We start from the raw sequence: 72,089 nt of genomic DNA, 5'->3' as shown, positions 1-72,089 counted from the left end.
GGCTATGTATAGAAAAGATGAGGTTTTGCATGCGCAATAATATTTAAAGTGGAGGACTAAAAACGCGTCGCGTCGTACACGAGTACCTTAGCTTTGTAGAATGTTAGAAAAAGTAAAGACGAGAGACAATTAAGTTTATTTTATATTTTTTTAAGCGTTACGGTGAGTTCAACGGTTGGAACGCACTTCAAAATGTAAACGAACAATTCCGTTAGCGAATCGTCGAACGAAAGAGAGTGGAAGTGTAAACAAAAAAAGGAAGATAAAGTGTGAAAGTTGGAATCACGTGACAATGGGCTCCCAAGTCACACGAATGACCAATCTCGGAGTCATCACAATATAAATAACTTGCGTCGCGAGTTGATTCCGCGAACAGACTTCAGCTCGCACAGAGGCGAGAAATTGAGCACGAGGCAGAGCAGAAATAGAAAAAATTACGGTGATGCAAGCTCGAAAGCATTCTTGAAGTGACGTGAGTTTAAATTCCAAACAACAAGAGAAGTAATAAGATTGAAAGGGGAAGTTAGCGCAAAAGAGAAAAGGTATATTCGATTGAATGATAGTGGAAGGTATGAGATTTTCTGCGAAGAAAATATCCCGAGCGCATAAATAAGTCAGGCTGTGGATTAAATGTTTAAACGTAGCTCAACGACAAATGTTAAAAATAATATATAATAATTTATTAAATTATAACGTTTATGGGCTTTCATTCTCTCATTGATTCAAGCCGAAGTGAAGGTTGGTTTGATAGGTGAGGCAGATATCGATTAATTTCCTTTTTTTAGCTTAATTCTCAAAAAAAAACTCAGGACATATTTCAAGAAGTAGTAGTTTTAGTTTCTCAAAGGTGTCTTTTCGTTTATGAATCGTTGTCAGTACAAATGTTTTGGATGTAGGTGCATAAATATTGAAATTGCATCGAATAAGAGGTTTCTTATTCTGCTCTTACAATCAGTTCAGCTTAAGTTAGAGGGCTGGCATATTCTGATGAATTAATGACAGCAGTTTTTCTACGGGCACGACCCAGGTTCCGAAACGTAGTTACATCTCCAGGTGTAACGTAATTATAATAATAATAAACTCATCTATTGCTCTAGGAGTTTTAACTCCTTTGGAACATAGAAATTGTTGAAGTGGTGAGCAGTACAATTATCATAGTAAGCTGAAATTAACATAGTAAGTAACTAGATAGTAACATTGTAAATTAACGTAGTTCCATCTTCAACCTGAAGATGTAACTACGTTAAGAAACCCGGGTCATGCCCATATTTTTGTGCAAATAATAGTGAACCTTACAAAGTTTTAATTCCTTTATTTCCAATATGGAGAGGTTTAACAAAATAAAGCCTGAAGTTATCAGTAATAAAATACATATTTCAGTTCTGCGATGACTCGTGCATGGTGAGATATCCTGCGAGTCCGAGGACGGAGTATGAGTGAAAGGGCAGAAGACGAGCGGAGGGCGTGCGAGAGTGAAATTGATGTTGCGGAAAGCGAGACTGCGACGTGGAGGGTGCGAGTCAACAGAGCAATGGGGTCTGACCGCACAAGGATACGACCGCACATACCTCATCCCACGGACGCGAGGACGGGAGATGGAAGAAAAAAAACAAGTGGACGGATGGACGGACGAAAGAGACCGCTATGGGGCATGATGCATCTCTCAAATTAAGCGGACGAGGGGGAGGGGGAAGGAGTACAAAAGGAAGACGAGAGAATTAGAGAATGGGTTGAGTGGGAGGGAACGAGGAATGGCTTCGATGAGACGACGGCAAGATTACAGAGAGGAGGCAGGAAAAGAAAACGGAGATTAGTCTGAGCGGGATCGTATGGGCGGATTAGCACAAGCGTCTATTACTATAATTAAAGTATTCTACCGTTTACGGTAGGTCTTCATGAAGTACTTAAGAAGCATTCTGAGAGCCTCCCCTTCCTTCAAGCACTTCAATCTTCAGTTCACAATAAGGCCTACTCGCTTTCATTATATCTAAAAATCCTATCCTCTTCCTCTCTCAACCTCATTTATTTCAAATTCTACTAAATAGCACTGTTTTCAATACCCCCTTCCTGCTCAGTATTTGCTCCATCCATACCTTCTGTCTCCTCCGTATCTCATCTAAAAGCTGTCTCTCCTCACCCACCATGTCCAGCACTTCATCGTTCCTCCTCCTCCCTGTCCACTTCACTTTCTCCATACTTCTCCACACTCACATCTAAAATGCCTCCAGCCTTGCCTCATCGTCCTTCCTAAGTGCCCAAGTTTCCGCACCTTAAAGCGCAAAACTCCAGATCAGGCTCTGAACTAATCTTTTCTTTTAACCCTTACATGGCGATCCTCTCATCAGCTCTTTCCTGTTCATGAAAGCCTCTTTTGCTAACGCAATTTTCTTCCTGACGTCCTCACTACTGTTTCTAATACGCTCCCCAAATAGTTAACACGTTGCGTACGGATGGCGAGAATTCTCGTCATTTTTTTCCCGAACGTTCCGGACGGATGACGAAGATTCTCGTCATTTAAGCGCGTCAACCTAAACAATTTTAAAGCGTACAATACGTATTCGTTAGAATGTTTTCATTTGTTGTTCGTTATTCGTAATGAATTGATGCATCATAATGTTTGATTGGGTAGAGTTATATTCTAAACATTAGCTTTTTAACCATGTTTAAACCAAAGACATTACGCCCAGGCACATATTTCCAATCTCGGCGTTCCTAGGAATTTAAATACCCCGGCACGCAACGTGTTAAATTGCTCTACCTGATCAAGTTTTTCACAACTTTGAGTCTAAGATACCTAGCTCGCGATGCTGTACAAAATCCCATCACCTTGATCTTTCTCAATCGTCCATTTCTTTATTCTATTACGCAGCTGTCTTCCGCGATGACTAGTATCAAAGAGTAAGTATATATGAGAGTGGTACTAGTAGCATAGAGTAAGAATATACTTACTCTATGCTACTTAGTATCAGGTGTCCCCTGCCTTGGAGACGTCCCAGGCTAATGCCGACGTCCCCTGCGTTTCGCTGCTGCTCAACCTCCGAAAACCTACCCCTCACATGCGACGAAAGTGCTGAGCGCATGTCTGGGAGGAAGAAAAGGTACGTTCCCAGCACCCTGCCGTGCGAACGTACCAGTTAAGTTCGCAGCAGTGAAAGGGTTAACGGAAGGCGCCAAGGGGACCACGGCTTATCGAACCATTCGACGGACGGAGTGTTGCGCTTGAAATGACCACAGCAGAAAAATTCAAGCAGGGTTCGGGCAATCTAAGAAAATTCTCTGCCACGGCCGGAATTTGAACCCGAGCCCATAGGGTAGAAAGCCAACAGACCTCCAACCCGGTCCCATCGGGCCTTTCATTCAAGATCTCAAGTAAGATTCCTTCTATATAAATTTATCATTTCATTGATAACTACTTAAGCGGACGATATTGAAAATATTTTTTTAAATGTTTTAAATTGAATTTTAATTCAGAATTTGTCGGAATAGCACAGAACGGTTTCCTTCTTTCCCTTCGGTAGAGGAACGCCATAAACTCGCCCGCTCCAGCTGCTCCGTAATCCACCATTCATCCAATTCCGCCAAATCACCCGTTTCCTTGGCTCCGCACGGAAAAGTTTTAATTGCACCGTCTCTAACCCAGCGTTTGAGCGCGAGCTAAACTCACTGCTTCAGCTGAGCACAAACTTACGTGCAAAACCATGGAGAGAGAGAGAGAGAGCACAGGGAAATAACGTAATTAATCCCAGAGGAAAATAATTGAAAACCCTGATTGACTTCAACATCTAGTTCGCACTAATTGTTTACGCACAAAAAACTTTGCAATCAAAAATAATTATCATTTTCATCAGTGTGTAAGATTTAACTTGAAGAAAGCAAAACGTAAAGAAGAACAAAGGCAGAGCAAATGAAAATCATGTGATTAATCCCACAGCAAAGTTATTGAAACCTCGATTTACTTCGCCATTCATTGCATACTAATTTTTATGCTAAAAATATTATATACAAAAACTCAACTACAATTAAGTTCATCTGTACGTAAGATTGAACTCAGTACATGTATAAGTCTGATTCGAGGCAATCAAACATGAATAAAACAATGCCTTAGTTGAGTACGTTGAGAATGCATTATAAGAAGTGAAAAAATAATTCCTTTAAAATAACATTTAAGGGACTTTTGGCGGGAAAAACCGATACCAATCACTCAAGAACGTTAAGCAGGTATATGAGAGTCAATTTTTAATAATGATTATGAGAGTAAAGTCTTTCAAGATCTCTTCACATACAAAATATAAGGCTCGCATCGCTCAAGGTGAGATAAATATATGATATGGAGACTCCCATATTAAAGTGTGGCTTGAGAGATGCATTCGGGAACGAGAGATAAACAACTCGGCAGCCATGGCAACAGATAAAGAGGAGAGGTGTGAAAAAGTAGTGAGAGGAATGTGGAATTGGCGACGGAAGAGAAGAAAGAATCTGCTTTCAAAATGGCAAGGAGATTGACGAGGATAAATATAATATTCAAATTGGGCGCAAATATATTTCTCTCGAGACAGAGGGTTGGAGTTCAGCCTCGCGCAATGACATTCATCATTTTCGAGTAACTTTGCGGGTGATCGACCATACAAAGAAGCGCCAGGTAGTCACAGCAACATGAGCGTTGACATGGTAAAGGCGACAGTGGCTAAATGAAAAAAAAATGTTCCTTCACGCATTAGAAGAAATTGATGTCACCAGGGTATGAGTTTCCATTTTCAATGATAAAATAGGAATGAGTACCAATGAAATTAAAAAAATTCGAAGGCATCGCCAAATAGGGTATCTACATCTCGTTTTTAGATTTCATCCGATAAAAAACTAAAAATGATCAATGTGAGAACGTGAGCTTACTAATTTTGATAAAAAATTATTATAAAATATGTTCTAATTAGAAAATTTAATGCTGGAGAAAGTTACATTTAAATAAATCTCTTTAAATAAATTAAAAAATTATGTTCCGATTTTATTTAACGTTAGGTAGGTATGGATCCTCAACGATTATTTTTCTTTCTGTTAGGAGGTTAGCCGAAGAATATAGAAATAAAGTCAATTACCCCTTTTAGCTTAGATTACACAATTTAACTTAACGTAATATGACCTCGAAGCTTTGTTTCACAACGAATTTTATTATGGTTAACGTATTAATTTAGTCACACCACCAATGGTAACCTTACAGTGAAAACAAAAAGATTTTCTGGGTCACTAAAGCCAAAAATCCTTTTCAAAATCACAACATTCAGCAGTACTTGTCGTTGTAGTACATAATTTATCAATGACTTCTGCCTTTTCTCGTTTTCATATCGCAATTTCCTTTCCTCATTCGTCATGTCTAGTAACCCTTCCTATCTGTCCCTATTCGAATATTTACATCTTACGTCTTCATTCTTATCCACAACTCGAAAAACAGAAGAATTTATCCATCCTTCTTTCTCAATAACCATGTTCTTATCAAAACAAATTTAAAACTCCCGACTTTTATTTACTCTCCTTAAATAAAGCATAACGTATTTTCGTTGACAATACATTAATTTCATGTATTCTCTCTCTCTGGTTACGTAAAAACTGCTGCCATTCCTCTATAGTGTTCTGAGTATGTGGTGAAGTTAATTTAAATGCTTTTTTGTTGGCATATCCAAGTCAGTAAGCCCTCCATCTGCATCACACGGGACCTTTTCTAGCAAAACAAGCCGGCAACATTTCCTTACTATTTTTTTACTAATCGCCACTGCATAGGGCTGAAATAAAAGGACTTAAGAACCACCTCCTTCATAACGCTGGGAAAATATGGCATCGTCAGCGGAAGTCAGCCTTTGATGGATCTAATTTTAAAAAATAATTGGACAGTCGTCAAATTTCCAGGTCCCTCATCCCCTTAGTGTACCACAGGTTTGCGACGTCTCCAAGCGATCATGGCCTGAACTCATCTCCTAACTGCGGAGGAAGGAGAGACGTCATTTACGGGGAGGTCTCATATTAAAAATTTCCAGGGAGGGGGAAAAGGGGAGAGAGGAGAAAGGAATAAATCCCAAGGGAGAGCCGTGGAGTGGGAGTGGTTTTTGAGGATGGGACGAAGGGAAAAGGGAGGAAGATGGCAGCACTGTGGCGTGAGAAAGTGATGAGTTAGGGTTTGCGAGGGCCATAATGGAACAGTAGCCACTTGGAGAACCTAACGGCGAGAGATGGTATGGACCCATAAGGATACTCTGCCTCCACTGCGCGGTAAATAAAATTCTCAATTTATTTAATCATTAAAAAACAGCCGATACGGCCTTTACATTGAATATAAAACTTTTAGTCTGAAGTAAAATAAACTAAAAAAATATTAAGAGGATAAAAACAAAGATTCAGGAGAAGATGGCTTTTCGAAGCTGCCTCTTCAATGGCCAAAATGGCATTGAGAGATTCAAGGACGGCCAGCATGGCAAGGGTAGGTAGACGAAATGGTTTTGAAAAAGGTCCGTAAATCCAGTCAATCGCAGGTTTTATAAAATTAGTGTTTATAAAATTGCTAATTTCAAGCATAACATCCTTCAAAATAAACAATTAAATTAAGAAACGCAAATTTTCAAAGATTATATTTTTCAACTAAAGTTTTGCAGCAATTTGACACACAGTAACGCCATTTTGACTCTGTTTAGTGAATAAATTTGATAAATAAGTAATAATAATAGTAGCAATAATGAAATAAAAAATTATGTAATAATAACAATAATAACGTAATAATATAATAATGTAATAATAATGATGTCTGGAACGATCACAGGTTTCTCAAATTACGATCATTTCAATATAAATGGACAGCACATTTGAAAAACACCCATCACCAGGTCGGACTCGAACCCAAGACTATCGGTTTGGCAGGCGAGGACTTAACCCGAGGACAGCAGAAATAATATTTTTTACATAAACAATGTTTTCTTTAAGAGTAGAGTAATTTAGCGACGAAAAGCCATGAATCATGAGACGCATGGACGAAAATGAAAAACAAAAAGCGGGGCAAAATGTTGAGTAAGGAGAAAGGGAGAGTGGAAGCTGCAGGGGGAGATGTTGAGGAGGGGTTAAGAGGAGCAAGGGAGTTGAAGCATTTCGATCGGCGCGCCCATAGAGGGGCGAATAGGAAGAGAACCCTCTGCGCATGCGCCGAGGGAAAATACGGAAGAGATTTCATTATTTTCTTCACCCGCTCCCTCCAACCCCCCTGCTGTTCTGCATTCGCGTTTCCCCCTCCTCCTCTGAGCGTCGCAGTCACCCGGGAGGGGAGGGGGCAACAGAGAGGGGGGTGTTTGGGGTCGAAAGTAGGGTGGGGGGGCAGTTGGCCGCGTCGCGTCGCCTCGCTGACACCGAGGTTAGAGGGCGTTGTCCCATTTCGCTTCGAGTCTCCCCGGCGTTTAAAAAAAGGGGCTACGGGAGCACGTGGCCCAGCGAAGGGATTGACGACACCGAAGGGTACTACTATCAGGGAATAGGGTAGTTTCCTTCATCAAAGAAAACGAAAGGCATTGATTGCGACTCGTTGCCCACCATAAGCAAATTCATAATATACATATTATTTGGTTTTAGAAATCCCATTTTAGACGAATGTTAATGGTCAATTTTAACCTCATTTGAAAAAAGCCAGATTGGCGCCCATGCGATGCCACTCCAGTTGACATCAAAAGGACCTAGTTTCTACACGAGTAGATAGGAGTTTTTCATCGTCTGAGATTACCAATGCATGCATGAGGCACAGAGCTCAGGGAAACATCTCTTAACAATCACCCATTAAAATTCCTGTGGACGGAAAGTTTCCTTCGCTTGATAGGGCATTAATGATCCTTATTTAAGCCAAGCGCTACCTGCTAGCAGGGTACTCTATGCTACCGCCATGCTCGGCAGCAAGCAGTCTGCATCGTAGCGGCGTTCATAGCCTCTAACTCAGGTGGACTCACACAGCAGCAGCCAGACGTCACACGGGCTTTTCCCAGCAGTCATGTTTAGCCGTCGCGTTTTTGCACGCTTGAAATTTTTCATTTAATAGATTTTGAAATTTAAAAATCTTAAAGCGTGGAATACGTACTCCAGGAGTAATAATCTTTCGATTTAGGCAAAAAAAGTAGGAAACTATTGTTCACATCAATAAAGGTATTCCATCACAACTTTTATACGTATCCTGCAGCCATTATCACCTTGCGTGCTATATGCGTAAAAATACGCCATCCGTCTTTTGAAAAATAGTAGTTTGCCATTTTTTTAAACAGAGGTGTATGCTCAATATATCAAGGCCATAACAATATGCTCAATAAATCAAGATCAACTATACCAACTCAAACAATAACCTCTAAATAAACAAGTGGAAAAAAACAAAAGCAAAAACACCTATTCCTCGCATCCACGGTTGGTTACTTAGCAACAACTCCAAAGTATTTAAAATAGCCAACACTAGGCCTTATATCTTCAGTACTAATGTCAGCATGGTAAGTATTAAGAGGTCGCATGATTCTGAGCTGCACCGGTCTTGTTTAGACGCGTATAACTAGTTTAAATTCTCCGCTATCCTTTTGAAGTTTTCAGGGTATATATGATAGATCCTTTGCAGCATCGTAGAGTTACCCAAATAAATATGAACTTTGGGAAAACATATTTTGGCGTATTATTTTATTTTTAGTGCACTAGTGGTCGCTAATAAAATCGATATACGTACGGAAATAGGAACACCAGACCAAATTTATCGCGATGCGAGATATTTCCATAAAAAAGGTCTCACATGAATGTAACTTTGTAAACCACACAAAACAACGCGCGGACATATTCATTTATTAATTTACTTTAACGGATAAATGCATTGGATTTTAAATTTCAATACGATAACTACTCACTGAAATATTAGTCAATTATAATTTAGGATCAACAAATCTAGGATAAAGCTAGTCCTTCTAAAACTAGATACCCATTGTAATTCGTCTGACAAATAATAGATGTGAATTTTTTCCACTTACGTTACCTACCTAAAACAAAAATTCTCAGTTTTCTTATCAGGACGGATTATCTTCCGTTTTTGAGATAGTTTACAGGAATTTCTATATTTTGCGTCAGTAGTTATTTTTTTACATCAAAACACTTGGAGGGAAGTCAAGGCAAATCCCTAGAGTTTTCTATATCAAATAGATGCTTCATTTAAATGCTAGACTTAGAATGAAGGAAAATGCTGCATACGCACTGATTTCCGCAAAATGAGTCACCAGCGCCGACAAATAACGCGGTCGAGAGTAAAACTACACCCGAATACCTCCCAAACCTCAAAGTGGCCGCACATTCATTACCTTGTTAAGGAAGGGCATGCAATAATTCATAATTAACGACGATGATTCCGGAGAATCGTGGACCACTTCCTCGAAGGCCATTAATATTCGTAGAGGCACTCAAGGATACTTTGAGCCCAAATGAACATCATCAACTAACAAAGGAGATATCACATTCTTCTCATGGGCAATAACCCACTTTCCCGTTCATCTAAGTCAAAAAGCCCTAAGTAGCTTTGGCTAAAATGGAGCATTAGTTTCCTCATCAGTACTGCGGAACTGAGATTCTTCCCGTCCCAAACTCCAAGCTAATCTACAACGCGGAACGTTCGTGATTACTTACTGATCCATTAAAGCTGATGACCAAGCCATTTATCCGGTAAGGTTTCACTTTCTGAATAACCGCAATGCACCTAGTTCACTACAGGCGTCATATGCGTTGACCGAATAGCGCCCACTGACTATGATTCGTTTCAATAAGATGCGAATCAAATTTCAAATATGATGGAGACGTAAGGTCCATAAAAACTATGTGACGGAATGTAAAATTCAAGACTAAAAACCTAATTGAAATTTGACGAAATATGATCTAAAAGTCTATCAACAATTGAAAATAAACGTATCTACACTAGCCACTTTATTTCACACAGGAAAACATGCTATAAGGGGACTCAGCATACTAAATTATCATAATCAAGTTACCATAATTAACGCAGCTGTAGAACGCGCGAGGTAGCTCACATTTAAACCTTTCTTCCCTTGAAAACGACCCTTTCTTCAACAACCTTCACATTTTTATCCTCCGCCAGTTAACCCTTACTCCAAGTCACTCAAAAAAACGTACATAAGTGGAAGTGAATCAGTGTACGTGTAGCATAAAACGTGTCGTAGAAAGTTGCATGCAAAAAGAAAACGCGCCGTGCTTCTTCATCAATTATGTGCATTTATCAAATCAACATTAAGAATTTTCACAAATCAGTGACGTAAGCCAAACGTGTTACTAAAGCAATGGTTTTATCAATAGATTTCCATACCTCGCCAAGACAACCTGATCAATTCATTCACCAGCACAGAGGTACGTATTGCGTTACGCTACGAGCCATCTGTTGTTTATGATTGCAAAGTGTCTAATATTGCAATCAGTAATTTAATAGAAAAATGATGTTTTGGAAATCATGATTTCACCACTGATTTCCATACCTTGACAGGACAAATTAATAAAGTCATTCATCGAGTCATCGGTTTCGTAACATCGAAATATAAATCCTTAAAAGGCAATGGTGTCAAGCTTCACGAATACTTCTTTTTTTATTTTCGTGATTAATTAATTAGTTTTTTTTTCACGAGATGTATTCTACCATTATTTAAGGTGAAAAAATCAAGTCAGAAAGTATGCTATCGAAAATGCGAGTAATACTATCACGTGCGTACCAACTTGATTTGCGATTAAGAAATAGGAGGGTTGAACAATTTTACACACTTTTTGGCACCCTTCCGGGATCAATGAATTTCCAATATTTTCCCTCATCACTTTTCCAATTTCCATCAACCATCAGCAAGTATTAAACCAATAAAGTCCACTTTTTCCGGAGAGATATCGAGAAACAACATATCGAGTGATAAACAAAGATTTCACAATACTCACTACTTTTATTTAACAGCTCACAACACGAGTTTCGATTGCCTAACAATCATCGCCAGTTGCTATGAAATTAGAGGCAGTGTTTGTCATTTGTTTATCAATCATAAGAATTATAACCGTCATTTACTCTCTAAATAGGCTAGTCCACAATGAATTCTTAAATTGCTTACCTGAAGATGCTGTAATGAGCGAAATATTGATTACATAATTTATTTTCAAGGGTGATGGTCTCCCGTTATTTAATTTTCAGAGTAATGATACAAACAGCTATAGTAATTTTCCACAGAATTTTATTTGCTCAACCGGTTTCAATGTTTGCACATAATTATCAAGAGCTGTCAAGACAATGTTTCAATGATGTGTACACATTAAAACCGGTTGAGCAAATTTAATAGTATGGAAAATTACTACAGCTGTTTGTATCATTATTATCGATGGATTTCCAAAAAGAGAATTCGATATAATTTCCGTGATTAAACTATTGATCTACCCAGCCTCGATGCTTAAAAAAAACTATATCATTAAAAAAATCAACTGAGTCGATCCGCCGTCGCTTTATGGGGTCTTTTATCGGCGTTACCCCCTTCACAACCACCAGCATAGGTTGAAAAGAAGGACACAATTTTCTGAGACAAAGAGAATGAATCTTTGCAGCCCCGTAAGCTCTCGCCTAGGTCATCAATCATTCCAGCAAAAGGGCTCCCTTCACCATCCTAGGACCCTGGCGCCTTTAAGGGTCCTCCCAGCCCTATATCTCTCTCCCTCCGTGATCGCGACTTTCCCTTCCATCTCGCATAGGGGCGGAAGACCCTTTGATATCGCCTGGCAAGGAAGGGAAAAGTGACGTCTTTCGAAAAATTCTCGAACAATGGCAAGCGTTACCCCCGAGACGGATAAGAAGTTTTGAATGGACCGAAATGTTTTGTCGGTAAAACCATAATTGGCCAGAAAAAAAGAATAAGTACAAGAAAAACGGAAGAGTCCATCAATATTTTAACCGCGCGGAAGTAAGAAAAGCGATCAGTTATAGCACTTAAATGATCGATGCCCTTCTGTTCAATTTTTACTCGAAAGATACAAAAACGGCGCAAATTGATCAGGACAGGGTTTTAATGCTGAAGGTAAAAATTGCTTGAGAGGTGAGGCATGTGAGATTTATGATGCCTTACAAGATCTTAAATAGATTTGAAAGCGTTACGCTAGGTGAAGAGATTCCTTTAGCTTAGAAACAATATCAAGCTATCATTAATTTCGTCCTTTTAAACAAAAAACAATCAAAATATAAAATAGACACAATTTCAGATAAATGTGCAAGTTTTGTTAATTGGGCCACACAAGACCTTATTCGTTGATAAACGTTTGAATTTCACTCCCCTCGCTGCTTAATTTTATTACTTGCAATGAATACTCCACAGAATACCCGTAATACACAGCATACCCGTTCAGTGTTAAAAAATATAACTTCTTGATGACTGCGTCAAAAGTTATTAACGAACTTGTATTAATGGATATGCAAAAGTTAGTAATTATCCCCTGGTAAAATAACCAAGTTAAAGTTGATAACTCAACATGGATTTTTCAGTGAAATTCCGTAAAGCGGAATTATAAGTTACCTTACTCCAAAAGTGTTTCAAATTGAACCTTACTTCGTGAACTAAAGTATAAATGTGATGTCCTCATGTACTGTGATGACTAGTACCAGAAGACGGCTCTGTGACCCGAAACGCGCTCTAAGCATTTAAATAATTCTGGAAAAGTTCCACTATCTTTCATTTCAATATTTTGACAACAATTATGAAAAAAGCCTTTAATGAAGAAAGTATTGTAAAGCCTTTCCAGAAGATGAAATTCTATAAATTACCGCCAAATACATTTTTTACTATCCTAAAAGCAATACGTAAGACATAATTGGAATGATAACCCCGCTTCCACGAAAAGAAGAAATGCGTATACCTGTCTGATGCCTCCATTGATCATAGAGCGTTTGCAAACCAATGGGAGAAGGAAGTGCCATCATTATTGAACAATCAAAACAGAACAATATCCTTCTCACGGCAAGACACTTCAAAAGGATACGTCAATGTCTAATAAAGGTAAAGATACAAGAGTACCGGACCATTAACAATAATTCTTACGCAACCTAAACTAGTTGCAGGGGATAGCTAATCGAGCTAAACTCAAGTAAGGGGTAAACTTACATCTAGCACATATAGCCATCAATAAACTGCAATGAACGGGCGGGAGTTCACCAGAAGCTTCACTCGCACTCACCTGGAAATAAAATGAAATACAAACATTAGTGCGAAGACAGTTTCATTAAAAAAAATATTTTGGGATTAGCAGAGAAATCGCCAGATTGGAAATTGGGTGATAATTATGTTATATTCACAACAAAATGTATGACAGCTACAAAACAGAAAATCATTCGTGAATGGCAAGCCAACTCGACATTCTCGAATTGTTTCAGATAATATACAGTCACCAATTAATTATTTTTTGATAAACCAGTAACTCAAATTAAAAGAGGGGCAGGACCGCCAAAATTTTGAATAAAGGCCAGCTCGTTACAAAAACGGCATAAAATATGAATAATGTACATTTTAACTCACAATCAGGCAAATGCCAAGAGTAAATAATCCACTTCATTGAAATTTCGGCCACCAAAAAAATCCGTTTTCATTCCATAACTGCCGCGAAGTTACTTGTATAATTCCCTCAGAAAGATATTTTAAAACCATTTTCATATATTGGAAAAAATGTGTATCGGAAAATATATAAAATTGATGAGAAAAAATACGCAAGGCCTTTACATAGCAACTAGCTTGGTATGATTCTAGGCCACCAAGCACAGTTTTTGCTCTATTTTACATTTATCTACAGAGATATTTGGGGTTTGCAAGGTTTAATACTTCAAAATTAATTGCTATCTATAACCTTCACCTGAAGCTCTTCATCCCAATACTTGTCGTAGTGTACCAGATAAGCATAAACTTCTATAGACGATTGCGCAAGTACGGATAAATATTATACCTCTTTGCTTACTAATGCTCTGTATAGAAAATTAGTGACTCGACAGTCATTGAGAATTTATGTTTGACGTGGGCTGTGATAAAATATGACTTTAACCAAAATTGGGAACAGGATGCGGTGGCTTCAAAATTTTGCATGAAAAGAAGGAATGAATTTACCTGAGTTCGAATGGACCATTCGCAGTGTCAAGCAGTATTCTTAATTCTTCAAAACGAAAAATATCAAGACTTCCACGGTACCACATTTACTCCAAAAATTTTCCTTTCTTTGGAGAGCCTTCGCAACTTGACTCGCTCCCACCGAGCAAAACCTTTCATTCTTAAATGAAATCTCCAGAGAAACCAATTTCCCACTCTTACATATTTCTGGATATTAAATGCCGCTGTTCCATTTTCTCTCACCTATTATATTTTCAAATTTTCACATTTCCCTGACGCAATTTTTATCCGAAGCATAATTTACTTCTAGGGGATAGAGATGTTTAAAGATGATGTTTAAAGATTTTAAAGATAAATATGATGTTTGATGCAACAATGTTGTTTTCCGCATATTTTTCCGTAAAGCATTTTAGATGCCTTAGGATCTTTAATAATTCACGATCAATATGTCTTCAATACAGAGGTGCAATTATAACAAAATAATAAAAAGCAATGTTCAACACCTATATGTTTAACGATTTTTAATGCACCAACCAAGTATCTACAGCCACCGTAAAGATATAGCGGGAAATGATATTATGAATACGATAACGCATGAAAATTGCAACTGCTGATAGATAATTGTACTAAAAGTTAACGACTTTTTACGAATAAATGTGGCATGCGTTAGAAAAAAATAAAAGACACAATAAAAGAAGAAACTATATCATCGTAATGCTATGAAGCCTAAGAGCACAGCTGATTGTAGCTTCTCCGCGATTCACCGAGAGTAATCGATTACATAATACATATTAATAGCTTCAAATAAAATTCAGTATTCATTACTTAATTCAATATGAATTATTTAACCCTCATGATTGCTTTCACTTAATATTAGCTCAGAAAAATGAAACTAAAAATATCATCAATGATGAATTCAAAAAATATACGGGGAAATAAATTATTCAAAAGTCAATTATTTTATAATACTCTTCTGTGGAATATTTATCAGCATTAACCATTAGCAATCGATATCAGTCGGTTAAGAGTTTCAAAGAGCATTAAATAACAGTTATCAACATTGACATTTTACACTAATTCTTTGAAAATAACCCTGCCTCCTTTCTTAAAACCCAGTGTTATCCATCATTCGAGTTATAATCATGCAGTAACAAGCTAGAGATAAAATAAAAAACCATAAAATGATTCGATATTGCAATTGTCACTTGATGTGTGTCCAGTGGTGTACAATCACTGTCCACCGAAAAGCAGTCGGCGAAAATATGCTTAAAGACTAAACTTACGATGATGTCTACCTTACACAAGTGGAAATTAGTGGTTATTAGTATGTACATGTAATTAGTACGGTCTCTTTTTGACAAGATACCACTCATTTGTTGTACATGCTCTCCGTGATAGGTTTGATTTCCAGGGCATTACATGTCAACTCATGCCTTTTAAGTTTTCTCCATAATGTTACGTAACGTTGATACGGAAATAGTAATGAAGGGGATCTATCGAATAATAGAAAAATTACAGAGCAGAGAACGCTCTAAGATCTAGCCGTGACTAGAAAATAGCCAAAACAGATGGATGAGAAACAGGAACTGGAATATTGAAAGCCACCTGATGGCAAAGTGGAAAAATCAGAGCTATCAAAAGAAGCAAAGACCTTGTACCGAAATTTAAAATCAATAATGAGAGTAATTGATTATTCAAAATTGAAATAAAATTCTGAGGAAAGAATTAGAATGTTGAAAAACGCAGTCATAGAGCAAGACCGATCCATTAAAACTTTACGTAAATTAAAGGAAAAACTAATAAAATAAATTATGATGAATGATGGCATAACTGCAGAGCGAAAGAAGTACCACTTAAACGCACTGTCCCCTACAGTGCCACTCGAGAGAGTGAAAGGGAGGCAACCCAAGAGGAGGTTTCAAGGCCAGCCACACTAGCGCAAATGAGACAAATGCGAAAGTCGCGGTTAACCTCTTCGCACGTCTCGACTGACAAAAGAGTCGATATACTATGGTACCAAAATAGATTTTCCGCTTAAAGAAACTCCAGTCAAATGAACAGTTAACGTGACGTGCCGACATGAGAAAATTTCTCAAGCTAACTTTGTTCAAGGATACAATGTTTACGGAAATTTCATCAGAAAATTCGGCAACTCTGGTTTATTTGAGAAGAATTTGATGGATTTCTTGCGAATTTACGCAAGCATAACAATGCTATATACTTGTTTTCCCATTCAAATTCTTAGGTGCATGGATATCGAAGAATGGAGTCCCCTGCAAATGAATTTCACTCAACCACATATCGTCTCCGTGCTTTGAAGGTATGAAAAATTCAAACACGCAGAATCATTTTCTATTAATTGGGAAGCTGTTTTTTTCTTCCGAAAATCAGAATTAGTGCTTCGAAAGAGAGAGGAACCAATTTTAAGAGATAGCGTTTTACTATATGAACAGTAATCATTGCTAGAAATTTAATTAGAAATTAGCGGCAGCGGTTTTAACATTAATTCCTGATAATTAAGTGCTCTGAATCCCAAGTCCAGTTAGTGAGCAAGCCATTCAGTATTAGAAAGTTTTAATCTCACAGATATTCCCATAGGAATGAAAATATAGTGGCCGAATTAAATGAAAATCTGTTTAATATAAATAAAATCCAGTACCGTCTCCAAAACTATATACCTTCCCACGATCTACGACGACCATTTAGCATCCAATGTTATCTTTCTTGTGTGCTTGCCAAACTTCGAAGCATACAGAGAGTCTACTACTATGATACAAAATAATCTGGATATTTATCAGTTTACTTATTAAAAAATTCGGCCATTTTGAAGCATTTTAAACATCTGTAGAAAAAAAGACGACCAAATATTCAGGCATTTAGCTCAATCGGAGACTAAGGCTTCAAACCTAGTTATTATAATAAATCTGGCCCAAATGCTAATAACTGAATCCATTTTAACTTAATTTCTTCTTTCAATCAAGATTTAAATACTATTTTTTATTCCTGGAAGAGTTTCATCACAAAGAACACGCCTTAGTACTATGCTAATGCGCCATATTCGCGCTCTCACCGCTGAGCAGTGAGCAAGTCAAAAGCGCAGGCAGATTCTGGGTTCACCATGAATTTATGATCCCTTCAATGCCTCAAGAACTAGAGAGCGAGTATCTAAAGCAGCAACGATGAATTTTCTATGCAAGTCGTAGCGAGATGAGGACGTCTTTCCCAACATTATGAAGCGTTACTTGAGCAAAAGCGATGATAAGACACGACCTCACTTGGGGCAAAAAAAGCCAATTCTTTTTTCAATTGGACTGGCAAAGGGGACGAAACAGTCTACCTACGCCTTCCCAACTTTTCCCACGCCGCGCCGTCTAAATTCCCATAATGGTGATTAAAAGAAGGAACAAAAGAGCCTCTATGAACGCCATTAAAATTACGTCAAGTTCCAAGGGGTCGTAATTTATGGAGCAAGATACCGCAAAGTCCGCTTCAGTCATGCGCCAGCGTTAAACTTCCCATTACTGCCATTATCTTATTTCTTCCGGCCATCGCCTTCCAGAAGACGTTCCTTAGTTTTATCCTCCCACGAATTCTCTCCATCAAACAGCCTCATTTTATAGGTGCTCTTAGCTGAAACAAAAATGCATGGTTATAGCGTTGATTAAAAAAAGACGAGCGATTCACCGCGACATCGTTCTGTCGTTGAAGTTGTAAGACGAAGTAATTTTACTGAGCATTAGCAAGAGGAGAAAATGCCAAGGATATGGGTTAAATGAATAAAGAGGTCGCTTCACTCTCTTTTCAAGACGCATAGCACGTCTAAAACCTTAAGCCATCGTCTTCATATTTTACGGGAATAGAGAGTAGACTTGAGTCAATAAATGACCTGAATCTCGAAAATTTCATCTCATTATTTTCTCATTTCTCATTATTTTATTCGAGAAAGAAAAGAGAACTAAGGTTTTAAATAGCATGAAATTTTGAGGCCCATGATTAGCTATTACACAAGTAGTATATCGTGAAATGAACAGCTTAAAACCGGTCGATCGGGAGTAATACGTCTTCCCAACCATTTTTGACTTAAATCTCTCAATTTTTAACTTCAATTGTCTTCAGTCTCAATTTTTATCTTCCATAATTTTTACCATAATCCCGTTAGGGAATTATAAAAAAAATCATGCAAAAGAACGCAGAAGAAAATGGGTGCAGAAGTAGCTGCATTAATTCGTAGGTTATAAAACCAGCCTTTTAGTAAATAGCTTATCTATGATGCCTGCTTCCATCAGGTCTTAAAAATATGAAAACGACTTTTAGGCACGTAACGGCTCTGCAAAGATTTGATCTTATTCAAAGAAATATCAAATTGCACACGAGAACTTTCTTTAGTTAATTATGATCTGGCGCTTTCCTCACGTATTTCGCCATAGATTAGAAATGTAATCAGAATTCCAACTCGATAACTGCTGTCATGAATTATACTCAAAGATATCGAAGTTTCTGCAGGGATGGCAAGTGAAACGAAACGAAAATGCACGAATATTACAGTAGAGGATCCTTAAGTCGGCCTCTAAATGTGTTGTTCACCATGACTTTATTGTAAAAACACCGCGCACTTCAATGGGTTTACAGGTGTCGCCACTCGCGTCGCTGACGGTGAAATTGATCCGAGTTTCACGAAGAAATGAGGTATAATTAGGGGTATTTACCAAATTTTACATTCATGATGGTGTGATTTATGGAATGCATAACTCTTCATGCCATTCCTCGCAATTACAAACATTATAATGTAATATATTTGAAAAAAGTGGATCGCATTATACTCATCACCACGTTGCGGACATTTTTGAAAGCCGATTAAAATACGACCGAAGCGGCAACAGAAATCAGCCCTCTCTGGGATGGAATTGGGCCTCCTTTATACAGTCCCCCATGCGAAAATGTTTCGTATCGACTCGGAGGAAAACGAAAATAGGAGGCCTAGGTTTAGTTTCGTTCCCGCACGAAGTTAAAATCACCAAGGAGATTAGTTCCGACCCGTGACGAAACCTTACTCCCAGGAACGATACTAAATTAATGGAAACTCTGCTGCTCATAGTTAAGTTTCGATTCCAGACGTTGAGTGGAGGGGGATCAGAGGGAATAGTTTCGACCCATTTCATGACAGAATATACAGAAGTTAAAACATTGGGCTTAAAAATTGAATGGCCACTTTGCGTTCACCGTTCTTCTGTTAGTGGTAGAAATGTGAGTGCCCCATGCAACTAACGTCGGTAGGCCGAACCTCTAATTCTTTCAACCATACTTCGTACTGGGTGTGCGGGTCGAAACTAAACTGTTCGAAGGTGAAGCACGTGGTCCCTCCGGTGTGTTTTTCTGTTTTATTTTGGGAGATGAAGAAATAAAACCTTTGGAGGCAATGCATCTTTGTTTCGTTTTATTTCTTCAACATTCACGGGAAAATGGATAAAGGATATCCACCGAGTCACGCCCGCTTATATAACTTATGCTTAGTTCTTATTAAACTTTACCACAAGTACACGATTTTAATTTGATTAACCCATTAGTGCATAGCGTCCGATATATCGGACGTGTCTATTTTATTTTTTTATGGGCTCCAGTTGACTTGCGCTACATTTTAATACTGTATTAAGTTCAAATGGATGTCTGTCTTCACCGCCCCGCTAATATTCTAGTTGACTCATTGAATTTATCGACTTGAAAAGTATATATGTGAGACATGGAATTGAGATAATTTTCAGTCACCCTCATAGGGTAAGTAAATTATCTTTTATTATAGTATTTCCTCAATATGTTGATAACTTTTATTTAATTTTTCGTCAAAAGGTTGATCTTTTTATTTCCTAAATTATCAAGTTTTTCTGTACCAATTTGAATCGGTAATCAACACTGAAAACTGACCGTCCGACATATCGGACGGGCTTATTATTTAAACTATTTATTGTAAAAATTTAAAAATTACAGAAATAAGTTAAAATGGGCCTTATTAGCCAGATAATGGCCGGCCTCGGTGGCGGCGGGGTAACGTTCCCGCCTGCCAAACAAGAGGTCGCGGGTTCGAGTCCCGCCTGGGTAGGTTTCCCCGGTCCAGGGCATGGTCGTTTGTGTACGTTTACTTGTTACATTTGTTGAACACCCCGGTGTTAAATGGCCAATAAGAGCTGTATCCGGTGGTTTGAGAATAAAATAAAATAAAATAAAATAAAAATAATAACTTTCTAAATGAATGTTTGACAAAAATAACTCCATGCACTAATGGGTTAAGATATGGGTCTACTACAAATGCTTCGACTGGCACGCAGTCATCATAAAGTACTCTATAAAATTAAAATTAAACAGACAGAACGATATATTTATGTAACATTCAATATCGATGGCAAAGTTCTAACAACACGTATCTCAAAATTTGGCCGGTTTGAGACAGTTATCTTAAACAAAGTGTAATGATATCAAAAAAATAAATTTCAAGTAAAAAAACTCTCTTTGCAAATGTATACTTCTTTTTCAGTTCTATGAACTTTTGGTTTTTAATTTCAGTGTACAATTAAAAATATAAATCGTTTATTTTCCTCTCATGAAAAGTTGCTATTTTTGAGATACGTGTTGTTAGAACTTAGCCATCAATATGCTGTTCTACGATATCTCTTCCGATAAAGGTGTCGTCATCGTTACCTCACTGTTACCGACGCGACGTTTCCAAACTCGAGTCGAATTACAGGTAGGACTGACAGTATGACATGACAGTTTTATTTTTTAATTTTAGCTTTGTTGAACGTTAAGCGATTTTTACAGGTTATTTCAGACATTTTTACAATATTTTTAAGATATTTTTACAACATTCTCAGGACGATGAACTAAGTTCGAAATGATAAAATGTTATCTGGGCCTACCTACTGCTTCCGCAAATTTTCACAAGCTGCGCCGGTAAAATTCCCATATTAATGATTAAGAGAAGGAACAAAAGGCCTTGTACTAAACATTATCGCAAGATCTGCCGGGATATGAACCCGGATCTTCGGCGCTGCGCCACTTAAACTGAATCACTACGGCTCATGAATATTAACCTCGGAGTTGGGACCAACTTCCAGCGACCCCGGAAGTAGACCTACCGTCGAAGGGTACAAGAAAGGAGAAAGGTGGAGAAAGAGCCGCAAATATTTATTTTGACAGGGTAAGGTGGGTCTGTTTGCTATTCCCTTTTCAAAATGTCCCAGGCGGCTGCTTTTTTTTCCTCCGCCGGCTCTGTTTTCTTTTTAGTGCACACAGTTCACGTTCCACACCCGCTCAACCGCACCGCATGAATAAGACCGCATAAAAAACCCGTGTTAAATGAAGCAGGAGAAGAGGAGAAATAATAGGCCTGGTTTCCACTCTTTCCTGATGATTTAGAGAAAAAAGTATGCCATTTAACTCGAGAAACCATATCCTCATCTAAGCGCTTTAATTCACTACCACGCCTGAAATGTTAAAATGTGAAATTTTGATGGTGATCATAGAACTAGAATACGCAGAGAGAGAAAAGGATAGCGAAACTTTCGATCGTCAAACCTCAAAGAAACACCCTACATACTCCTCCATATAATGGCCAAACTAGAATCAGAATTTCCTCTAGCAGATTAATGGCTGGAGTAGTAGCTTAGTAGGATTAAGTGTAGGATTAATTAGGTGGTTAATAGAGCTATTTTTATTTTCAAACGCTAATACACAAGTTTACTCGATTATTTTAAATTTCATCACAGTTCAACTCATCAAAATATTTTTTCAAATGTCTCATTCTTGTTGTAGTCACAACGACATTAACAAATTAAAATTCTAGAGTCCAAAAATATTTTTCAGTTTCCAAGTCCAGCATCGCTTTCTTAGCCAATGTAAAAAAAAATCGATTTTTCAAATCCTCAGGAGTACAGACACTGAAGCACGCTTGAAGTAGCTGCGCAATTATTAAAAGTTGAGGCCTAGATAGAAACCAATTCGGTATTATTATGGGGAATTGGGAAAGCTAGCTACTAAAATAACATAATATATAACTATACAAAAACATACTTCATCATCTTCTTCGCGAACTTCTTCATACTTTCTTCGTGTATAACAATCGATAAACATACCTATCTTTCTTGCTACTGACGAATTTTATAGGGGTTTTAGATTTTCGCGACTAATTCTATATTGAGTAACGCCACCTTAAATTGCTTTGAAGCAGCACACACTCTTTCCACGTTTTGAAGTCCATAGTTACGATAACTTAAGTTGTCCCGCAATATTAGAACAGCAAGTAAACGGTCATAATACCTAGTCAGTCCCTAGAACAAGATATATTGAAGGATTATGCTAACAGGTATTGGATCAATAATTAATTATCTTGGGTAGAGTATATATTAAAAAATGAATTTAGAGAACGAATTTAAAGAAAAATGTGAAAGTCTGTTCCTCATATAAAAAAAACCTTTCATCCTTTACCCACATTTTATGCGCCCTCCTTGATGGAATGTTAAACAGTTAGGTCGTCGGGAGATGAGGACGGAGCGTTTCCTCGAGAATGACGCACTCATCAAGTAGAGCGACGTTTTCAATCTCTCCTCGAGGGAAACCCTTCCTCTCGACACGTGACATCTGACCCAGGAGCGAGAACTCCCCACTCAAGTTAAACGTGGCTCAACCTTATCAACCCTGAATGGAGCACGTACACCTAATCCCGCACCCTAAATGATTTCGTGATCAACTCCGTTCGCTGATCACGCGTACCTACATGAAAGACGTTTGCTTTGAGCTTCCTCCATTCAGCCTCCAGTAATTTAAGAGAAGTATGCCCACATTTTAATCATGTCCAATGCTTAGATCTGTTGCATTTAATTAATATAAAAGTTTCAGCCTCGCACACTACATGCCATTTTGTTGGTATGCCATTATTTTTTCCACCCCTGTGACCTTGACTGAAACCCTACTGGGTCAACGGTTGAATTATCATGAATAAAAGTGTAATTTTCGGTTTGCTCGTGTCCCAAAACCTAAGAATTGACATTTTGGTCAATGAAATTTAGACTTCTTTCCATCTCTATTTTTTTAACATTGAAACCGCATTAGGCAAATTCAAAATTTTTGTTTGGACCCACATTTTGGGGTCAATAGGTCAAAATTATAAAAAACATTTTATACCCGAAAAAACTAGGACCTTTCCCCATAAGTATGCCAATTTTCATGAATATTACTCGAGGCGAAATTACTAGAATTAGAGGTAAAAAATGACACAAGACGTGAGGGACAGTCTGTAGATCTCAAAATCTATTTTATCTTCAAGTATTTGTTTTATAATTACGTTTTATATTCATTATTTCACTCTTTTTTGTCAGAATTTATCTTTGTCCACGTCTCTGATCCTTATAGTGCCACTACCTTCACGAATGCTTTCACAAACTGTTCCCGTGCCTCTAATAAAATGCTCTTGCAGCAGAGCAGATGCGTTTTAGCCATGAATGCCATCTTAACTTCGGGCTAGATGACGCTTTTTGTCTGCAGCGCTTTTTACATTCCAGGTGATGATACTCCCAAGGAGAATGCCTATTTACTGTACATAAATGTTGTGTACTAGCAATTTAAAAATTAAATAGGAAACCTATAGCTTTTGAATAGCTCTTATCACACATGCACAACCTAGAATTCAAACAAACTCGAAGACATTTTCGCTAATGCTAGGCAGTTAATTAAAAAAGTCACCATTACACAAGGGTCTATTATATCATGATAAATTGTTCATGCGCATCGGATAAATTCCCATATCAGATTCTTACAGTTTTATTTCGATCAAAGAGTGCGAACTCAATTTGGGGAGGAAGAAAAAATTCACCCTTAAGGCCGTTTTACACGGTACACGGAATTGCGCAGGTTAGAGCTGCATTAATTTCTGAAATGGCGTGGAATTGCGCGAATGCATGAACGAAATTAGAACAGGGGCTATTTTGCCGTCTCGCATCCACGCATTCTCGCATGTGTTCTAGCAATTCACCGCTTTACACGACGCAATTTTGATTGCGCCTTCACACGTACGTCAGACTGCGCAATTCCGTGTACCGTGTAAAACGGCCTTTAGACATGTATCCAATCTTCAATAGATGTCACATCCAATCCTTTCGAAGACGCATTATTAATAGCGTAATTACTCCGATTATAGTAGGTTTTTAATGGAGAATTTTTTTAAAGAATCATCCAAACTTGCCTTCCCTTCGACACTTTTTTATCTTCTAAGGACAATTCCCTTTCATTCTATAATAAATTTCTTTTCACTTCCCTTCCCTCCCTCTCGCCTCCCAAAACATTCTCCCCTCGAACACATTTTTCATCATCCCCTTTTCACTTAGTACTCGCTCAATCCAGATCCTCAACATCAACTTTATGAAGATCCTCTTTAACAACCGGCGTAGCCGAGTTCGTTGAGGTGCGTGGCCCGTATCCGTATCACGTGGGTTAAATACTCCTCTCTATAATGGCAATATTAGAATCATAATTTCCAGATTAACGACTGGAATAGTGGCTTGGTAGGGTTAACATGGTTCATAGAGTTATTTATTTTACTTTTCATGCGCTAAAACACAAATTTTCTTGATTATTTTAAGTTTCATCACAGTTTAATTCATCAAAATATTTGAGTCTCGAGTCGAGGTGACGTCAATTTTATGCCGACCTCGGTGGCGGCGGTGTTAATTCATCACCTACTAATTCAGGGGTCGCGGGTTCGAATCTCGCCTGGGTGAATTTTCTCCCATCCAGGGCATGAATGTACGTGCGAGTTCATCAACTTAATTTTAGGAATGGACTGTGAAGTCGTAAATTTGGTCGAATAAAGGCGAAATTGATGTTGTTATTATTATATCCTATAAATGATTTATCTCATCACCGGTGATGCCGAAACGCCGTTTCGGCACTGGCTAACAAAAGACATAGTAGTCAAATAACTTTTGTCAATTTTGTTACCTAAAAATTTCTAATTTATAGATTCGTAACCAAAGCAAAAAATTAAGTGAGAAAATGGCATGTAATAAAAAAACACAGATTAATATTTCACTTCTAAAGAAAGATAAGGAAAGTGCGTTCAGTCGCTGCTAACTTTGCCATGACATCACTGCTCATCACCCACCATGTCAAGCACCCTCTCCTTCCTTTTCTTCTTCGCCTGTTAAACCGGCTCCATTTTCTCTACACCCACCTCTCGCACGCCTGCAGTATTTCGCGCCCTCTTTAGAACGAGAGGAAAAGATACGTCTAAAAATATAAAATACTCTTGAATGCCATAAGTCCCGTTGATGGGCGTGAGAAACGAAAAATATCGATCGAATGCGGGATTTGCGGAAGGTCTGAGAATCTTTCCGAAGAATTGTTCGCGAAAAGATGAAGATCCCTAGTAAAGAGAGAGGGTAAGAGTACCCGTGACCCACCTTCGCTGCTGATGACGGTACCTACACATAAAACTGGAGAGAAGGAATCCAACTCAGGGTAAGACGTGGCAAGCCTAGCAAGTTTTACCCTCGAAAGAGGTCCGCAGAGAGCGAGCCTTTAGGAAATAAAACCAGGCGAGCGAACGGGCCTTCAGGACGGGATAGTCCCATAAACAGAGGTCAGTGAGACGCCATCAAACAAAACGCCGTCTGCAGAAAAAACATTCGGATAACATAGACTCCTTTGAGGTAATTGCGTTGTAGCTAACGAGAATTGGGTTGAAGGCTCATTGCAGCGTTCTGTTAGGGTTGGTAGGGGTCGTGACGGATCATTATTGTAGGTTGACGCGCGTCGAATATATAAATTTCGAGTATTTACTTATTTATATACTTAAGTAGTGGTGATAAGTGATTAACGTAACGTGTGTGGTGCATAGCTGCTGTGAAAAATAGTAATTCAGAGACTGATTTACAACCATGAAATTTTAGTATATACCGTCAGCAAATAAGTATTTGAAAAAGTTTAAGCTTTCGGCGTAATTCTGTGGAAATTGTTTATATTTAACATAATGAAAGCATTACTAAGTGATTTCATTAAATGATATTTGAAAATTTATATTTTAGAAAGATGTAAGATATAAATCTACCGCTAATAGTAAGCTAGTTACTAGGGTATCACATAAATGAGCCACCTTTTTGCTGTAGAAGGTTGATTTTGTCGCTACTTTGGGTGTATTTTTTTATCACTTTTCAAAAATGTCCGCAGCATACCCATTTATTCAAAATATTTTCAAAGGGGTATTTTCACGGACAAGGGATAGCGTTGAAAAGTAGATTATAAGATAAATACATAATTTCATCAAGAAATAAATATCGTTTAACAGCACTAATAAAGGCTTGTTTCCACGTGATACTCAGTTTACTCAGCCCTCAGCAACGCGAATGGCGACTTTGGCAGAGCCATTAGGTAAAATGCGCGGGGAGTGAAAACATATTAAGCGGACCACAGGAGATTTCTCGACGTGCGAATTCCACGCGAACAGAGTTTATGCCAATATACCTCACTACCACTGCGCAGAATGAATTCACATAGCAAAGAGGTTTTCTTTTTATTTCTTACTGTACCCATTTCATCATATTTGTAGCTGAAGTGATGGAGAGTGGTTTTCTGTACAAGAATGGACAAGGCTCAGGCGGATCCAGAGAGAATATAATTCGCTTCGACAATAGGTACTCATCCCGTAGCGATCGATTGCAATTATGAACTCCGCTTTTTTAGAGTACCTATGCGGATATTTGAGAAGACAACTGATGGAACTGAATTCATAATGGGTTATAAGCGATTCCACATCGCGAAAAAAATATTATCTCTTGCATTCAACTCAACGGTGCGATTTCAATGCAAAGGAGAAAGTCTCAAATTGACGAATATGATAAAATGGGTCCATAATCGACCATTGAAAACCTATACCTAATGGAAACTCACTCGATAGGCCCAATAGAGCCTATTCCAACATACCTAACTACGACCACGAAGAATGAAATCTTACCGCAAAAAGATTTTTTATATTTCCTAATGTACCCATTTCATAATGAAAAGTTTTTTTTTGAGCTACGAATATTATCTATGTAAATTAGAGATGAAGCCATCAATGATAATTTATTTTTACATGGAAATCACAATTATACACCTTAATGGAGAAGTGTGACCCTATATTCGTAGGTCAGTCTCACATGCGAAATTTTCCCAGGGTCCGGCTGACAAATATAAAACTTTATGCGCATTGAACGCAGTACGGCAAAGACTGAAGGCCGCGGCCCTGTGTACCCGAGCCCTAATTAATTCCTCTCCCTTCCAGTAACGTTACCTCCCCTTCCTGTCTCCTCATGGTTGGTTAATGGAGTTTCCACCAAAAAACTATGGAAAAGTGATTTTTTGATGATATAATCCCTAGATATTGAATTTGAGTATTCGAATTTTTGCTCTGCCCCATTTGGCGAAGAAAAATTCTGTTCGCAACGAGAATAGAAATGTTTTTGTGCTAATTTTTTTACATTAAGCCCGCTTTAAGATAAAAACCACGACAAATACAAAGCTTAGCTCCATTATCTAAATATTTTTTTGAGATATTGGCAAATGAACGCTGTAATTGAAGTCTAACAACGTTATTAATATGATGACGTCCTTAAGATCGCCTCACAAATCTGAAGAATGTATTGGATTAATAAAAGAATTGAATATTCCACGCTATAGTTTTGAGATGATCAGACGCAATGGAGCCTCTTAGTGACTTGGAAGGCCTAAGAGATTTGTGCGAAAAACGAAGTTCATGTTACCATCGTGACTATTAAGAATACAATCTTGCAACTGTACTTTATGGACTGACGGTCACCAAAAATATGTTTTCAGTGAATGTGTTAATAGAAATTGCATGTGGAAATCCGTATTTTTGGCATTGTTTTGGCAACACTTAACTAACTAGCCAATAGAAAACTGTTTGATGCTCGAATATTTGAAAAGCACGTAATTTTGACAAAAATGTATAAAATCCGATATAACTTAATAATCGCGAAGAAAATGAAATTAGTGTTCGTCACCAAAATTATTTTTACTGCTATTAGCAAATAAATTTCGTAACTTTAGTCGAATCGCGTTAAGTTTTATGAAAATGACGCTATAGTCGGTTCAATAGCATGAAAAAGCTTTACTTAACGTAAAACATGTAAGGATTGAAGCAAGCAGATTCTCTGAAAACTAAATTTTCCTTCTAATATTTAAAACCTAGACGTCGCCTATTGTGGGAAAGCATTTTTAATTACGCATGTGATAAGTATCTGTTTTCAATCGCGCAGTAGCGGCCCTACATCCTTAAATGCTGGAGGGGTTTGCCAAACGAACCATTGAACACAATAAAAGGAGTCGCGACTTGATGTTTCGAGCACAACACATGATTCGGATGCCATTATAGAGGATGGACCGAGGGGACGCTCAAGGTGGAATTCTGAAGCGAGAAAGATTACGATACGACAAGTGGCGTGCCTTAGGGATGAATACACGTGGCGGTTACAACTTAAAGAGGCCAGTAGGGAGTGGATTGGATCGCTTGTTTTGAATGGACGATCAAAACTTGGGGAGTGGCACGAGGTCACGTGATTCAGGAAGGGTTTCATGGTAAAGGAAAAGAGGGAACGATTTTTAAGGGTTCGAAACCGAGACCACTTGTGAGTAACAAGGGTAAAGTGGGGGAGTCCGACCCCTGAGCCATAAGGGCCATCCCTCCGTTCATTTTTATTTTTGGTTGAATGGAAGATGATGCGAGGGATGAATTTCGGAACACAGTACTCGAATACAATCCCCTACCCGCATTAAGTGATGCGTGCCACTTCGAACGAACCGGAACTAAAGAGTCACTCGAGTTGCTCTTAACACCCTCGTGATCCCCTTCTCAGACACAATTCCTGATTCTCTCTCGCCCCTATGCTATCCGCACGGAAATAGTGGTGAGTACAAACATATCCACACATACATCTACGAGGTACCGCGGAAGCCACAGCCAGGGTGTGTGGCACGGGGTGATTGCAAACCATTAGGACACGCTGTCCCTAAAAAAATTGGAAAACAGAAAACATCACGCCTATATTTAAGGGCGGTGTTTGGTGTGGGAATTGGAGGAGGCGATCGACAGCTGAGGTCAATTGCGCCATAAGGAAAAGGTATGGAAGGAAGGGTGGAGAGAAGGACCCTGCGTCGGCATTATCCCCCTCTAAACGAAAGGCGCCAAGGGGACCACGCCATAACGTCCCATCCGACGGACGGAGTTTTGGTTTCGAAATGTCCTGCACACAACATTCAATCAGGATCGGGCGGTCTCTGAAAATTCACTGCAAACGCCGGGATATGAACCCGAGTCCACGGGTTGGGAAGCCAACTCCTCACCACACCAACCCGATCCCCGTGGAGATAGGTAAAAGCCTAGTAGTTACAGGCCTATATCACTTATTTCCATTTCTTGCAAAATCTTGGAACATATTATTTTAAGTTCGATAATGGGTCATCTAGATAGCCAACATTAGTTAGCAAAAGAAGAGAACGGATTTAAAAAAGGGAGATCTTGTGCAACCCCAATTACTCTCTTGTTTCATGATATCTTAGCCGCGGGCGACACACATGTTTTAGTCGACGCCATATTTTTAGACTTCATAAAAGCATTCGATAAGGCTCTGCACTGTAAGCTGTTTCAAAAGTAGGAAACATACGGTATAGATAAGCACGTTATAGGTAGGATCATGTACGGATCCATACGGATGAATGGATCTTACGGATTTTCACATAGATTGGTTCAAGACTTTTTATGTCCCACATCCTGAGGATATTACGACAGACTAGGACTAAGGCGAATAGGACATGGCATAAGACATAGCAATCAAGTGGGGAATATAATGGAGAGAAAATTGAAGGAGAAAAGTTGCGAAGAAGAGCTAGAGATAAGTCCTTTTGACAGATGAAGGACCCAAGGGTGATGAACATCTGGGAGCTGAAGGAAATTTCTTAGAAAAGGGTGAACTGAAGGATAGCAGCACACAAATTATAGGATTGTAATAATCATCTTTAGAACACATATGTAGAGTATGCTTCTCTACGGAAGTGAAGCATGGAAAATGACACCAGCAAGGTTAGAGGCCTTCGAAATGTGGTGCTGCAGAAGAATGGGAAGGTCAAATGGATCGACCGAGTTAGTGATGATTAAGTCCAAAGAAAGCCATGTCTCTATTAGGCCTTCTTTACCGCTTCACGGAAATTAAGGATCCCATTGCACTCCACTCCTATTTCTCAACGATTGTCCTTCCCATAGTTTTGTGTTGCTCTCCAATTTGGTCCATGTCAGCCCCGACTAACCTAAAATCCCGTGATTGCCTCCCCCACTTCTTTGCCAAAATAGTTAGGCATAGAATCCCTCACTTAAGCAATATGTCCTCTGATGCTGTATTGTCTTCTCTTTCCTTGTCTAATCTGCAGAATCTCAGACTTAAACGGATTTCAACTTTCTACACAACATCTTGAACTCGACTTTTGACTACCCTGAACTCCTCTCTCTGTTGAATTTTAGAACACCGACTCGTTCCACCTGCTCGCTCTCCCTACTCCATCTGCCTATTCCCAGAATTTCCCTGACCAAGCGCTCACCTTTATATCGCCTCACCTCCCTCCTAAGTTCGCTCCCTCCTTCAATAGATCCTTTTTACCTGTCACGCAAAAAATTCACCGCAAAAGCTTTGACCTATATGTCTGCTAATTGAATGTTATACTTCCCTACTGGCTAAATTTTTATTTGTTTTTTATAATGTTGTTGTATTGTGTCTAATTCATGTATGTCATTGTTAAAAGTTCCACTGTAAATTGGCGTCACGAGTCTATGTGAAATTTACTTAAATAAATATATAAATAAAGTCCTGAGAAGAGTAGGCAAGAAGCGGAGCCTCGTGAAATCCTTAAGAAGAAGACGGAACAAACTTATAGGCCACATTTGGAGGCATGATGGCCTGATGAAGACAATATTGGGACAAGTAGATGGTAAGAACGGAAAAGGGTGCCTTCGGACAAAATATATGGAACCGTAGAGAAGGATGTAAAAGAAAAGAAATACGTAGATGAGAAAAGATTAGCTGACAGGAGAATGGAGTGGAGAGCTGCGTCAAACCAATCCTAGGATCATGGGCTTACCCAGCGAGGGGAAGGGGGGTAGCTGCCCCTCCCCCCAACAAACGAGTCTCGAAACCGTAGCCGATAGTGTAGTTGTAATATTGTGGAAGTGTGGAAATTAACATTTGTTCTTTACATTTTATCATGGTAATTTTATGACTGTAGGACACGTCCCAAGAAGCCAATGTATACGCTTAAAATTTGTACGGCGCGCCGCTCCATTGTTCCGAAAACGTGAATTGAGAGGTAAAAAATTATAAGTAAAGTCATTTTTACTTGAAAAAATTGATTTTCTACGCAGAGAGTACTTCAATGTAGTACTACATAGTCAACTAATAAAAACTTAGTCTTTCACTTTGAGAATATTTCCATTACTGTATGAGACGTTCAATTCACAAATTTTACCTTTACAAGGTCCATATGTGTTCGGGTGTAATAATTGTTGATTCACCAGTTCTTCAAGTTTTTTCCCTCCTATATGTGTCAAAATAAATTTGTTTCACTACACTCCTATTCACGTTTTGATATAAAAATTGATAATTTCTTATTGGGATGAAATGAGAAGTTAAAATTTTGTTACAGCCGGAAATTGAGCGAGGACTACAAAAATGTACCACAGTGCCCTCTCGTGATAGTTTCTTCACAACTTAATTGTCTAGAGTAGGGATGAGTCGATTCCATTTTTTTTATTCCGATTCCAATTCCGATTCTTTCAAATCAATTCTAATTCCGATTTCATCGATTCTAATTCATACTAACAGGTGAGATATCGATTTATCAGTAGCATTGCTGTCATTAACATTTAAAAATTGAATGGAATAAAATAAAGACAATTGAGTGGCCCAAATAGTATATTCATTAAAAATAGTGAATTGTTATAATAGTGATATATCCTCAGCTCAAATAAAATAATAAAAACTTTAATTGTTTCAAACATAAATTATTAACTTAATTAACTGTTAATTGTTGTCACCGAGCAAAATAGCACATGTATGTAACGGCCTTAATGCCCAAAGGTTATTGTCTATTTTCAAAATATTTATCTTCCAGGAATCAATGGCATCAGAATCGACTGTAGGCGATCGTTTCTCGATTCCGATTCCGTGCCCGAGAATCGATGGAATCGAGAATCGACATTTGGAATCGACTCATCCCAAGTCTAGAGTATGAAAAGTGTTCAGTAAAATATTTGAACGATTCTACCTTTTGCTCCATTGAAGATTGAAGTGGCAGCAGAATTAACCTCTATGGATAGGAAGGGGGCTTCCTCTATGAAATTTCTTTGCCTAGGAAGTGTGGTATCACAAGCATATGGCTCCCATTAGTCTGACACGCATATCACCAGCATAAATCTGGGATGAGCTCCATCCTGACCTTTCCAAATTAAACTTTGGGTTCGCAGAACTTATTCTAAATGCAGAAGATATTTTATCCATACATTTTGTACATCGGTCTAATCGGTCTGTGAGTAATGAGGGATCTAAGGTTTTCCCGGCGAATAGACTGGAGGAAGAGTTCTCGGGTTTCCAGCCGGGTCCAAGGGTTTTTCAAAACCGGCGCGGCGTTTCGAAAGGCCTTTTTACACGGGGCACCGAATTGCGCAGGTTAGAGCTGCATTAATTTCTAAAATGGCGTGAAATTGCGCGAATGCATGAACGAAATTAGAACAGGGGCTATTTTGCCGTCTCGCATTCACGCATCCCATGTGTTCTAGCAATTCACCGCTTTACACGACGCAATTTTGATAACGCCTTCGCACGTACGTCAGTTTGCGCAATTCCGTGTACCGTGTAAAACGGCCTGAGGGTTAAGTCCGTAATCGTCTTCAGGGTGAATAGATTGATCGCACACATGGGCTCTGATTGGTCGACGGTCGGGCCAATGCGTGCCCTCTCCCCCTTCAGTTTTTCCAGGGGTGATTTCAACACATTGCTCAGATGGAAGACGGCGTCTCTGTTCATGTTTCTCTTCTCAAGTCTGATTTCCACTGCCTCCTTAACGACACGGTCCCAGTAATTGTTGGCATGGCATATTATTTCTGTGTCTTGAAATTTTATCCGGTGTCCGTTTTGTAAACCCATTAAAATGCGCGGTAAGGGAGAACACGTATCGCGGCCGACTGGAGGATGCTCATTTTGCAATATTCGTGAATCTGGGTACGGGGGCCAGTTCCCATCCATGCGCCAACTTCGCGTTTCGGGGATTTTTGTTTTGGAGCATCTGAAGGCTTCACACGGGTTTTATACCAAGGACACTTATATCCATAGGGGGGGGGGGGGCACGTGTCCCCGAAACCCCCCAGATCCTTAAAAAATATGCAATATTTTTAATGCGGCCCGTTATCAATGCGCCCGTTTTGTACTACGGGATATCCTTGTGCCCCACCCCAGAACAATATCCTAGATATGGCCTTGCTTCTGCTACACTTTTGGGTCAGTACCCATAATTCCCATTGTAATAAGATTTTAGTAAAAGAAAAATTATTGAAATGAACGAATCAATTTGAAAAGGAATATTTTCATGGAAATTATGCTCAGTAATGACAGTGATATCATGCAAGTGCTTATGCTTTGGAAGACTACACACATGAACATATAAGTTGATTTTAGCTTAATAGATAGTAATAGTGGCTATGGATATCCAAGTATTCCACTCATTCTCCAAAGAACGCATCCATGCAATCAGTAATGACCGTGACTACAGATGACAGATGTCCTTTACTTCGGAAGGCTACGCAAAAATACTATGCATTCATTTCATATTCAGTCGAAAATAATATTGACGTACGTTTTCGAGAAACATGATAGAAATATGACAAAGGGCTTAAAATATTCAGAATAATAACAAATTACACACTGAATTAAGACATTCTTCTATACACCCCTTACTCCGATCCTTGCTTTGGGTTTGTATACGTGATAGAGTGTTGGTTGTTTTCACCTTGAAAATGACATAGAATGCCGAAACCATAGTTGGCATTGGAGTTTTATATTCAAGCTTGGAAATCACCATTCCAGATTTATATTAATCTAACTTTGAATTAGCTGCTGAGACTCTTGAGTAACACTATAATTAAGTAATGGTTGATTGATGCTAATTTGCTAATTAGTAGGACAGATATCACAGAAAATAGAGAAAATTTGCCTTAAAATTAAAATCACTAGGATTGCAATCCAGCAATGCGCTATGGCCTCACACTAATCCCAAAATTATTTTCATTTGCACTTTTTTTTAAGGATATACTCCTTTCATTCATAAACAGCATTAGGTACATACATACATAAGAAACATACTTTGACATATATACTCAAGCATACTCCATAAAATACTTAAATAATAGACGTAAAAGCCAGGAATCATTTACATAAATATTTACCTCACCTCAAAATAAAAGAAAACTTCGCTGTTTAAGCCCTCGCAACTCGTTCGTCATATTTCATCAAACTCGCGACGAAAAGGGGTGGTTTTTCACACGGACGGGATTTCGATGGAAACTATAGTTGGTATTGGAGTTTTATATTCAAGTGTGGAAATCACCAGATACATCCAGGTTCATATGAATTCAACTTTGAATTAGCTGTTGGGACTCATTAGTAACACTATAATTAAGTAATGGCTGATTGATGCTAATTTGCTAATTAGTAAGACAAATATCACAGAAAATAGAACAAATTTCCCTTAAAATTAAAATAACTAGGGTTGAATTCCAGCAATGCGCTATGGCCTCACACTAATCTCCAAAATTATTTTAATTTTGTACTTTTTTTAAGGAAATACTGCACCTTTCATTCATACAACGGCATAGGGTACATACATAAGAAACATACTTTAACATAAATACTTAAACATACTCAATAAAATACTTTCATAATAGACGAATAAACCAGGAATCATTTATAGAAATATTTACTTCACCTCAAAATAAAAGAAAACTTCACTGTTTAAGCCCTCGCAACTCGTTCGTCATATTTCATCGAACTCGCGACGAAAAGGGGTGGTTTTTCACATGGACGGGATTTCGATGGAAACACAGCACTTCACTCTCGACGTTTTATTTTTCCGGAATAAGTTCTTTGCTTCCTTTCCCTCCTTCTGGTTTTAAATTGCACGTCGCGTACTCCTTCCACGGTATAGGTATCCCTTTCAAACCCCCCCCCCTCAATCCTTCAAAAAATTCGGAGTGGAAATGGATTTGGGCGCTTCCCTTTTCTTTTCTTCTTTCGTGAAAAGGAGGGAAAAAAGTTTCTGGGGAGATAAGTGGAGGAAAAAGCTTTGCTGTTTTCGGGGCCAGACAACCGCCAGGCGATTCCATCTTATCCGTCCGCCTCGGTGATTCAAAGATGGATAGATTGAAAACCTTTCTCCTCTTTCGGAGAACCACTCCTTTCCTTTTTACCCAACTTATTTTCTGCGAAGTCCACACTAGGGTGCCTCGTTTTGCTACTTTTTTTAAAGAAAAGAATCGTAATACCCGAAAAATGTTACGTACCCGGATGGGTATTACAAATTTATTTTTTTTCCAATCGTTTATTATCTTCAGTCCGCCATTTTGCCTTTCGAAATTTCGAAATTTTTAACTAAATTTGTAAATAATTTAAATTTGGCTTGAGCGAGCACTCATTTTGGGCTATGGAGCACAACCTTGGAATTAATTGTAATTTTAGACCAAATACGACATATGAATTGCATTTAACTATCGAGAAAATGACCTTTTATCGTGTCCGCGAAAGTATTACCATTCGCTCCAAAAAAAAAGTAGCAAAACGACGCACTCTAGTTCCCATCCACATCTATTCTAGGGAAGAGTCGACTCTCAAGTCGACTCTCGGCAAATGTCGATTCCCGATTCCACGAAGATAAATATTTTGAATATAGACTCTAACCTGAGGCATTAAGGCCGCCTCACACCTGAGCTTTTCTGCACCTTACTAATAAGTTCAAAATTTATGTCTGAAACTGTTTAAAGGCTGGCGATACACTACTGTATTTTTAATTCGATATTTTTAATAAATATACTTTTTGGACATCTTATTTAATTGTTTCTGTTATTTTATTCCATTCAAATTAAATTATAATGACAGCAATGCTACAGAAAAATCAATATCCTACCTGTTAGTACGAATAAAAATCAATGAAATCGAGAATCGATTTGAAAGAATCGGAATTGGAAACGGAGTCGAAAAAAAAGAGGAATCGACTAATGCCTAATCTACTCTGATGGTTGCAAAGTCTGGGGTACGTCTACACATTAACACGCAAGCCTTCTAAATGTGCGCGAAGAGACTGATGTGCAATGTGTACCGACAGTTATACTTTAGAGCGTGTTGTCTAAAATATTTTCTCAGATTCAAAGTCTCGGAATTTGAATCGGGTACAAGCCCTCCATCCAATTGGCCACCACTTTCCTCAATTATTGATTTTGACATTAATGTAACTAAATTCCTAACTTAATGCCTGAAAACGTTAATGAAATAAAAAAATTAGATGCATTCCAGCAAATTCATTAAGGTACGACTAGTTTCGACGAGGCGGAGTCATCATCAGGTACCTAATGATGACGAGTTTTAGAGATTGGAGAGAGGGATAACCTCAGAAAGCAACCTGATAACAGCGCCACCTCCGTTTGCCAATCGCCGTTTGCTCTTCAACTGTTTCCCCGCCGATTGTTCTTCAACTATTTTCCCGCGCGCAGTTGCCGAGTGTTGCTGTTGGTTGAGTGTGCTACAGACCCCGCGGTTGCCGAGTTGGTTGTGTTGTTGTTGCTGCAAACCACGTGCGTCGTGGTACGTTGATAAATCGTGTAATGAATACATTTCCTCTGTGAATAGATTCGTTGTACTTAAGCTATCTTATTTTTCGCAGCATCGCCCATTCATCATTTGGTCCGTGACTATCTGCTGATTTGGTCCGTGACTATTTGCTGATTTTCTGTTCTTGGTAAGTGGTTCCCACTATATTTACTGATTATATGATTTCAAGTCGTCCTTTCCAAAGATTCCGTTTATTTATCCCTCTACGCTATCTCGTTTCAGATTGGTACCCCAAATTTTATTTTGCCCTGTTTTCCCCTCGATAAGTAGCCGTTTTCTTGGTAAGTAAATGCATAATCAAATATCCTCAAGCGGGGAGCAACAGTATTTTTCCTTTTTATTGCCAGATTTCTCCTCTGATGTTTGGTTCCTGACCCACCGATGGCTAGTTAAGTAGTAGACTACATCGTGTACAAGCTCTGCTTCGCCTTGAAGCCATTTCATTGATACTTTCTAAGTTATCTCAGTTTTTTACAGTTACGTTTTTTTATTTTATCATGCTATCATATCTTGTTTCAGATTTCCATCCCCATTGTCTTCGCCTCTTCGTGTAGCCTTTTGTTCCCGTTTTTCCTTCCGTATTGTATAATTTCTTTTGGTAAGTAATTCCACTACATACAAAATATTTGGCTTTGGTGTGTTGACTAAGCATTGCATATTGTTTGGTGTTTTGGGTGAGAACTTTCAGTGAGTATTGTGTATTTAGGAGATAAATTTCATTCTCAGTGACTATAATTTGCTTAATAATAACTTGCCGCAGGTATATCAGTAGCAGATATACCGTATGATTAGTTTGTTAATATTAATTATGAATTTAATTATACTCTCGGCACATATTTTCAGTTGTGATTATGAAGTTTTGCCTAAATTGTCACTCATCAATCTTTCAGTGTAGTACTGATTAAATTTATGACTTCTCTGTGACAGTTTGACCATGGCTGCACCTGGATTACTAGTAATTAGTGATTCCCAGTGGAAGTATGCCGTTCCTGAAGTACAGGAGTTTGGTGAATTTGATGTCAGTGTGATACCCGTATCTGGGATGCAAGTTCACCAGGTGGATTCAACAATGTTGTTGGCCACTGAATTTTTTAATGACACGGTTGTCCATTTGGGCACCAATAATTTGATATGTGGTGAGTTTACCATTGGTATTTGTTTTCTTTGGGTGTATTTCTGTGTTGAGATTATTCTGTTAGATTTTACAACAACCCTATGTACAGGTGAGACACCGGAGAGAGTAGTAGAGCACCAGCAGGAACTGTTGACGAGGATTCGCCTGAGGAATCCAAAGGTGCGGCTTTTCCTCTCTAGTGTGTTGAAGAGGAGGGTGAATTACTTCAAATCGTGGACGTTACAGCGAAACCTGTATATAGAGGCGATGAATTTGAAGATTGACAAATTAAACATGCTTATGAAGCAACTGGCTTTGAGGTAATTCATACATTTAGTCAGGGCTGTTCTTAAACATGTGTTCCTAACTGTATTGTTTGTTATGCCTAACTTTGCTTTTGGTAGGATGAATGTGGTCTTCATAGACAACTGGCGGGAGTTCGAGGCCCAGAGTCAGGATCCCTTTGAGTTCTTCTTGGGAAGGGATGGCCTTCACCTGAGTAGGCGTGGTTTAAGGGTGCTCACAGGTAATGTCTATCGTGCTTGCCTCCAAGCGAGGAGGGATTACCCTCGTTCTCTTGCCTGCCTACCACCTGCACCCTCTCCTGCCTCTTCCCCTGCGCCATCTCCTGCCTCTTCCCCAGCACCCTCCCCTGCCTCTTCCTCTGCTCCCTCTCCTGGCCACCATCCTTTACCTTCCCCTTCGTTTTCTGATGGCGCTGGCATGAATGCTTCTCTACCTTCTTTTTCTTACTCTGATGCTCTTTGTAGTAACTTGCCCCTTCATAATGATTTAATGCAAGTCTCCAGTTTTCAGCCTTCTGTAAGACCTCTTCACCTTCCTTCTGTAACTAGAACCAATGCTTCTTCATATTCTTCTCCGCCTCTTAGTCCTTCATCTTCTACTCCCTCGTGCTTTAAGTTTACCACCGTGACTAGGAGAGGCAATCATCACTGTAATAAACCTAAAATAGTTCCAAAGCATAGTAGCTCATTCAAAATTCCCTTAAATAACCGGTGGTCTTCTCTGTCCTCTTTGAATGACTCCTTCATGCCTTCTTTTTCTTCAGTAGCAAACTGTACAAAAAAACAGTCTTGTATCAAGAAAAAATCAATCTCTCCTAAAATGTTTCCATCTTCAGCATTCTGCCGCCCATCCTCATTGCCTTTAATATCTGATGTTCGTAACACCAACAAAGATGGGACTACTAAAGAATTCCCTGCCAGACTTTGCAGGCAAATTGGTTTCAAGTTGAAAAATCCTCTTACTGATAGATTAACTATAAAAATTCAAAACGGTGGCTCATCAGAGGGAAAACTTGATATTCATTCAACTTTATATCCAAGAAAGTGTCCTAACTGCAATAAAGTGTATGCCAATAAATCTTCATTTTGTCACCATAAAGCCACTTGTCTGAGGATTGAGAAAAGTGATAGTAATATTTCCTATCCTAGAGTGTGCCAAATATGCCTGGTGTCATATTCTAACAAGTGTAACTATAGTAGGCATAAGAAAACCTGTAACGAAAAGTCACAATATATTGTATGTCCTCATGATGGGTGTAATGTTAAATTTCAAAGCCACTCCATCCTGATTTGTCATTTACAAAGCGTACATCAGGAAGATATTTGTGTTGAAGATCATGAATTCAAAGATATGTTTGATTTTAATGCATGGAAAACTAGTCAATGTCAGCTAAATTACATGTCCTTGTTCAAACACAATGGGGAGCGTGTGAATCGTGGTAAAAGGTTCATGTATTTCATCTGCAAATTTAACAATCACCACAAGAATGGCATAGTGAGCAATAAAACAAATAGAAAAAGGAAATTTGGCCGTATGCCTAATAGTGACTGCATAGCACGTATGTTGGTAAATGAAAGTGAATCGGGTGTGTCTGTGAAATATGTGAATGCTCACAATCATGACCTGGAATTTAAAAATGTTAAATTTTATCGATGGGACAATGCAACAAAGTATAAAATAAATTCCCTTCTGGAACAAAGTGTGCCAGCACATAAAATTCAAGAGTATTTTCAGCCTGCTGATCCCAGTTTAAATGAAATGCTACCCCTTAAAGAACATTTCATCACATCAACTCAAATAAACAAAATGAAGTATGATTTGAATTCTAAAAAGCACCTAAGTGATGATGATGCAGTTGCTGTTGATTTAATTGTGCACTTAATGAAAGATGAAAGTAAGGATTCGATCTTGGTTTATAAACCTATGGGCTCAGGTACAATAATAGGCAATAAGGGTTTAGATAATTTACCACACGCTTCTGAACTTTTTGTTTTGGGTATTCAGCAGAAACTTCAGTTAAAAGAAATGATAGAGGGCTGTGGTAGAATACTATGCATAGACTCTACTCATGGCACCAATCAGTACAAATTTCATTTGCTTAACTTGATTGTACCAGATGAGTATGGTGTTGGTTACCCTGTCGCCCATTTCATCACAAGCCATTTAGATGAGTAGACACTAACTTACTTATTGCAAAGTATTATGGATAGGTCCCCTGATTTGCATGTAAATGCCATCATGACAGATGGTGATGAAGCCTTAGGTAATGCAGTGAGGTGGGTTTTTGGTCACAAAACTAAACATTTACTTTGTTTGTGGCATGTGAAAAGGAACTGGCATAAAAACCTACACCAAAAAGTTAAAAATAAGGAACTGATTACGGAAGTCAACGAAGTTTTGGAAACTTTGATTGAGGAAAAAAATGATACTGTATTCAATGCTATGCTAAACTCTTTCTTAGCCAAATATTCTGATCAAGCTGGTGAATTTACAAAATATTTCAAAGATTACTATTGTAGCAAGAAAGAGAAGTGGGCCATGTGTTACAGAAATTTTCCTCATGCTGCTACAGATACCAATATGTTCGTTGAATCATTTCATAATAAGTTGAAAAGCCACTATCTGAACAGAAAAGTAAATAGGCGCCTTGATGATTTAATTCAGGTGCTTCTTACCATTCATAAAACTGTCCATTTAGGTTTAGCATATAAAAGAATGAGTAAGAAGCCTCCATTAGGATTTCAAAACTCCTATAATAATGACCACATGAAAGGATTGAAAATTTCCGATGATGAAATTTTTTCAACATCCGATGAAAATGTCTGGCATGTTAAATCTCAAAATGACCAATCTACAATATACACGGTGGAAAATATATCCCAGAATTGTCTCTACCCTGACTTGTGTTTTATAAGGTGTAATGAGTTTTCATGCCAGGACCTTTGTTGCCACTTATATACATGCTCTTGTCCTAACAACTATGCTCTTTGTAAACATGTACATAAGGTTCATTCATTTGTTGTCCGAAATAGACCTACTCCTGCACCTATGCATGAAACAATCCTAAATTTTCCTCCAGATAAACTGTTTAAGAGTGTTTCCACCTCTAAGGATTGCAAATTAGAGCACATTAATGTACAACACAGTCATGCCATTGGTCAACACCTGGATAAATTGAAAATCTTAAGCCAGCAGTGCTCTCCTGTATTACTTCCCTACATTAGCAAATCATTAAAGCTGCTGGTGGAGACGTGTCAGGGTGCCATTGAATGCAACCAAAGCAATTCCACTTTGGGGACATTATCAGCACATGATGTACCTCCAAATGCCAAACTCAGCCCTCAGCTGAAGTTACATCCTGCTATTAAGAAGAGAAGGCCCATGGTTAATCTATTTAAAAGACCTGGTTATGTCCGAAGGAAAGATATAAAAATATCACTTTTATCTAATGAGGTGAGCAGCTTCACTGAGCCAATTGTAGATGTTGCCAGTCTATCAATGGAAGTTTGCAAGGTTGGTTCATTCTCTGTCAAAATGTATGAATTGAAGTCCTTAGATTTTCTAATACCACCGGAGGAAGTCAGTGCAATTCATAAAGTCTTCCCTGATTTTAAGAGAGGTTGGCTGTATGACACGATCATTGCAGCTTTCTTGTGGAAAATTGCTGAGTCTGTCCCTTCAGTTTTTTCAGTGGATCCAGTTATTTCTCAATATGTCACTGGAAAAATCTCTCAATCCCGGCCAATGGCAATCTTTGGTAAATCTGACCTTTCCTGTGTTACTAGAATAGTCATTCCCCTCAATGTTTGCAACTCACACTGGATGCTTATTGTTGCTTTGCCATTAGAAAGGAAATTAGAATTCTATGACCCTGCTGCAGATGTTATTCACCACACTAATAATTTCGCCATTCAAAGATGGATTAAAGTGCTTAGTGTCTCATTTGGATGCACTGAAAGGGATTGGGAAGTGTCATCGCCAGAGCATTTTAAGCAGAGAGACAGTCATAACTGTGGAGTTTTCATTTGTTGGTATGCTGAAAGAATAATACAGGGAAGGTTGATCAAAGAGCCATTTGATGCAGACAAGTATAGGAAGTATATGTTTGACATGATAACAGTACTGGACAATTGATTTATTTACTATGTATATTATTTACCATGAGTTACGTGTCACTTTGTGTGTTGACTGCATGTTATATTTTTCATTTTCTTCTTCTCTTCAACTTCTCTGTGCCATACTTGTCACTGCTTTTCTGTAAATAAGTCCCTCCTTTCCACGCTTTCCTATTTCATTTCTGCTGTTATGTTTCTTTGAATTTTTTCTTAAGTTTATATATTTTATAATTGTTATTTGTTATATTTTATTTATGGTATTTTATAATTGTTATTGGTTATATTTTATTTATTGTATTTATAATTGTTATTGGCTATATTTTATTTATTTTACTATATATAATTGTTATAATACCTCATGTTGAAAATTCTCACGTTGTTTTATCAGAGAAATACTCAAATACATAATATATTTGCTAGTAATTTATCCTCCCTCTTAGAGATGCCAAAAAAGTTAGTGTAAAACTCCATTAATCATTTGTTTGTGAACTTTCTAACCAATTATTTCCTTTTTTCATGATTTTTCCTGCCCGAGTTTACATACGAGAAAGGGGGCTGTCTTCCGACCTGTCAATGCTATGCTCATCTACCTACCAGAAAGACTTCTATTATGTGAAAGTATTGGGAGAAAGACCATTTAGTTAATGAATTCACAGACAGTGATGTAATAGTGACGACTCTCAATCCGACAAGGCTTCACATTGACTATTTTGAATTTGATTGAATATTTTGTGAGCGCAATTTGAGTGCACATATGTAAATAATAGAATAGTTACTGACGCGTGGCATTTCGCCACCAGAATCACTTTTAAAGCAGCCTTTGGTGGTCCAAAGCCCACATGAAAAATGCTGATGGGAATTGATTAAAATAGTTACTGTTAATTGATTACCTTCGGAAAGAATTTGTAATTATGGCTTTTTTTCTCTGATGCAAGTACATAATTATTCAATATTATGTGTGATGTTTTATTATTGCTATAATAATTTTTTTAGCATGTTGATGATGTGTGAATCAAATGATGTTTTTACAAGGCCGTAATAAATTGTGTATTTTATTGTACCTGGTGTTCTCATTTTCCTTTGAGGTCTCCATTTAAGCCTAAGCATCCATATCTGTTTGCATATTGCATGATTAATTTACCATTTCTTGGATAGGTTTTGTAAGCAGATTATACATTTCACTTTCAAATTGTTGCGATTGCAGGGTTACCACTGTATAAGATTGGTTGCTGGTGAATAATGACATCATGTCATCATGGTTATCTCTGTTATAGTAGAAGTTTTGTCATCATTGATTATTGAAACATTACAACTAGTCATTCTGTTAATGCTTCTTACTGGGGCATGCTTTACAGTATCATCTTAACAGAATTCTGGGTGTTGTCATCAATGGTGGCATTTAGTAGGTATACATGTATTTCATTCTTAAATTCATGTGCACACCACTAAACCTTAGTATATACCTTCAAGGGATTAATTCCTGATCTTTGGGGGATGATTGGTATAATTAGAATTCAGCAGTGCTGTACTTGGGCCGGTACGGACAGGTACGGCGTACCCCCTAAAATCCAAACTCGTCATAAGCGTACCGGTTAAACTATCTTTTTAAATCTGTAAAAAATAGACTCACTCTAAATTGTCCAATGGATTTCAGAATAAGTGATTTTTGGTGAGTACCGCCTACATTTTTTCCCAACTACAGCACTGGAATTCAGTATGTGAAAGTGACAGCTAATGTGAGAAGGCAGGTAAGTTATAAGAGCAATGTTGCCTAGTACCTGTCATATTTTATTCAACCGATGAAGCAACATTTATCTAAAATGAATGGCTCACAAGTATCACGGTAATGAGTTCTTAAATACGCATTTCTTTCAATTATTTGACAGTCGTAGGGACTGTTCCCTGTTCTGCCAACAAAGGTTGCTTTTGAGGTTATCACTGTGCATCGGAACGCTGTTTAAGGTTTTGTCCAACTTTATTTCATCTAATCTTTCGTCATTAAACTATTTGTTTACAAAAGACTGTTTCGTTTTAATCCTTAACGCCTTACTGTTATTTTAGATACCAAATATATATCATTTGAATAACACATAAGTTAATGTGTTTAGTAAACATGGGTTGCTCTTGAGGTTATCCCAGTCCATCGAAGTGAGTTGTTGCACTACGTTTTTGTTTATTTTATTCAGCCGATGAAGCAACATTTATCTAAAATGAATGGCTCACAAGTATCACGGTAATGAGTTCTTAAATACGCATTTCTTTCAATTATTTGACAGTCGTAGGGACTGTTCCCTGTTCTGCCAACAAAGGTTGCTTTTGAGGTTATCACTGTGCATCGGAACGCTGTTTAAGGTTTTGTCCAACTTTATTTCATCTAATCTTTCGTCAATAAACTATTTGTTTACAAAAGACTGTTTCGTTTTCATCCTACATGCCTTACTGTTATTTTAGATACCAAATATATATCATTTAAATAACACATAAGTTAATACGTTTAGTAAACATGGGTTGCTCTTGAGGTTATCCCAGTCCTTCGAAATGAGTTGTTGCACTGTGCTTGTGTTTATTTTATTCAACCGATGAAGCAACATTTATCTAAAATGAATGGCTCACAAGTATCACGGTAATGAGTTCTTAAATACGCATTTCTTTCAATTATTTGACAGTCGTAGGGACTGTTCCCGGTTCTGCCAACAAAGGTTGCTTTTGAGGTTATCATTGTGCATCGGAACGCTGTTCAAGATTTTGTCCAACTTTATTTCATCTAATCTTTCGTCATTAAACTATTTGTTTACAAAAGACTGTTTCGTTTTAATCCTTAACGCCTTGCTGTTATTTTAGATACCAAATATATATCATTTGAAAAACACATAAGTTAATGTGTTTAGTAAACATGGGTTGCTCTTGAGGTTATCCCAGTCCATCGAAATGAGTTGTTGCACTACGTTTTTGTTTATTTTATTCAGCCGATGAAGCAACATTTATCTAAAACGAATGGCTCTCAAGTATCACGGTAATGCTCATTTCATATACAGTAAACATATTAACTTATATTACTTCATATATAGTAAACATATTAACTTATATGTATAAATCTATGCAAAGAAATATCCCAATTTTTTTGCGGTTGCATATGTCATATATTACAACACTTTCCAATCCTGTTTTCCTTTAAAACTACATCTCTTCATTTTCACTTAATTTTTAACTTCGCGGCGTTTTGTGCCTCTTTGCGCATTTCGCCATGACAGGTTGCTTTCTGAGGTTATCCCTCTCTCCAATAAGAAGGACTCAATGATGACGCCGCTGTAGGAAAGTTTTTTATTTCACTTGCCTTAAAAATTATCTTTTACATAGTTGAGCCTGAGGCGATAGAGATAATTAAGCCTGAAAGATAATTTACGCATTCGTGAACTCCTTCCATAGCATAAACTTGATTTTATGGTAATTTTGCTGTCATGTTTGTGACATTAATAATAGTTATCATTAGTTACCAATAGAAATTAGTCCTGTTCGTATATAGGGGTCTTCGGTTTATGACAAAAAAGTAAAAAGAATTAAAAAATTGACGAGCGAGCCGCGTCCGTCCGGCGAATATTGGAGACAATATAATGAAGTGCGCGGACGAGCCATGATGCGTATTCAGCCTGGGAAAAATAAAAAATGAAACGCGTAACATCTATGATCTAAAATTCAACTGCCATGGAGAGTTGAATGCTAGCGGAGGGCGGTGATTGCTCCCGAAACGACGATTCCAGTGGTGTTTTTTCGTTTTGATTCCCTCTCTGAGGGAAAGGGCATACTATTCCTTGAAACTTCATTGGTCACAAGAAGCTAGTCGGCCATGATTCATCCGGTTACAGTCGATTCACCACGGGAATGAATAATTAATTTGCCATCAGTTAACACCATGGTGGTGTGATGCTACCTGAACGCAGCATCACACCACCATCCCGCCCAGAGGGCCTCGGTGGTAACCTCTCTACTCCACCGAGCCTTCACCATTTCCGACGCCAAATCATTAGATTCAGAGAAGAAGCACCTGACCAAAGCACTTATCAGGAATGGCTACGACCGGAAAATGGTCCTCAAAAGGGCCGCTAAGGTCAAGAAGATGCACTCACCACCATCTGAAGAACGCCTGGCCACAGAGGAGGAGGAATTGACCAAACCTGCGGCACGGCTTACAATTCCATTCATAGCAGGAGTGTCAGAATGTATTGCTGGGATACTAAGGAAGCATGACGTGGTCACAAGGTTCAACTGCGTGACCAAAATACAAAACATTGTACCTGGACCAAAAGATTGTATCCCGCAGGCAACATGCGAAGGCGTGTACACAGTGCCATGCTCCTGCGAAAATCATATGTTGGCGAAACATGCCGAGGAATGGCGACAAGGATAAAGGAGCATGGGAGCTACTAATAAAAAAAGACAACTGCACTTGTCAGCCATTGCAGAGCATGTTTGGAATGAGGCGGGCCATAACATTGAATTCGAAAAAGCGAAGATAGTGGCAAAAGGGAGTCGCAACTACCCAAGGCAAATCAGGGAAGCAATTGAAATTCACAAAACACAAAATATCAACAGGGACAACGGCTACCCAATCAGCAACGTTTGGAAGAGAGTTCTGACCAATCAGCGCACAGGAGGAGATCGGCCAGTGCTATATAATACGGCAAAAAATAAAAACTTCTCACCTTCGACCTGTAGACGGAAGCAGGATGGCTCCCGAAACTGTTGTCAACCATAAACGACAGACGCGGCTGGAGAACCCGAAAATTAGCAGTCATCGTGAACAACGCCGCGGAAACCTACGCACGAATGTCCTTCTCTTGTAGGCGTGTCCATGTCGAGCGTGGCTGATCATGGAGATCAATTTCTGCATCTCCCTAGGCTGTAACTTTCTTTACCCATCGCTCAACTGTACTCTTATCAACTGCAGCATTGCCATGCACTTCTTACAAATGCTTATGAATGTTACCCACGGCTTCTTTTTCCGCACAAAAGGCTTCAATATCATCACGATTGTTTTAAGGTGAGACGTATGTAGATGCCATTTCGACTCTGTACCAAACGGTGCCAATCTTCAACAGCACAAAGAACAAATATCAAATATGAAGCACCGACAAGTAAAGTGATCTACCTAGATGTATATCAATGGCTTTTTAAAAAAATGTGTGGCATGGCTTATTGAAAGACCATCGTATTTGTTCGCGAAAGGATAACACCATTCTACAATGCTAATCAACTGAAGAAAGCTTCAAAATGAATAAAACAATAAACAAAAACTAAAGCTACAACAAGCAATTACTAAATAAAAATAAGTCCACAATATTCCATTGACTACATACAAGACTGAAGAGTGCATGATGGTTGTAATTAGATACATGACATGAGTTATGAACTTTTAATCAACAGATTACATTCTGACTGATTTTCAGTGACGAGATATAATGGAACAAATTTAGCCAACATCCCGGCTTTTCTTCCGAATGAAGATGCAAATTCGTGGAAGAAATCCAGGTGCTTAGCAGCAGCGCATTAAGTTCTCGAAAGACGGGAGGGGCCGATGTATTATTAGGCATAGCTGATAGAATAGTGACGTCGGTAAAGATGGAATATACCGAAGACCCTTTGAAGAGGCAAAACAAATAACTATTGTTAAGTGGCGATGACTATTATTAACAGGAAAATTACGGCAACATTAACATAAAATGAAGTTAGTTTTCATGGAGAAAGTACTCGAATGCGCAAATTAGCTTAACAGGCTTCACATTGAGGAATTAAGTTATATTTATGCCAAATACAATGGAGGAAAGTGGTGGCCTAATGGATGGAGTTCTTATCTATGGTTCAAATTCCGAAAATTCAAATTTGAGAGACATTTTCAGACAACACATAATGTAGAGAGACTTCATTATTGTTTTGGCTGGCTAACCTCCATTAACTAACATGCTCAACCAAAACATTTTGTACGAGATAAGTAATTTGATATCATATCGATATGCAAATAGAAGATTAGGTATCCGTAAAATTATCTAACGAAAATTTTAATGCGAGTTCGATACAATGGTTTAATCAGCTTTTACAGTTTCTCGGTGGTTTTGTAGTTTAATTTCATGTTAGAATAACAGAGATAGAGAGAGAGAGTGAGAGGAAATGACATCAAATGGAATGGATGAAGTAATATTTACTTAAGTAGAGAGAAACTAAACTGAATGTTTGGAGAGCGCCCTTTCAAATTAATGATACAACAATCAGTAAAACAGCCATGAGGCCTCAACGTATAAGAAAAACATTACCCCCATAGTTCAGCTTTCACTCATTTAAATTGGGAAATTTGAATGGTCCAGTTTTTCAAGAGTGGTTGCACAAAAGGATACAAAAAAAGTCGTGAACCCTGAGGACTGCAAAAAGCGAGAGAACTCGACGTGCGGGAATTGAACGTTAAAAATACATTTCCCTTAATAACAGTCGAATAAAAGTAGAACTGGAATGAAAAAATGGAAAAGCATTGAAAATGAATTCTAATTCATTGAAACTCACGAAAAACAGCGAAGGAGTGAAATCAACGGTTCTCATTTCATTTTCAATCTCGTACTTCCAAGCGCAGAAGGCATAGTGAATACAATTTGATGACGGCATTCATGCGAGTACGGCGTTCCTAACAGTCCAAGAATTCTTCAAAGAACAAAAAATAATACGCAAAAACTTGAAAAAATATTTCCGCGAGTAATTAAATAACTCTTATAAGATTAATATTCTGCGTGAGAAAGGGTTGGTCTCGAGTCATAGATTGTTCTATTTCATTCAATTAGTCTGCCACCCTAAAGCATTAACTTACTCTTGGACTTTAATTAATTCAGAAGAAATCTCTTCTGCAGCACTCATTGTATTGGGAAACAATATAAAGCACACAATCAATGAAAATTTTCAGAAATAATACAAAATACAGTTGCATTTTTATAAAAAAACAACGTATTTATCACGAACATTTATTTATACAGATTTGTTGCTACGGCTCTCTATCATTCTCGTTCCTTTTAATGATCGAAGCGCTGCCATCGGATTTTGGTGGAAATTTTTTGAACTAATCTCCATATTTAATTTTAAATTCTGAATAACAACCGCGATAGCTTTCAAACTAAAATACAAGTGCTAGAATACTGCATTTCCATCTGGTTTTCAGTTAACCTGAAATTTTCAGCTTGATAGCTAATAGGAATGTGAGTTAAAAATGAGTTGCAAGATTTTACTGAGAGAAGATGACAATCAACAGTACGAGTTTATAAAAATGTTACAAAAGAGGGTCGTTGGCCCGGCCTCCCGAATCCTGGGATATAATTTAGGCATGCGAATGTTGAGAGAAAATATACAAACTTTCATGAAATAAATTCATGATACAATCAAAAGAGCAGCCCTTATACTAAATCGAGTGGAAAATCGTAACCGAAAATGTCTATAGCCATTACAAAATCACGAGATAATTCTCCCAACTAGGAGTAGCACCATTGTCTACCAATATAAAAGTTTTCCAGAAAAATGAACATTGACATCAGTGAATTAGCGCGCCAGTGTGTTGAATAAAATGTTTACCTCGTTTATACAAGTGCCAACTGAGAATGGGTAAGTAAGCATTCAAAATATAAGTAATTAAGAAACTTATTAGTAAAAAAAATCAAACTACAGGAGTGAAATGAACGCATTCAGGGGCGGATCCAGGATGTTATTCTGTGGAGGCAAAAGGGTCTGACAGGGCACGGTCTTCTCATATTTGAAATTAAAAAAACAGAGTACAGCAATTACTTTACGAAATAATATTAAGTTATTAATATGAAAATTAAATGATTGAGGCTCCGTAATGCACAAAAAAACTACAGAGATGATTTAACCTTTTGAAATGTATAAAATTTAGTCTATTTTCTAAGCACGTGCCCCCTAAATCCGCCTGTGAGCCCTTTACCTTCTTTCTCCCGCCATTAGCTAATATTACCAAATATAACGAAAAAGTATCTAACGTACAGAGGGATATCAACAATAACATCAACCAAGATTTTATCACTGACGATCCAGTGAGGAATAACTTTCATTTAGGTTAATAAAAATTGACTTTTCGTGAATAAATAGGAAAAAAAAACTTCAAAAGTACTGGAAGCACTCACAAAGAACGCGCATGGATCCCTATAGTAACTGCCTATAAATGCGTTATCATGTATAATTATCCAATAAAATATTCACTCAATCGCAGAGGCAGATAATCTTGTTAGAGGTCACAAGCTACTGATGAGATAGAGACATCACTCAGGTGATACAAACTCTTATTGTTGTATCTATATCAAAGGCGAGTGTACAACCATTCTATGAAGCTCATTCGCATAAGGGAAATTAACTTACGACTGCCGGAGATACTTATTCGTACTAATACGTTTAACATATTGACAAACCTCAACGAACCCCATTTCCTCTGGAGCTCTCTTCAGATACCTAGGGGTATATAGCATGACCGGCATTCATTAGCTATTCAGAAACAAATTTTGCTCTCACAGTAACACACTGCAATCCATGAACTCTATCCTGGACGCGGTTTACGGAGTTCAAAACGCGCTGACCTACTTATGAAAGAGTCTCCGCTTGTAATCCCTTAGGTAGGGCCAGAACCAGCAGTTAACTCAGGATTAGTGTTGCGTTAAACCGTGCAATACACTAAGGAAACTGACATAGCTTAAAATTCCTAAACCACGGGCAATGCTTGAGCCCTATGAGTAAAATTTAATTTCGAGGCAATCCATTCAGAAAATTACATTATGAATTAAAATGGTGTGTTACTTAATTTTCTTCAACTTAACGTCGGAAAAGCTATGATATCGTGAGGATGGGAGCAATGCATAATTACACAGTCTATATAAAACCTAGATAGGGATATCGTTTAGTTTCATGAGCTTCCACCGACCAATAATGAATGATACCCGCTATATTTATTTATTTTTCGCATCACCTGATGGCCGATTTTATTCGCATGATCATTCACCGTGTGTAGCGAAAAAATTCGCGAATCAGCCGTCAAGTGCATGATCATTCAATTAAAATTAGAACATTTTCTATTTTGCTCGCATGATCCTGTGATTGATCATGTGACCATTCAGCATGATCATTCGTATGATCATTCACCGTGTATACCGGTCTTCACATCTAACATCTCCACGCACTTTATTTTCGTTCGTATGTAAGCATAAAAAATAATACTACACCACAGTAGTTATTCGAATCACGTTTTTTACAAGAACCCAAAAAATCATAGAATATCATCCCTAGAACTGTGAATCGATTCATGTATTATTAGAGAGAGAAGACAGTTGTTGATTCGGCTTCATCATATTTTCTATCACGGATGCCACTGAAGCGCAGCCACCGCAATAATACTGAATATAGGTCGCAAAATCAATTGTATAATAAAAAGAATCATATGGGCTCTTTCATATATTTAAATGAATGTGAGGATTTTTTCATGCATGCCGTTTCCACAGCTGCTATTGTTAATTTAAAATAAGGAAAAATAACGTATTACCGATTTCACGGATCTGCACACTACCAGGAGAATTAAATAGGGTGTGAGACATCGTCTGGGAATAATGTTTGATCTTAGGTCTTCCCGGCGTATCAGTTGCTGAAAAGTTTCTCGGGTTTTCCACCGGTTGATGTCGTCCATGTCTCCCGACGTTTCGATCAGCGACTTGCTGATCATCTTCAGGGGATCTTCCGATGTCTGGGAATAATGTTGGCACACTACACAATCTCTATAAGTAAAATATTCATTGCTTCATAATAGAAGAAAATACTCCATTTTCACATTACGTTTCCATAATGCGCCTTACTTTTTTATTTTGATAAAGAATATGGCTGCTATGAAAGTAATACGAAGGCTACTACCCCAATTAATATTTAAACAATTTGGAGTGCTAACTACCACGCTAAGTTTCATTCTTCTGCAGGAGGAAATGAAGCCGATCCACTTAAGACTGTAATAGAATATGAGGATGACGGAATTGTCGAAATTACCCGCTGACACACCGAGACAATGAATAAAGACACCATTCTCAACGTTTATATCTACACTAAAATCCAAATTATATACGGGTAACCGTGGAGATTCGCGAATGAGTGTTAGGTTAACTTAGAGTGTTAGGATACCCCAATCTAAAATTTAAAAACTAATCTAATCTAAAAAAACATACTTTTGCTCAGTAATAATTGCACGCATAAACTTGAAAATCATACTTTGACTAAACAATGCGACAAAAAATAATAAAAATTAATGGAACAAAAGAAAGGAAAAAGAAAAGATGAATCAGGCGTGCCAATGAACTCACGGTAAAGGTTCCATCAAGGATGCAAAAATGAGGGCGAATACGCGGTGATTTTTCAGTCGGGGCCTGTCGCGCAAAAAGACCAGAATATTAACGAATTATAAGCGTCGCGTTCATTTTTAAAAAATCTCTCCAGAGAGCGAACTACTCGGCTAATGACGGAACTCTGGATGCACCTGAAAAGGACAGCAGGAGGAAAAGGAAAAAAATGTATAAAAATATATTATCTTTCGGCGCAAGTCATGCACAGCGTCCGGACGCGAGGCGTAGAAAATTATTGCGGAACGAAAATAAAAGGAATGAAAAACAAAAAATTGACGAGCGAGCCGCGAGCCGTCCGGCGAGGATTGGAGACAATATAATGAAGTGCACGGACGAGCCACGATGCGTTTTCAGCCTTGGAAAAATGAAAAATGAAACGCGTAACATCTACGATCAAAAATTCAAGTGCCTTGGAGAGTTGAATGCTAGCGGAGAGCTGTTATTGCTCCCGGAACGACGATTCTAGTGGTGCTTGCGTTTTTATTCCCTCTCAGAGCATAAGGGCATTCCATTCCTCGACACTACTTTGTAAATAAATATTGATAAGTACAAATTTGCCAATGATATAAATACGCATTTATATACTATCCTACAAATGGAACGAGACTCCAGGGCGGGCTGGCAAGGATACACTCCTGGGGCAGGGCCTGTAAGCGCGAGTTTTTTACCTCTGCACCGCAGAAGGGGAAGGATAGGAAGGAGAAAGGAAGGAGGCGCCGCCGCGATAGGAGCCCGACGACGACTCCTGGGACGGGATAGGGAAGGAAGGGATGGGACGAGGAATCCCGCACCGTCACAGAGGCGGGCGGGTCCTACCACCAGCGAAACCAGGCAACGCCATTTTTGTTCTACGATTTTTGAGTATTATTCTATCAAGAAGAATAATCCAAAGATCAAATCGTTTGATATACTATCCTACAATACGCTTAAGAAGCCGTGAGACTGGAGGTGTTAGGACTCAACCCTTAAAAACTGAACTAGTATAAAATATACGAGATTTGAGAAGCCAAAGGGTGCACGTGATTTTTTTTCTAAACAGAGGTAGGTACAAATAATTTTTAGAAGAAATATACAAAATCTTGGTAGCCAAGGGATACGAGTGAGTCATAGGCCGGTATTGTTGCTGCAGATATCAAACGAAATGGGAGATCGAACTCGATTTCCTCGACCATTGACTATTAAAACTTGATTTTCAATTTTAATCGAAATCGATTTTTCCATAACTAAGTGCATATGACTGAAAAACTAGATCAAAACGCTCTTGACCTCGTCAAGGACTCACTTCGCACTCACTCCTCAGGTGAAAATGCAAACGTTGTTACGACAGTGCTCCTGGATTGTATTGGGACCACATGCATCATCGCGAAGTGTATAAAGAGGTCTATATGTAAACGTGTAATATCGAAGCATGAAAAGAACACACTTGTAGCTAGGCCGTAGCCAGAGCAGCTGAGGTGTGAGTGCAATTATGCCGTGAAATAAATATCAAATCATTGCATAATATAATAGATTTTATCCACAAGAGTTTCAAATGGGAAAAAAATCACCTCGGCCGGGAAAGAAACTCAGGCCTTCGGCTATCCGGCCCATTGTGTAGATTATGACGGTATCCAGGTTCCTTGATTTCGATGATAATTTACGGAAATTCAAAAGAGCGTGGTTCGATTCCTGGTCCAGGGGAATATTTTCGGGAGTTTTAATTTAAATTTTGTGAATTTCACTTCTGTTCATGCGGCATAATTGAAATAATCACAAAAATGGAGATAAAAAAAACCCCAGCCATATATTATGACGTTTTATTTTACCCGCTTTCTTGTCTGTGTATTGTTTTCTGGGAAAAATCTTGCAAATCAAATTTCGAACACTGAAATTTTCAAAATAGCTCAGAACTGGATGACAATGTAATGTTCTTACACTATTACAATGATCGGAACAGCATCTCGAGTAATATTCAGAAATAAAAAAATTAAATATGGAATTCAAAAAATGGCCACCAGAATTCAATGGAGTCGCTGTAATCGTTATAGGTCTAATAAAGTCTCTTCAGGACGCTGACGTTTCAACGTTCGCCGCAGCTTAGTTGTTACAGCTAAGTTGATGACTTGCAACAATTGATGGCGATCCATAAGAGCGAATGTATTTTCAATTCTTTGAGGATGACTTTCCAGCCTCATCGAGATTCAAGGTACACACGACTGCTTTCAAGTACCGTACAGGAGCAACTGAATTCGTGAATAAAATAATTTCCTCGTTAATTAAATAGAAACTGCGAACCTGATTCATATGCGGAAGCTGCGATGAGAGCTCGCAAGTGGTTCGAGAGGATCTCACAACGAAACGACCAAGTTAAAATGATGCGACATGAGTGAAATTTTTTCCTCTCATACGACGAACTCATAGTGCTTGTTCCATCATGCACAGACGATTGAAACGAGAGGTTTTATGAACATTCACCGACCACCGAAGCCAAACACAGCATGGAGTAGGTACTCGGAATTTTGAAGTTTCTCTGGCGTTTCAAGAGGTTTAACCTGTGCGCTCAAACGCTTATCGCATACATATGAGGCAGTGCTTGAGGGATGATGAGGAAGTAGCTTCAACAGCTTTCCATGAGTCAACAACTTCCTGGGATGAAATCTGACGCTAGAAACAAACTGACAGTCGAAGTGAAATGAAAAATAAGAATGAAAACCTTGAGGCAGATTCGATTTCCGTCACTTTCTACAAGAAGAGTACCGATGGAGTACCTACTAAAGAAACGACACTGCCACAGATTCCAAGCTCGACTGAAAAAGGTTTGGAATTCAAATGAGAAAACAGGCGACCATGAGTCATACCGGAAAGCTAATCGATATTGCAGCATCAAGCAACAAATCTACAATATCTGTTTTGCTGATGCCCCGTTTCCAACGAATTGGCGAAATATACGCAATAAATATATACACACTGTTAGTGTAAATGGTTTATAACTAAATATACTAAAAGACAAGTAAATTTTTCCAGAATTTGGAATATCACAACCACAGAAGCTAGTATTTTTAAAGAAATATGATCCAATGAACAGAAGCTACAGTAGCGTCGATAGATATTACTAGAAAGTGCATGAAAATTTAATGAGGAAGCCAAGGATTATGAAGGAAATATGTTATCTTTCAGGTAGATGCAGAACTATCAAAATTAAAACCCCATGAAAAAGTGTCTAGATTCCTGAATGAATACCAATTTGAAGTACCTACCAATACTTTATAAAATCGATAATTTTCCAAGAAATAAGGTCAAGTGCATATGATTTAAAAGTATAGCGCCTAAAGATAGGTCTGCTACATTTTATAACAAGGCACAAATTAACGATTTACAGCCTGAGTAATTAAAAGACTTATGCAAGAAAAAAAGTCAGTAAAGATACGGCTAAATCGAATGAAACAAGCTCTAAATAATCGGCAAGGACAGGTGCACTACGAAATATTCAGAAGAACTTCGGTCTTTTTTTACGCATGTGATACCAGAGAACTTAACACAAAACCTAACTTCTAATGACTCCTTTTGTAAGGTATCGGGGATAAAAAATTCAAATTTTCGGACATTAAAAAAATATGGTATTGAGAAATTTGAACGCGATCCCAAATTAACGTGAAACCATGGAAATAGCACGAAAACTCCGACCAGAAAGTCGAACGTACCCAGGGAAATAAACAAAACCGTATGTTTCGAGTGCGCATTCAATCAAGTCAAAGATACAGCTTTCGAATACAAATCAGGGCCACGCGAGGGATACGCTGTACTCGTTTCATTTGTCTTCTTTTTATATTCCTTGCTCTCTTACGCGCAATCGCTGGAACAATCGCTCACAGCGAAAAATATTCAAACCTCTCCACCGGGATGGTATCCAGAGTCAACCCGAGCGATATCCATCAGAACAAATGAATGCTGCAACTTTATTTTTCCTACACGCATTTAAAAAAATCGAAGACAGTAGTGGAACCAAGGGAACATCATTGAGGAGGCCCAATTCCATCCCCTAGAAGGCTGATATCAGTTGCCACTTCGTTCGCATTTGAATCAGTTTTCAAAAATACCAGCGGCGCTGTGATGAGTGCAATGCGATCCACTTTTTTTTTCAATATTTTGAATTATAATGTTTTTAACTGCGAGGAATAGCTTTGAAAAGCAATTAATTTTATAGATCACATCATCATGCATATATTTTTCAATTAACTCCCCTAATTTTACCATATTTCCCCGAGAAACTCGGATCAATTTGTCAGTCAGCAACGCGAGTGTCGACTTCTGTAAACCCAACATAATAAAATATAGGCACTTTTTTTTACTTTCCGCACTTATTTTATTATTCTGCGACCGGGTTTGAAGTGTTCTACGTCATGTTCAAGCTAGACTATCATCTCCTAACAAGTCAGGGTTAATTTTATACTAAAAGGTGGGGGAGGGTAATTAGGTAATCTGGATAAGGAGGTCGGGTGAAGGTGCTATTCGGATCCGTGTAAGGAATTGGGAGGTTTTGATGGACGGTGGAGATTAACGCTGAGGAAGGGTGAGAAGTGGGTTGTCAAAATGTCACTAAGCAATTTCTAACCACATAGTTTTGTATATGACACAATTTCAATGTTTTGTAGAATGTCCTGGTGAAATATCTTTATGGAAGTTATGCATGCTAAAATAAAATAAAAGCACTTCGCACTTCATCCACCATCAACTTCATTGTGTAAACCCATTTAAATGCGCGGTGGGTGACAGCGTATTCAGAGGCCAACTTGAGAATCCTCTAATGAAATGTAATGAGAATGGAACAAACAACAAGGAGAGAATCCGAAAAAGTGAAGGGTGGCGAAAATTTGCAATTTACTACTGCCACTTGAGTTACTAATTCCATTTATTCAACTTGGGCCGAACGAGGATAAATTACCAGATGACCGCGGATCGATAATGTACAACGTTTATTCTGATACTTTAAAAATAAAGTAAGATGAAAGATGCATTTTGTCACAACCATTTAACACTAAAAATCGATGCGCTTACTTTGGATAACATTAGAATTCACATGGAGATGAGAATTTAATGCCTAAGACTGTATAATAATTGCATTAATTAGAAACGAATTATACAATGATCGCATGCAAAACTTTTTAGCAGGAAGGTATGAATTTATTCTATAAGGTTATGAAGGTTAAATTTGTATATTCACCTTGCAACGCCTTCATGATTAACTTAATTAATTGAAAAAGTCACCTTTAACACGTTATGGAGTTGGAAATTCCAGTTTTCACATGAGCGTATTACTTGTTAAAGGACAACCTCAACGTATCCAATAAACTAACACGCCTTCAATAACATTGCTAGGTCTTCATATCCCGTTTTCACCCGGGCAAACAAGCGTCCTGACTTTCAAGATACTAAATTATCGCGGATCGATAACGTGGAAAGTTTATTCTGGTACTTTAAAAATGAAGTACAATGAAAGATACATTTTGTCAAGACCATTTAACACTGTTTCTTCGATGCAAATACTTCAGATAACATTTGTATTCAGATGTAAATGAGAATTAAATTTCTATGAAGATATAATAATAACATTAATTTGCAACGAATTATACACTATCCGCATGCCAATTTTTTTTACAGGACGGAATTACTTTATTCTATGAGGATATGAAGGTTAAATTTGTATTTTCACCTTGCAACGCATAACTGATTAACTTATTCCATAAAAAAGCCACGATTATCACATTATCGAGTTGGTTACTTGGTAGATGACAATCTCTATGTATCCAATCAACTCTCACGCCTTCAATAACTCTGCTAGGGCTTCTTGTCCCGCTTTAATTCGGGAAAAGAAGTAGTTTTCTCGTTTTCAAGATGCTAAAAACTGCAAAACCCAACATTTTTCGTTTTTCTGGTCTAGGTGCACATGAACTAATTCACGAGAGGTACTCACAGTACTGGAAGCAACTAGCACTCCGTTTATGTGTAGCTTATTAAACTGCTATATCGGTTAGACAAGCAAATCACTCACCTGAAATGAAAGAAAGCCAAATTAGATCCTCATTTGAAATAAATTGAAAACAATTAAGAAGTGCACAAAAAACTACAAAATTAACCCTCATTCTCTCACAAAAATTTGGTAAGAAATATGCTAAAAGAGAGCCGACTATTTTTTCAAGTTATAGCGCCAAAGATAGCGTGATAGCAACAATATGTAAAATTTTATGGTCAACAGCATGAGCAAGTGATGAAGTATCAACATCACGGAAGGAAGCGTGAACTTAGATGAGATTTACCTGAAAAAAACGAAACATACCCAAGAGGAAGGCGGGTGGAAAATGAGAAGTACCCTAACCACTGATGAGAATAAAAAAAACCTTTAAAAGTAATTTTCGGTGAAAAAATAAATTACATGATTTCCAATAAATTGCAACCTAACTCTCAGGGACATTAGAAAGAACAAAACTTACAAATCCATGTGAGCGCAATCAATAAGAGTAGAGAAATAAATTCCGAATCATGAAGCTTGACTGATGAATGAAAGGGATTGAGGATTACGGAATAGTCAATAGGTATTTCAAGTGCTCAACATTGACACATATAAAGCCAATGCGTGTGGAGTAGGAAGGTATTAATTTATTTTGTCTTCAATAACATTTTAGAATATTTCAGAATTACTATCAGAATAAATACGGCCTGAATGTTATCTGAATTGCCATATCTCTCGCTTCAGGAATCAATAAAGCTAGAAAATCCATCTGATATTGAAAACTACCAATAGATTCACGACAATTACTCAGTACTTGAGGCAAAAAATCCACATTTCACTGCTTGAGCTTTATGGGTATTTTGATTTATTTCTCTCAAGCGTGATACACCACCGGAACATGGCGTTTTCAACTTTGATCAAAGTCATCAGACCTACAAGCCCAAATGGCACCGTAGGCCTCCGCGTCCTGTGGCTAACGGCTCGCCGCTTCCGCGTTTCAAATTTTTTTTACGAATCGCTGGTAATTTCAAACTCACAAGTTCCATCCTAGCTCAAGAGTTATTAATCGCACACGTTCGTTGCATCAAAGCACAGATATTTATGAATCGGTAGAGCTCGTATAAATAACTCGGAAGCCCATTCGGATGAAATGCTGGTGTAATAAAAATATAAAAAATCCCGACACGAAAATATTAAAAAAAACATTCGGTGAGCGTGTGGCTATTTGCCCAGCGGTAACAGCGGGTACTCCAAACGCAAACCACACAGAACATGGACATCTATTCGAGAATATACCTATTATTCGACAAGCATTCACGGTGATTAAGGCACTACGACATTGCCAACGATAGGGTTAATGGAGCCGACAAACATTAAACGCATTAAAATCTAACTTCCCCGCTATATCTTTTGTGGAAAATGTCTTCATTTGGGCTCTTAACAAACGTAATTCATAACGTTCCCTCCTGTGTTAGATGGAATGCAGATATGTTAATAGAAGACATTTTTCGTTTCCCGGACTTTATGAATTTTATCGCCAAAATTTGTATAGCCACTTATGATTACGGAAGTTTTTGTGCATAAAAGCATACTTGCGGGAGGAACATTCATTCAACGACAAAAAATTATACAAACCTTTTTAAATATATCTTTATATTACATTAATCCTTTTCCTACAGTCATTGCCGAATGAGTCAATATGTAATACGGCACTGAATTAAGTAAATTTTTGCGACCATAGACCAACTGTGATTAACAGCTACACTTCTATAACATTTTTTTTTATACCACCGGGTTTTGATCTGATGCGATTTTTTAATAGATCCAAATGGTAAAATATTACTTTGGAAAAATGAAAATTTCAAGTCCGTCGTAAAATGAGCTTATACGTGAAGTATTAGCCAATTATCTCCTTCACCACCTCCTTATACACCTCTCTAGGGGCCACTCAGAGGAACCAATCCCAGCACGTAGCCAAGGAAACCGCAAGAGGCCAATCGGAAAGTATCGCTAGTTTTGCGTAGACATTGCCGTAAGGCCAAACTTTCACGCCAAAATCCCAATGACCGAGTATAACAGAGTGATATTGCGAGGCTGAGGACTTTTTGCCCCTATATTCAAGAAAAAACGAATTTGGAAAAAGGAAAAAAAATAGGATAAATGAAAATCTGAAATAGACAAAGGTGGCACAAAAAGATCGCAAATACATAAAATACGATATTTCGTTATAGCAAATTCGTTTAATTTGAAAATTAGGTCTTAAATGTAGGAGAAAAAATATGTATTGTTGCCCAAATGCCAATCTCAAATGACATGGCAATATATAATACGATCTTTACTCTTAATGATGTGCTCATACTTTATGCAGGAGAAATGAGTGGAACTTTAAACGGATTTATAATTTTTTACACTTCATTTATTTATCCAAAATATAAACTCAAATAAATAACATTTAAATTTAAATTTAATTTGCCCCGATTATTATCGACTTTAATAATAACTATTTGAGTTAAGGAACAATCAGCGTTTTAGTACGCTTTTAGGAACAAGTAATTTAGCAACACTGAGGAATAATTCACGCATGGATATGATGGACTTTTACTACACCCAGTTTTCATGATGATTTTTTTTGCTACCGCACGAATATTCGGTACCTATTAATGTAAGATAGGCAATGGCTGATATAAACATTTAGGTCAGGAAAAGGGCTCTTTAAACATTTATGAATTCGAATAATTTTTATATGAAATAGCCCGAAATAAATTTTGAACAGATCCATACTAAGTATTTAATATTTTATATTGAATTAGCGTAAAAATAGAATTTTATTGATAAACTGAAGGGCATAATATACCTACGTTAGAATACCTATAATGACGTAAGCTTTTCACTTGAACTATGCCAATACCTAATGGGGTTCTTGGAGTTGAAATTTGAAAGTAAACACATTGTGATCACATGATGGGAATGATTGAATCACACCCAATAATTATAATAAAAATTATAGCAAGTAAAGCGATTATCATGACGTCAATTATCAGTTCGAAGTCATGAAAAAAGTTCGAGTCTTAAAGGTTAAGTTTATACCAATACATTTTGTTCCATCAGTCCACAGACTTAATCGGTCAAGATAGTATAGTACCATTCCTGAGAGATACGACCATGCTAACAAATTTTCAACTAAAACAGAGCTAATTTCTTAAAAAAAAGTTTTCTTGGAAGGTATAATTCAATTAGGCATCAGAAGATAAACTGAAAGATTAAGGCCTTACTCCAGTGGGAAGAAAGAAATTTAACTTGAAAAGGGATATATTTCGCTGTTATTGCAAAATATATTGGAGCTTAATCAACCGAAAACTAGTATTCAGTCGGGACCAAAATTAATAGCATAAATTGAATTAGCGCAAATTCTGATTAAGCGTAAATATTGGATTAGCATTAAACCGATTGTTATCACATAACCGGAAAGATTGGATCATACCCAATAATTACTAAAAATTATTGCAAGGAGTATCGATAATTATAATAACACTTATCAGTTTAAGGGAATAAAAAAGGTCGAATCGAAAAGTTAAGTTTACATCAACACAATTCGTTCAATCAATATGCAAACTTGTACAGGGGGAACATTTCGCAATTATTACAAAATATAATTGTAATCGAATACTTGTGATGAGCAGGACCAAATTTCATACTATAATATGAATTAGCATAAAAATTGAATTTTAGTGATATTCACTGAAGTGAATGAAAGAAATTAAATTATCTATGATTACGAAATATGTCTACAAGTATCTGAATTATGCCTTTACTATTTGAGGTTCTAGGAGTTGTAATTATGAAATAAATACGTTGTAAATACATCCTGCACCCAACGTAATAGCTTATAAGCCAAATATTTTTTAATTGCGAATTTTATCCTTAGTGTATACAAATGTGCACCCGTTCGCGTGACTGCGTAGACAGTCATTTGTTTCATGCAGAGCTTATAAGCCCCTTCTTATATTTTTTAACCTTATCTGAACAATTTAGCAAAAAAAACAAGGACTACTAGGAGCAAAAATAAATTAATAATACCGTGTCACCGGACCACCTTGTATCAAAATTCCTTTTACATAAAATCATGTTAAGTATGAAATCCATTCCTCGACATCTGAAAAACATGTTGACAGTAGATAATGAAAAAATATTCTTATTTTATTTAAATGAAATTTGATGTTTATGATAAAATACTGAAATATATCGTATTTTCTGTGTATGAAACTTTATTTTGTCTATTTTTCATGACATTCGCTCTGATGACTATATCTGTATGAAATTTGATGATTATGTCAATATATTGAAAGTGCATGAGTGTAATATTTCCCCAGATGTTCATGTTAATATTTTGTTATCGACAATTAATAACAATGTTCAATGTCCCATTTGAAATCCCACAAGATTTTCATAAACTTATGTGTGTATTTACTTATACTCCAAAGGACAATCACAGAGCAAATAAAATATCTATCTATCTATCACTTATCAGAGAGTATGAGGGTTCTGGGCGAACCCTTCGAAGGATACAACGCACCGGGGCCGGGAACCAAGCCCGTGGCTTATACACCCGATCACCCGGGGAGGGGGAGGAGAAGAAGGGAAAAGGAAAGAGGCGCCGCCGCGATAGGAGCCCGACGACGCCTCTGGGAAAGGATAGGAGCGGAAGGGACGGGACGAGGGAAAAACACCCCAACGCTATAGAAGCGAAGAGGGCCCAAGTACAAGTACTATAAGCGAAACCAAGCATACGCAATTAATGTCCCAGCGATTCTAGTGGATCAGTTCAGTTATCAGTTCGAAGTAATGAAAAAAAGTTCGAGTCTTAAAGGCTAAGTTTATATAAATACATTTCGTTCCATAAATCTACAGACTAAACCGGCAGGATAGTATGGTGCCATTCCTGAGAGATACGACCATAATCACAAAATCTATCAATCAATCTATCTATCTATCTATAAGCGATTTCGAGAAACGTGTCGAATTTGAATGACACAAGTGCTGCGCCCCCCTCTTCATTTTTACATCACCTTTCGATCGCGAGCAGATGCAACGCCGGATTGCATATTTCATTTTTCAAAAGGCGCGCAGAGAGGCGCCTTTTATCGATCTCCCCTCTCGCACACCTCCCCTCCCCTCCCGCTTCACCCCACCCTCCCTCCCCTACTCCGTGCCGCACCGCAGGAATAAACGTGGCAACGACGGATCCGCGATTACGGGCCCCGCCCGTGGACCGCACCATCGCACGCGTGTTTCACGATTCTGGGATTCCATGGACCAATATATAACGGCCCGCTCACGGAAACAATACGATCGTTCACTCAGGCCCAGAATTCGCAACTCATTTAGAGTATTCGGTAGTTGGAAGGGAAAAGTTAGAAAGGATGAAGTAACAAATCCTCCTCATTCAGCCATTTTCTCATTATAATAAAATTAGGAAACGCCAACGTTGACGACCATATTTTCATGAGTTGGTAACGCTATTAGAGGTCTGACTCATTAACTGGTTCAGGGATAACTTTTCATTGAGGAGTGGGATCGCTCACAAGAGAGTAAACGGCAATGAAGCATATGAGGGGTTGAGAAGCAAAGCCAAAAAGATATATCTTAGGAAGTATAATTCAAGTAGGTATCAGAAGATAAACTGAAAGATTAAGGCCTCATGCCAATGGGAAGTAAAAAAATTAACATTCAAAGGGGTATATTTCGCAAGAAAATAAGTATAACGAGGTACAAGTGATTTTTTTTCTAAACAGAGTTAGGTACAGTTAATTGTTAGAAGAAATATACAAAAACTTGGTTGTCAAGGGATTCGAGTGAGTATCTGTTCCGTGCTAACATCAAGTGGAAAGTCAAATGCACTACTAGATATATAAATTGACTCGTTTGTTTTATTTACCTCATTTATGTACCAAACTCTTTTTAGAAAAAGGAAATAACTTGTACCCCTTGCCTTCTCACCCACTCGTATATAAAATGCCGGGAAGTAGCATTAGGTAGCATGGGGCTGGTTCACGCTCAAAATGGTTCATGGAATGGAATCGGTTCACGCTCGTGACGTCAATAATCGGCCCTCGAGTTTTTGATTTTTCGCGGTGAATAGCTCGAAAAGCAGGCGACGATTAAGAAAAATACGAGTCTTGTCTTTTTAAAAACCGGATAGAACCAACTTTTTTGTCAAGAAAATTATTCTGTTCCCACATTTTTATGATGGATCAGCAAATCTTTCTCAGTTAGGCATTCTAAAATTAAGAAACGTTACAGTTCCCGCCCTCATTTCTACGAGTTAGTGACTTTATTAAAGGTTTACCTCATCTAATAGTTCAAAAAGTACTTTTAATCGAGTGGAGGGATAGCTCACAAGAGTGTTAACAAAACATGTAAGGCCTATACAAAAAGCCGGGATGTAGTTGATGAGGGGACGGTTTACGCTCGTTATGGCGGCACCAACTTATCTGCGAAGGGGCTTTGGATTTTTTCCAGGCAAATAGGTCAGAAAGTAGGTGACGGATCTGAAAAATGCGGGTGTTTTCATATTTAAAACCGTAGAGAACCACCCTTTTTGTAAAGAAAATTATTCTGTTCCTACGTTTTTGCCATAGAGTAGGAGATTACTTCATTGTATATACATTTTTATATTCTTAAATTAGCGTAATCGCATCATTAGAATAGGTTTACACACAGATCTGGATACGAGTCTATAACGTTCGGGAGATATAGTAGGAATTTCATTTAAACGATGGTAATTGTAAGTCCACTCGGTTACCGGTTTGTTTTTCATACAGCTTACCCCAATGTAGGGCTTCGAGGTTTCCCGTTGGATCGACAAGCACCTATGGAATTTCGGCGATTGGGATCGCGAGCTAGAGAATATGCAGCGGCGCGCATTTCATGACTGACCATTAAAGATTCGCACTCATCCGCCGAAATATTGCAAACCGCCACTTTACCATACATGCGGGACAAATGAGAGGCCGTTATCTCGCGTTCTGTTGTAACAAACAAAAAATATTGTTGCAATAAATATTTCCGGTTTGAGTGGCCTCCATTGAATGAATTTTGCCCGTACGCGGCCTTGATATAGAGATAGACTCATCGTTGAATAATTAATTAACGCCTTCTCTTTTTTCCGCTCAGTGAAAACAAAACTCATGGCTAAAAGTCGCTACTTTTTCCATAATAGCTATGAAAGACTAGAACCTAGTGATAGTAAATAAGTCATAAATATTAACAATTAAATACTGAGGTTAAAACATCATATCTGCTGCATATGTATGATAAAAACACCCGTCGGAAAATTACGTACCAGAAATTGCGACATTTCATCTTTAAAAACGACTTGAATAGTTAGGATGTGATGAAAAATTGTATGCTATAGCGCATGTAATCATCAAATAAAATATAATTCAGGCTTCAAAATACATTCATTTTTGCCATAAGGACCGCTGTGGGAACACATCTGTGAATTTTAATTGAATTCTTGGGGATACCGCATTACCACACACTAATCAGTTCGATAGCATCCGCAGCTATGTGTACAGAACTGTCATTATCGCTACCTTTGCCGTCTCCTTCTTCGTGATTTAATTTTTGAAAAAAGGGGAGCAGGGGTATGACCTCTAAGAATTCCTGAAACGCGATCAATAGCAGTAAAATAAGAGTTTATAAAAGTATAACAACAACTGCAAATGTTGTCGTGCTTTTATGACTTCTTATAAAATATAAATTTTAAAAAATCTAATAAAATATATAAAAACCACCAATAAAAAACATAATGAGACTCACCCATAATCGAAATGCATAATAAAAAGGCTTGATAGTAAAAAAATCATTTTTATGTGCAAAAAATATCAATAAAAGATATTCTTTATTCTCAAGAAATACCTTAATAAGAGGTGGAAAGATCCATAGATTAATATAGTAAGAAGCATTATAGATCACGCTCGTACGATTCTAAATCCTTTAGACGTAATATTTCTGAAAAACAAAACAACATAATGGCCCGCATTTCAGCGAGGAATTCCATATTCATGATAGACACGCCTCTAATCGAGACGGAGTGTACGAGTTACGACAGGGGGCACAGAAGGCTGAACCCATTCGGCTAAGCATGCCTCATCGATGGCGACGAACACCCCTTGAATAATTACGCCGCGGGTTGAGATGAGCGCGAGGAATGGCGGGCCTAAATCATATCATCCATCCCGGCCTCGCGATGGGAATGCGTCCCGAAGCCTCGACCAGATTACTCATCCCGCATTACTTTCCCTCCAGCCAATCCATTCGTAAATACGTGCCATCGCTACCACGCCCGCCGGAGCCCATGATAGCAAATAATAAACGCATTGAACGAAATAATTAAGCCTCTAGGGGTCATTTACCAACGATAGATTAAAAAGTAAACCTTCTCTTTTATCCTTTTCGAATTTTGACCCTCCCCCCCTAAATTGCATTTGAGCGAGGGTCAGGGGTTCACGTACAGGTCTCAAATTTTTCAGGCCTTATTTTTGATCGGTCCCACAACTTTTTTTCATTGGGCCAGATGGATTTGAAAAAAATCGATTTTTGCGATCCGCCCTACTGTGTAACCCATCAAACATGGTCATGCTGAGGTAAAAGCGCCCTACACCTTGAAATAACATATTTGAGGGAAAATCAAGTTAATATGTGACTGTTTTAGTTGTTGTGGGATTCATGTATTAACTTTTACGCGGTAAGTTTGTGAATTATTACACGATATCTCAGTAAATTAAGTCCGCTATATTATTTTTATCATCATTATTTAATTATTTATTCAGCGTGGAGGTTTTCGGGGTTACTACCGCGTAGATTCATCTCCCCATTCAGTAACCCCGAAACCTCCACGCTGAATCCTCACCACACCCTGAAAGCCTATTTAATTATTTATAATTTTTGAAATTTTTGAGTATTTGTTGGTAAAACGTATCGAGATTTTTTGCGTATCTGTATGCTTTGCTCTCCTCCGAGACTGGAGAAGGCGCGTCGCCGCATCGAAATCTTCAGTCAACGTAAAGATATAAGCGAGATAGAACCCTCGCATAGTATCACATTCGTTGGATGGAGGCCGCTAGCGTCGTTAAGGGGATCAAGAGAGTGAAAGGAAAACGGGAGAAATGACAAGGGACATTTCATTCGTAACGCGTCATCCAACAACCACCATTCCTCCCAGTCAAACGGAGACATCTCATGCGGGCAAGAGTGGGGGAGGGGAGAGCGGCGAAAAGCTTAATCGAACAGGCTATTCATTAATGAGGCTTATGACGACGGTCGGATCCTCCTCCTCCCATTAGATCGGTCAAAGGTCTTTTTCCCTCTCTCCGAAAGGTAAAGCTATATTATAGAGGGGTACTGTCATTTTGAAGGTGTTTGCGAGGTTCAATAGTCGAAAGAGCTGGTGTCTTTATTGTGTTTGTCCCCACCAATATGTATTATAACGGGAATAGATTTCAAGGAAAAGATATATAATTATATTATACATCTGAACAATGGTTTTTTCGAAGTTACAGATAAAATTCTCGATATGCTCATGATCAGTATGCTCTTTTTCATGTAAACGACACGATATCGAGCTAAATACTCGATCTAAGACAATTTTTATCACTCAGTTCCCTACTCCCAGGACCACTAATGTCCTAGTTGGCATTTAGCGCCACTAAAAATATTCCACCATCTCTTTCTGTCCATCACTTCCTGTTCTGAAGTTCCAACATTCCCCAAATGATATTTCTCCAAATAAATTTTTATCAGCCAAGAAAAATATGGGCATATTTTCCAAGACATAGTATAAGTAGCAAACATTTAAATGTAAGGACTATGGCGGTTAACATAAAAGTGGATGATAACAAACTTGAAAGGTAAAATAATTGCACAAATTGAACAGCGCATTGGAGGAAAAAAGAAAGGCCAGTTAGGATATCAGGAGGAGAAATTCCATAGGAAAGAAGACATTTATGACGAGAAAGGAGATTAAGGGACTATTACAGATTGAGAGCTCATCCCAAAGAGTATTCCCATATTGCTCCATCTCATTGAATTCTATTTATTTACGAGCGCAGTAATAACTTTCGTGAACTACCTATATATCGTTGAAAAATTTAGTTAGTATGAAAGTCGAAAACCAAATCTCAATGGAATGAACAGCATATAAAACGCCTAAAATTGATTCAAGACAGCCTTTTATCTATTGAAGAAAAAACATTTAATACATTGGAAATTTTAGTCTCCCTGTATAAATATTTAATTTTTTTCAAATCTTAAGAATAAAATTCCAAATAAAAATTCAACTAGTTGGTTTCAGTTCTTCCCCTTTAGTTTTTTTTAACGTAAAAGTTCATCGATTCTGGAGGAAATGAGTGGAGACTCAGACACATCGATTCGGACGCAGAATGAAGAGTGAAAGTAGAATATGAAGGGCGAGGGATAAGAAGCATGAGAAGAGCTGGGAGCTTTGTTACATCGACCTCCCGAATGGATTCATCGGACTAGAGAGGTCTGATGACGTCAAAGAGTTGGCGGACGTGAGCCGCGGAATATAAGCCACAAGCAACGTCATCAAACCATTGAACAGTCAATATTTTTGGAAAATATCAATCTCATATAATCACTTGGGTAGAATAATTTGAAACAAAGTAGCGGATGAGTATTCAAAAATAAAATGGATGTAATAAAAACACTGTAAAAGTCTTACATAGCTGGGGGACGTAAAGCTGTGGAATATAAGCTAAAATCAACGTAATTAAACCAAAGACGATCGAATATTAAATATTTTCGGAAAACATCCCGTATGATCGCTCGAGTAGAATCATTTTTAACCTAATTGTGAAGAAATATACACATATAAAATGGATGGACAAAGTGATAACACCGATGTATACTGAAGAGCGTAGGAAGAAAGGCCACCATGAAAAACCACGAATAAAAAAAACATTATTGGAGGGGAAATTGAATACGTATGGTACGTAAGAAAAAAAATTTGCATACTTCAAAGAAAAAAGACCAGGCATAAATAAATTATCATACTTTGGATGTGATAAAATAGAGACTGCAGTTAATAATTTCCAGAATTGTAATGAACATTTATTCAACAATTTCATTCGTAATATCACTATTGTTTTGATAGAGCGACGGAAAAAATTCCTAACGGTAATGAAAAATTTCGCCTACTTCTGCTTCTGCGAATGACACTGGCTGCTGAACCCCAAAACTAGGAGAACACTCTTTAGGATGAATTAAATGTTTAACATTAGAATAATTGTATAAAAATGGCCCATGGAATCAGATAACTTATGCATATTATTTCTATACACTTCAAAAATTGCGAAAAGAATGTTAACTTGGTGATCACGAGTTGTTAAAATGTATTTCGGTCTTACCAAAAACGCTATCAGCAAAGAAAAACGTCAAGAGATAGCATCGTTTTCCGACACATTAACGAGATAGTGGCTTCTAAACGATATCATGGAGCTAAAATAATGAAGAAGAAATATTCCGCGAAATCGCTCGGTTTATCCTCCTCATTAACATTCTAAAAGATCAGCTGAACATCAAATGCCCCATCAATTGGTTCACTAATTTGATAAGTTTAATGCTAAAATGAAATTAAAATAATGTGCAGATCATTCATTACAGATATAGATGTACAACTGAAATATTCGACCCCTAAACATCGAACAAAAAACGTAGAATCAAACTTACGCAGCGAAGTACGTAGTGATATCGAAATGACGAAAGGAGTTAGACTTTTTTTTAATATGAATTAATTAAATTTAATACAATAATGAACATTTTTAAGTTAAACTAAAAATTACCCACTGCAAAATAACACTGGGAATATTGTTCCCAGTGTTATTTTGCAGTTCCCAGGGGTTTGCTCTATAAATTTCTCTGCATGAAACGCTTCTATCAGAGAGAAAATCCATATTCAACCAAAGTGAAATTCGAACGCCATTTGAACATCTTCATTTGACCACCGCTTCATCCATCGGAAATGAGAGATGCGGGCTGGACGAGACGCTGGTCTCAATCAATGGGATCGACCACTCCGCGCCCCTCGAGCGACCGGCAAATGTGCCTTAGGCCTTCTGCCGGGGGAGAGCTTCCTCTCTTCAGCCGCTCAACCGAATATCCTCCGCATTATGCAACCCAAATGACACGACCGGACCCCAGGCGAGGCAGCAAGCAGTCCTACACGTACGACCAACACACGGTCGTTGGTTAGTTCCCGCCGGGAAATCGATTAGGAAGGAGTCCGTAAATGAGGCGAGAGACTTATACTTCCGCAAGAAATGGCGTCTCCGTGATATCTATCGTTAGGGCTCCTTGATTTAGGCGAATGTTAATTTTCGTCATCTCGTGATTGCTTGCAATTTTTTTTTCTATGAGTTAGTAAAGTTCTAAGCGTCATCATATTCGAGGGAAAAATCGTAAATAACGCAACACATAATAAAAATTGCATGAAGAATGCTAAATATATGATGCCGAGAACATTTTTCTTATTACAAGAGATTATTGTTCATAAAACCAAACTGCAGCCCTTACTGTCTGCATCAAAATTATGTGCCGCTGTACTTTGCAAATTTATATCTGCGCTTGTGCATATGCTAAAATAATAAATAATACTTCATTTTAAATAAAATTTTATTTTTAATTCAGATGTTTTTTTTGCTTTATGAAAGAATCAAAAATGCAGACACACCAGCGCAATAAGTCACTCCTCGCACCGTAAAATTAGTCGTTTTGTCAAATTCATGAACTTTGTAACTTTTTAATAGTATCAACTATAAGTGATGTAAAATTGCATGAGATTTCCAGTTTCCCGAGGGAATTGCTTTATTTTCTAAGGTGCTATGTTGCCCTATAAATTAGGATTTTTTGGGGCAATCGAAACTCATTTGGTGGAATTACTTATAACGGCGTACGTAGCTACTTATTTATTACAAAACTGCCCGTAACATCTTGAAATGATAGAAACTTGTAAGCACATGTGAGCTTGAGATTCAAT

General features: G+C 37.9%; 1 protein-coding gene across 1 annotated transcript; it reads left to right on the top strand.

The window, feature by feature from the left end:
• Window positions 1-36,858: 36,858 nt before the first annotated feature.
• On the top strand, window positions 36,859-42,656 carry LOC124161351. Its single transcript, XM_046537665.1, has 6 exons — window positions 36,859-37,229; window positions 37,325-37,700; window positions 38,030-38,238; window positions 38,326-38,536; window positions 38,621-40,416; window positions 41,602-42,656. The coding sequence occupies exons 3-6, from the start codon at window positions 38,037-38,039 to the stop codon at window positions 42,654-42,656; spliced, it is 3,264 nt and encodes a 1,087-aa protein (XP_046393621.1). The 5' UTR covers window positions 36,859-37,229; window positions 37,325-37,700; window positions 38,030-38,036.
• The last annotated feature ends 29,433 nt before the right edge of the window (window positions 42,657-72,089 follow it).

The sequence above is a fragment of the Ischnura elegans genome, chromosome 6, assembly GCF_921293095.1.
Source record: "Ischnura elegans chromosome 6, ioIscEleg1.1, whole genome shotgun sequence".
Classification (NCBI taxonomy): Eukaryota; Metazoa; Arthropoda; class Insecta; order Odonata; family Coenagrionidae; genus Ischnura; species Ischnura elegans.
This window is presented reverse-complemented; position numbering and strand designations above follow the sequence as displayed.

Excerpts from the sequence above, each read along its gene's own strand:
- LOC124161351 (XM_046537665.1), top strand. The coding sequence starts at position 38,037 with ATGGCTGCACCTGGATTACTAGTAATTAGTGATTCCCAGTGGAAGTAT. Across the intron at positions 38,239-38,325 it reads CACCAATAATTTGATATGTG|GTGAGACACCGGAGAGAGTA; the intron begins GTGAGTTTACCA and ends CCCTATGTACAG. Across the intron at positions 38,537-38,620 it reads ATGAAGCAACTGGCTTTGAG|GATGAATGTGGTCTTCATAG; the intron begins GTAATTCATACA and ends TGCTTTTGGTAG.